Raw genomic sequence first — 65784 nt, 5'->3', positions numbered from 1 at the left:
AAAGGCCACTCTCTGTCACCTCTGAGACACTTGGGAATCATTCGGTAAAGGTAATAGCTGTATCAGGAAAAAGTATCTTCCTGCCCCAATAAACAGCCAGTTGGAGCCCTGAAACAAAAGGCTAGGTATCCAGAAGTAGGAAAAACCAGAAAAATTTAGTTTACACCCCAATCTATAATTTTAGCTGTTTCAAGTTGCTTAAAAAAAATCTGATCATTCATTAAAAGACATCAAACCACAAAATTCTATATACCTGCTGATGGGTGAGAATTTTTTTTTGATGAGTTCAAAATTAGATTTTACATTATCATCAATCATAGTGGCAAAGGGCAGGGGAGCACATTTTCTGCTACATGAGTAAATTTCTGTGGCAGTTTTGCAATGCAGCATTGTGTATATAAATAGCGAGTTGAACTCGTACATGTTCCATGCATGGTAAGTACTGTACATAGATATTCAGTCTCTTTCTGAGCCAATAAAACATTTATCTCTCAAAGTTTTACCAAGTGCAAGAGAGAAAAATACTTGAGACTTATGGTTTACTAAACCTCTATTAAAAACAAATGCCTGTAATATATCACCAGATGCTTTTGAGTTATTTTGAGACTTAGTTAATATGGCACAGTATATAATGGAGATTCCGTTGTTTGATCACACTAATGCATTTCTAATTTTGTTTAGCTATTTCCTTGTAAAGCATGAAGTAGAATATCTCTATTTGATAGCTGTTTACCCAAAATTGCCTTTAAGAGCAATATATGCAGCCCAGTAAAATGAGGTTTTGAATATTATGTATGCATGGGATAAAAGGCACCTGATCAGAACTATGGCACACTTCTTTCCCACCACACCTGAGGAAAAAAGGGTAACATCGTGTATCCCTGCTTCAGTTTCTCACAAGCCAACTGTGGATCCTGTTATGCACAACAGACATAACTACCCTTTTCCTAATGCATCATTTTTCCCTCCTGTCCATCTCTATCACTATGAATACAAATAATCAGGGAAGCCAGATGCTTCAGAGGACGGTGGCTATAACCTTCAGTGCATGCAAAGCAGAGCTCAAGGAATGGAGGTACTCTGTCACCTCCTGTCTCCTGATGATGCAGCCACCATGAGACTGGAGTGGTCAGCAGGATGGAGACCCAAGACCTCTTCTTCCTGATGGGGAAAGCACTGTCAGCACCTGTGCTGTTTGCCTGAGGAATGCTTACCAGTTTTCAGTCTGGCACATTGGTGTGCTTGCACTGGATTTCCCACATCTGTTTTTATTCCAGATGTTAACGCATTAATATATTGAATGCACTACAATTTGAAATACTTCAGATCCATACATCTGAAAGGCTTTCTCTCTCTTACACTATTGCTACTCTGCTTTGACAAATGCCTTGCTCTTGTACCCTGCAACACACTAACTAGCCTGTGGTGATGTTCCCATGGCCACTCTTACTTTACACAGAGCAGAAGGAGCAGCTGCATTTGTGATACTACTTTTCTTCACAGGAGTGGGGTTTCTGTAAAGGAAAGGTTTGAAGTTTGGTGCAGATGTGAATTTAGTCAGGGCTGCAATACATACTTGTCAAATTACCAGCTCAGCCCAAGCTCTTTGAGGAGCTATAACTTTCTCTATTGCTCCTGGGAGTTTAAAAAAAGGAGCATAATTGCTGCTTGAAGTGTCTTCAGACCAGACAAAGCATGTGGTCAATCTTCGACTGACAGCTGAAGCCAAATGATCCAGATCCAGTCATCTACCTACTGCCAGCAGCTGTTTGTGACCAACAGACTCTAAGGATGCTGGACACTTACAAAGGGAAAGGGTCCATTACCTTCAGCAGAGCCAGAGCTCAGCTGTGTGCAGCCACCGTGGAGCCAGAGACAACTTCAGTGTTTTTAGGACAATTTTGTCTTCTTCTGACTCTGGGACTAGTGGGAACCAACCCAATCCACCAAAAAATTTCAAACAGCTATAGGGTCAGTTTAAATTGTCTTGAAGAGTGTGAGCCTTGCAGGAGTGCAAAGCCAGACACAAAGTCTTGTGGTGAGAAAGGACATTTGACCAGACTTCTCCAGAAATAGATGTTCTTGGGACAAATGCTTCCTGTAAGGGTCTGAACCTCTCTCTACTGCACCATTTAACAAGCTTGTGCTACAAAGGGCTGTCATTAAGGCACCCTTAACGGCCTTCCTCTCTTCAAAACCTCAGGCACAATTCACCACCCAGCTTGCTTTGTGAATAAGGACCAAATATGTTGTTTAATTTATTCTACAGTAAATATTTATACAGCACTCCACATGCTATCTGCATTTTTTTATTCTTGATTTTTCTGGGAAAAAAGGGAAAAAAATGCTCTCTGCTTCGATGTCATGGGAAAACATGTGGAAATGTAAACCTGCTGTAGGAAGCAGGCACAGTGGGAGCTGTAATGGGAAAAAGGCAGGCATGGTTTATCAGCAGAATATGTATTATAACACATACTGAACATCCGGCTTCCCAAGTAAGTTGTTAACAGTGCTCAATACAAATGTTTCTCTTTAAAGAATCAGATGTTCCTCTTTTTTTTTTTTTTTTTTCCAATAGCTGCAGTATCTTAAAACTGGTGCCATAAATTCATTGCAAGAGACAGCAAACAACTTTGTTATTGTAACAGGCTTTTTTTTTTTTTTTTCTCCTTCTTTTTTTAAACAATGGCTTTAGCAGGTGGCATGTGGCTGAGCCCGGGTCTATCACCATCTCCAGGGTGCCAAGACATCCCTCAAAGTTTCTGTGGGAGGAATTTGTTGGTGGGATTTGGATTGTAAAGGCACGTGAGCATCTGCTGCCTGCTCGGTCTCATTACCATTGACACAATTAGCTCCTGCAGCTCTCGGCCCCGGCAGCCAGAGCAAGGACTCAATTTTCTTGCCTCTCTGACAATGCTCATTACCATTCATCTGAACGTACGGGTTCCTCTGCCTCCGAGTCCAGACCAAGGGGCTGTGAAAACAGATCACATGGAGAAACACTCAGGGAAGGAAGAGCAAATTGACATAATAGCTACTAACAGGCTAAAATCAACTGCCTTACATCCAGCACCGCCAAGAAACTTTCAGTATTCATAGCAATGGCTCTTTTTCCTTCTGTATAAGTTATGTTGTTCCTGAAAATCACACTCTGGTTTTATCAGCTTCCTGTAAGTAGCTGATAACCTTTTTCACTGATTCAGGAGATATTACACAGCATTACCATTGTTCTTCCATATTTCCAACCACTTTCAAAGTTCTGACAAACTTTCCAATTTTTTTATTATGCGCAGAAAAAGTCCATTTTCTACCTTTGAGTTAATTTGGAAACCAGACTAAAAAGTGACAGTTTTGCTCTTAGCAGGAACTAATTGAAATCTTCCTCTGGCAGCCACAGCCTAAACAAAATGTTAACACTTATCTGCAGATAAAGATTTCACATTCCTCTACATGTTCTTATCCCACATATAACTGCAGAGAGGAGGGGAAGGAGAGAGAATTTAAACCAATCTGTCTCCTGAATATATGTCAAGGATCTTTGCCTTTGAACAAAGAAAACAGAAGGGCTTCAAGGCCTGAATCTGTGATAATCTTGCAGTTTTTATATGTTGCATAGATAGTGATTTGTGACCTTACTGAAGAATATTAAGTAGAAATACATTTACCACAACACGTCTTTCCCAAGACTCAGCCTTTATGGGGGCTTTGTAACACAGGAGGATGGAAAATATCACATAGAGCTGGGGATGAGGCAGGGGCATGACATTTGCTTTCAGATGTTTTTAAAACTCAAGGAAGTGTTATTGTTTCCATAACTCATTACTACAGGTTTATTTTCATCAACCCCCTCACTGCCTTGTTAGTCAAAACATATGCTGGGTATAGTCATCGCTCAGAGCTAAAAAGAAAGACATACTGATGTTTTAGCAAGCTTCCCAAAATGATGACTGTCAGGATTTTAATCTCAGATTGCAGGCAGCATGGTTGTTGTGCAAGCCCAGAGCAGAGAAGAGGAGGGTTGAGAGCCATCTCCTCCCCTGGTGTCCGGAGCCTGCGCTTGTTTGCAGAACTGCCCCAGTTCCCCTGGCTTTATCATGGAAATGTGAACACTGAGAGAGGAGTCTATTATATCAAATTACAAATTATATTACAGGGTTTTAAGTAATTGTTTGCTGACTGTTGTCATGCACATGTGGTTTGTTGAAAGTTGATGTAATCATTTTGGCAAATTTCCACCAGCAAGAATCAGCCAGGGTGAACTCTCTAAATCAGCTGCTGTAGGGGTTCACATCATGCAATTAATGGGTGCAAGACCAGCACAGACACCCTTCAAAGTTAATTTGCGTAGACCCATTTTAGAAGTAGTGCATTATGTCTTAACTGTATGGAATGTATTGTGTACATGTTAGTATTCATAAAATTCATTAGAAACCTGTTAGTTCAAATGAAAGTGTTCTGTTGCTATCATACCATAAACCATAGCATTTTTACAGCCAGAAAAAAGGTATAAACTGTATAGGAAATATATTTTTAAAAATGTGTTCTATTTTTTATGGAGTCATTTCAGTAAAGTTTTCATCCTTCAGAAAAATTTTTGTTTTGATCAGATACCAATTAAAATAAATACGCAAGACTATTCCAAAACAACCTTAACTTACTGGAATGCATTCTCTCACCAGGCTACATAAATATGGGTACACCCACATTTTTTCCCTCATTCTGTGGTCCAAAACAGCTATGTCAGAACCTGGAACACTTCAACTTGATGTAACGAGGCAGCTGGCATTTTTTTTTCATAAATTCACTAAAACAGTAAATAGTAATACTACATTGACTGGAACTTAGAGCATAAACTGAAATACTTTCAAAATACAGCTGTGTTGACTTTTCATTGAAATAAGTTGTAGGGTTTACACAAAGATATGTGTATATATGTATTTTCTTGTATATAAAATGTTTTTAGAGCACAAAAAGTTCAATTAAAAGAACTTTGTAATGAATCTCTATGGACTACTTTTGCAGTTTTCAAATACTTAAAATTGTTGTTTGTGGGTGCCTTTTCTTAGGGCATCCTTGCTATTAAGATATTGGTCTTTTACTTTGTCCTTCCACAGACTTCTATCACAAAATGAACCTATTAAGTAAATGTAGGATAAATCAAGCGCACACAGGATGACATATAGATAATTTCCATTAGAACTTCAATATATAGTTCAAAAGGAAAACTTGATACAAATAAACCGCAAAGTCTATTTGAAGTTGGTATATTGCTATCAGGATTCAGTGTTACACAAGTTAGTATTATTGCTAGGAATTGTCGTAGCCATCCTGCATTGTTTAAATGCCTTTTTTTTATATAGCTTCTATAACATGTTCTATGACATAGTTCAAATGTTTTTTCTGAGTACCTTGGTAAAGAAATGGTTCAACAGCTAGCAATAAAAATCCCCCACAATTTGTCACTTGAATTCTAAAAGCTATAAAAAACCAGTGATAAATCTACAAAGTGGTATTAAAAAAAACTCAGTGTTTTGACAAGTTTGATGCTTTTTTGTTGTTAGCTTTGTTTTATGATCACTTTAAACAAAATACCTGCACTGGTTTTAAACCAGTTAAGTAATATGTAATCTGTCATATGTGCTATGAAAGCTAACAGCGTGTATTTCCCCAGGCCTGCTGTGACTTGAAAATAAAACAGGGTGCTTACTTTTTCAATTGTAAAAAACTTTTTCTTAAATTATCACTTTCATCAGAGATCACATCAGTTCATTTAGGGATGTTGAAGAACCTTTTCCTTACCAACTTTAACACCACCTTTTGTTTACAGCTAATGAAGACTGATTCAAATCTGTTTGTTGATCTGAGCATAAGAAGGATGAATGAAGTCTGTTGACCTGGATATCTACGTGCACGACTGAGTTCAGGATTTAATTTCAGCCAAAGTGTATATCACTGAATCTTGATGAGGTTGAAAGGAAACTCCTAGATTGTATGGATGCCTCATATCTGCAGCCAATAACAGTTTAAGAATTTCATGTTGGAAGTTATATATCCTCTTAACTAAGTTCTGTTCATATTCTCTTTCCGATTTCCACCCAGGTCAAACAGCACTCAACCATGAAAAGCAAATGATCCATTAGTAATTCAACATGGTTATGATCCAAAACTAGTACTTCAAGCAGACGTTATTCTCATAACTGTTCCTCAAGCTTCCTTTCATTACATTACTGTCTGACAGCTCAGGAAGGTTTGATTTGCATGCACCATTAGGGAATTCTCTGGACTCTCTCTGGCTTTGGTGTATATAAAGGACTGTCTCAGAATTCAGTTAACTGGAGTAAGATGAAAACCCAGAGGCTGTAGAAGGACGCACTTTGCTTCTGGTTTTACCTGGATTGTATATATTAGCTGACTTGATTGCCGCTGTTAAGTCCACATGCCAAACTATCTGCTACTGGGCCAAATTCTGTGGTCACCAGTGAGTGCCTGGGCAGCACAAGTCCCTCATTTTAACAGAATTAAATGAATGAGAGAAACTCTCAGTGTATGACTTCTGGTGTGGACCACATTCATGTCTCGTTTGCCATAAAAGAGTGTAACTGAAGGGAACTCCATTTTTTATAAATTCATTTATTTCCTTTAAACACAAAATAGGTGTTTGCACTGTAACAGCAATAACTCACCTGAAAGAATATGTCTTTTTACAGAGAGACAAAAGGGAGAAAAAGAAAAAAGCCTAACCTATATAAGCTCCATTCAGGTGGAAATGAGACCAAAATGATGGACTTCTGTTCTCAACTGAGGTATGGTCTTATGATTCGCACATTTATGAAATGAGAAGGACACTTCAGAGATATTCCCCTTCAAAAACCGCTTGCCCTGATCTCTGTTACTAGGTTTAATTTATGGTGCCCCAAAATCGCAAGAGAGAAATGGTTACCTTTTTTTTTTAATAGATCTTCCAAAACTGAAGAATTATGAAATCAGTTTCATGGAGCTGAGCACCTGGAGGGTTTGTCGCTATATGTACACACACACAGTGAGAGAGAGAGGGAGAGAAAAGAAGGAAAGAGAGAGAAGATGGAAAGAGAGAATTTCTCTGACATCTCATCATTAGTATTTTGCAGAGCAACCATTCTACTGTAAAATCTATTTGCAAAATACAGTAATCTTACCATTTATGGATTTTATTATATGTGCTTTCTTCCTAACATTGTTAAACCATTAAAGTCTGGCCTATTTTAAATCAAATGCATACACTAAGTATTTAAAGAAAGAATCATAACTACTGCAAGAGGAAAAGAATATAATGAAAGTCAGACTTGAACTAAAGACCTACATAGATTTTCATATGAATCCTATAAAGTCAGCCTGACTTTTCTAACAGAGAAGTGCTTCATCCCATCCTTCCTAACTAGAATTCCCCCAGTAAGTTACTTGTTTAAAACTGAAAGCCACTGACCATTCCCTTAGCCGATCTCATTTGCTAAACTACTTAATTGAATCACAGACTGTTACGTGGCTTATAGGGTTGTTATGGCACACAAATGCTACAAGCAATTAGTAACAAGAATACATACACAGCTAGGTACAAACATCTTGATATGGAAATACTTTGATATGAAAAATCCATATGAAAAAAAATATATATCAGTCTTGTCTTTGACATTTGTGGAATTTTTTTTCCCTTTTACCATGGTTGTCACTGTATTTGATCTAGGTGCCTTGTATTTGATCTAGGTGCCTTATCACACAGCACCTCCAGGATGGACCAGGGATCAGACCCAGCCAGCATGGGTTTAGGAGGGGCAGGTCCTGTCTGACCAACCTGATCTCCTTTTATGATCAGGTGACCCACCTAGTGGATGAGGGGAAAGCTGTAGACGTGGTCTATCTAGACTTCAGAAAAGCCTTTGACACTGTCTCCCATAATATACTCCTTCAAAAGCTGATAGCCCGTGGCTTGGACAAGTGCACTCTCTGCTGGGTTAAGAACTGGCTGGAGGACCGGGCCCAGAGAGTACTGGTGAATGGGGCTGCATCTAGCTGGCGGCCAGTAACTAGTGGTGTCCCCCAGGGGTCAGTGTTGGGTCCAGTCCTGTTTAACATCTTTATTGATGATTTAAATGAGGGGATTGAGACCATCATCAGCAAATTTGCTGATGACACCAAGTTGGGGGCCAGCATCGACCTGCTGGAAGGCAGGAGGGCTCTGCAAAGGGATCTGAATAGACTGGAAAAATGGGCTGATTCCAATGGGATGAAGTTCAACAAGGCCAAGTGCCGGGTCCTGCACTTTGGCCACAACAACCCCCTGCAGCGCTACAGGCTGGGCACAGAGTGGCTGGAGAGCAGCCAGGCAGAAAGGGACCTGGGGGTACTGATTGACAGGAAGCTCAACATGAGCCAACAGTGTGCCCAGGTGGCCAAGAAGGCCAATGGTATCCTGGCCTGTATCAAAAATAGTGTGGTCAGCAGGACAAGGGAAGTGATCCTTCCCCTGTACTCTGCATTGGTGAGGCCACACCTGGAGTATTGTGTTCAGTTCTGGGCCCCTCAGTCCAGGAAAGATATTGAGGTGCTGGAGCAGGTCCAGAGAAGAGCAACAAGACTGGTGAAGGGACTTGAGCACATGACCTATGGGGAGAGGCTGAGGGAGCTGGGGTTGTTCAGTCTGGAGAAGAGGAGGCTTAGAGGTGACCTCATCACTCTCTATAACTACCTGAAGGGAAGTTATAGCCAGGTGGGAACTGGTCTCTTCTCCCAGGCAGTTAGCAATAGGACAAGGGGACATGGGCTTAAACTCTGCCAGGGGAAGTTTAGGCTGGATATTAGGAAGAAGTTCTTTACGGAGAGAGTGATCAGGCATTGGAATGGCCTGCCCAGGGAGGTGGTCGACTCACCGTCCCTAGAGATTTTTAAACTGAGATTGGACATGGCTCTTAGTGCCATGATCTAGTAAATGGGCTGAAGTTGGACCAAGGGTTGGACTTGATGATCTCTGAGGTCTTTTCCAACCTAGCCAATTCTGTGATTCTGTGATTCTACTGTTTTCTTTATCAAATATGAGCTCTTTTCGCTGCTTCACCACTGCTCATTGCGATTTGTTTTCTGAGACAACTTAAAAGTAGTTTATACATGTGTATACATAGATATATACACATAGATCTTCAAATAGATTCTTGATTGTTCCACAGAACCACTTCCATTCAGAATGGGCTCACTCTTGGGGCTTTCTCTCTTGTGATTTCGTTAGGGCAAGGGAGAGACATCATTTGGTAAAATGAGTAATTTCTGCGGGGGGCTTCATCAATTCCAAAACTTTGATCTCAGTATCGTATTTCATAGGAAGTGAAGAGAGAATGGAGTGCTGCAATGCTATTTTGTCTGCTGTCTTTCTAGTTACACCGGAAATTTGCTGTGTTCTAAATTCAGTTACCTTTTTTAGGGACACTTGACAGGCAAATATAATCCTCAGAGTATAAACAAGGAGGGGAAAAAAAAATACTTGTAGAGGTACTGAGAAATAATGTCATTTTTCGTGACCCTGCATCGAGGAGCAGGGTGGTTCAGCTGATGCAGAAGATCTTGTGCTGGGAGACAAGACATGTGGGGATCATTAACTCCCAAACAAGTTATCAAAGTTTAAAAACGGAAAGAGTGAGACTTGAGGGGTGAAACATTTGGGAAGAGCCCACAAGCCAAGAAAATATTTTGTTCTAAAGCTTTGTGTTTTGTCACTTTGTATTGCAATGACAGGAAAAGCAAGTCAGGAAGTCAGTTTACCTAGTCTAAATGTGTTTTGCTAACAGCATGAAATTTGCCTTTGGAAGATTAAAGAATATGCGCTACTTGGAGGTGAAATCTATTAAAGCATGTGAATCATGTCATATTTCTTCTACAGGAGTCTGCCCATGACAAAAATTTGTTGCAGAATGTATCAAGGTTCATCTCTCATGTGTATGTATATGTATGTATGTATACATTTGTATACATATATGTATTATTAATACATCCATCCATACAAATAAAATTTGTCTTTTAAGTGGAAGACACACATTTCAGGTCCTCTTTTCAGGAATGATGAGTAAAGTAAAGAAATTCATTTATTAATGGAAATACAGTTGCTTAAATGCTTTAGTATGGAGTCAAGTTTTGGTAAGAAAACGCTTTCAGAACCAACACATGGGCACAAAAACAAAATTAGACTTGATAAATCAGTGTTTTTTAAAAATATATATAATTTAACTATTTCTGAATCACTTCAGAAAACAGGGAACAAGCTTTAATTGGGGCAAGTTTAGATCTGAATGGAAACAAATGCCACAATGTGGAAACAGGCTCAGTGCCAAAATGCCTCCCAAGCTGGTTACAGGCAAACAAGTACAAGTGACCAGGAGAAATGAAGGACAGTGAGTGCTTTAGCATCACTAGCCAGTTCCCATCTCTTCAGTTCACATAACAGTCAAATTTGGCTATGGACAGTTGTTTTATAAAGCTTCCACTGCATAGGGAAAAATATCCTCTAGGTGGTCCAATGTTTTCTTGGCTAGCCTGATGTTTGTTTTTGGAGTGATCTGCTTCTGAAAACTCCTATTATTTAAATACCAGGTCAGTCTTAGCAGCTCAATTATGATAATTGACTCCTTATAAAGTTAAAACAGGAGTTCATTTTTGGTTTTGTTTTCTTTTTCCTGCCATTTATAAAAGCTTTACTTCTGAAAAATTGATTACTTATATTTCAGGTCAATTGCAAAAACCATTTTCATTATCATGATTCATAACTAACCCCCACAACAGAGCTGAATCTTGTTGATGCTGCCCAGGTACTCAAAGTGGCACTTTGATAGCCTTTTAGAAAGTCTACTTTTTGCTAGTTATATTTATGTCAAAGCTAGTATTGTACGAACCAATTTATCTACATAGGTAAGTGTATTTAACCTTGAAGAAAAACACCCTGCACACCTTCTTGACAACAATGTGAGTTCAGTAAGACTTCATTTCCATCACTTGTACGGGAACATACTTTGCTTCCAGTGGTGGCAAGAGAGTCAAACATCTCTCAATATTGTACAGATTTAAGTACCTCTTTTACATGGGAGTCACATACATATATTTTTACTATACTTTCCAAACTCAACTTTTCAACATCATCTTATTGATTTGTAAGAGAAGTATCTGATCTGAAAATCCACTTTGTTCCTGTGTGGATGAGATGAATGGCAGATTAAAAAGCAATAATTTCCTTGGAGAAAAATACAGTAAGTGAAGAACTTGTAGATTTGAAGACCTTTATTTTACTTCCTAGAAGAAAAAGATAAGCAAATAAAAAGATATAATAGATATGAACAAAAACTAGGACTTGAAACATATTTCTGGAATTGTTTGCATTTGAAATTGTTACATTTGGTTGAAGCCACTCCAGTAAATCTGTTAGTAAACATGATCTGAACTCTTTGCGTTGTATTATAAAAATTCTTAGCGAAACCTTGATAGCTCAAATTTCATGATGAATTATTTTCATTATTGTGGAAAATCAAAACAAATGCCAGTCACGATGATTATGATAATATATTTTGGTGGTTTCATTATATAAAAAAAATGTGATATTGAGTGACATGAGAATTTCTATTATACCCATGAAAAATTCAGACATAGTCATTTGACTGAACATAAATGTTATTTCTGAACATTGCATACTCTCTCTCACCTAAACCACACTTATTTTTTGGTTCCGTGATTTTGCAAATTTGGTGACAAAAAGATAATCCATTGTAATTACCATTTTTGTAGGTATGAATATATGTATATATGTACACACACACATATAATCAACACTATATTTAAATTAATCTAAAAAAAATTACATTTATAGATCACAATGAAGCCAATGAAACTACATTTATTTTGCAAGCCATTTTTCATGGCTCTTTATGGAACTCCAGTTTTGTCATTGGCAAACAAAAGAAACTGTCATCTTTCTTTTCAAACACTTATGCCCAAATTTTGCTCAAAAATCTTATCATTTTCTTATAACAGTCCCCAGCAATGGATTCAGTTTCCAAACAATGATGAAAGGATGTGACCTCAGCTGCAGATCGGATCCAAGGACTATTATATTTTCTTAGGCATTATTGTGCCTGTATTTGTACAGAAAAAGGCTATGTTCATTCATGCAGACAGGTGCATGTTTGTGACAAAATCTGTCCTGAATGTAACAATTCTGACTACGTCAGAAACTTCTGCATATAGATATACATGTATATGTATACCTACATATATACACATACCGCACATATATGCATAACTATATATATGTATACATACATGCAGAAAATGTGTTTCTTGCACATTCAACTGTATTAGGGTGTTTTGGAGGGAGCAGCCATTTTACATTCAGTTTGGACTCATTTTTATACAGGTGGATGAATATTGTGACATCTTACAGAAAATTTTTCCTGTTATTTCTTTGCTGTTTACCAAAAGTTAAGGCGGGGGGGGGGGGGGGGCAGGGGGGAAGAAAAGGAGGCTCATGGGATTTGAAATTTTATAAAAGTATAAAAGAAATTTCCTTTTTACACTCTGGACACAGTGGAAGAGCTAGGTAAAATGTTTCAGTGGTAGGGACATGTTTAGTATCCTAAGCCACAAAGGACGTGCTTCTTGTATACAGGTACAATTAGGCAGGAAAGGAATATTATCCTAAATCTACAAATCAAATCAAATATATGGCTTAGTGCTATTAAACAGTATCTCTGAAATTTCATTAAATACAGTCATGAAAATGGCATATAAATCTAGTTTGCAAATGGCCTTACCTCAGCCTAGAAAACCCGTGTTAGATTTATAAATGCATGTGCATATTTCGTTAATGAAACAATCTTTGAAACAGCAGTTTAGGACACTTAAGTATTGGAGCCCTCCTGGAAATTTCAGAAGTAAAAGGAAGTTTAGGTATAAGTTCAAAGCTTTTACAGCCTGTTCAAACTGGTTTAGGGTGAAATTTGGATAAGATCTGGAACCACCAAGCTGCAAAGCAGTGCAAGGTGTTGGTGCTGCTGGGCCTGGTTCCATTCAGGAACTGCAATTTCAGCTCACTAGTTGCTGCAACATTTTTAACCTTGGGCCATGAAGTGGCAGGATATGGTGTGAGACTTTTTCCCCTTCCCCTTGGTCCTCCAGCTGGCAGAGCAGTTCCAGGGGTGCAATCAAAGGAGGCAAAAGGACAAGTGGAAAAGGGAAGGAAGGAAGAAAACAAGAGAGTAGGCAGGAGGACCTTTCCAAGTACATACAGCTCTCCTAGAGCATTGGGCTTATCTCAATGGAGTGTGCACTGTAGGAAAAAAAAAAAAGACATGTCACTGCTCTAGAACTGTCTTTTCTAATTCAGTACATCCATGTATTGTTATAAATCAGTTTCCCAGTCACTGAAAGATACGGAGACAAGACAACAGTTTTGACTGTTAGCTATCAACTCAGATAATGAAAACTTGCTTTCAGTATCAAGCCCCCAGCATATGAAAAAAAGACTAAAAATATAAATGTATGTCTGCATGTTTTGCCTGGGAAAGGTTTCCTTCTCATGTGCCTACATGTTCATAGGAGTCAGGTGTTTGCATTCATCCCGGTTCCAGAGATTTAAAGGGAATTTGAAAATCATCAGGAATTCTACATTACAAATTGCAGCCACTTAACTTGAGATTGAGAACATGTATAAGAAATCGAAATAAATAATACTTCAATCACAATATTGGAATGCTGTACTTATCCCAAGGTCAAACGTATAAACAAAGGAAGTTTTGATTGAGTAGTGTGGGTGTTTATTGACTGAGAAATACTCCCTTCTTACATGTACCTCATCACTGTAGGTAGCCTGCTGTAGATTCTTGATCTTTCTGGATAAAAAGTTAGGAGCACTGAAAAGATATATGATCCACTAGCCTCACTTTGTTGTAATAAACAAAACCTTCAATCCATGAGCACTGCATAAGAACAATAGATACTGTCCTCATATTAGCATCTCTGCATTTGACAGCAAAGATATATTTTGCCACATGACTAAGTCTCAGGCCAGACAGCTTATTTATATAGCTTTGGTTTACCAGTTTCCTTCATGAAGAATGAAACCTTTCTCTAAATGATAATCTTTTGACCTCTAACAGGCTAGTGATTTACAGAGCCACAGAGACAACACACTATATTTGAAAAGCTTTAAGACACCATTTAAAGTTTTTATGGTGAAATTGCTTCTAATAATACACTGGCTGCTCTAAGTTCAGACAGTTTTCTGAATAAAGAAATACCTTTTATATGTTTTAAAATGAAGAATTTACTCATGTTATAAATATATTTTACTCCAACCTGTGAAAAACAGCTCAGAAAAAAATAGCTACAATTTCATAGTATCTGGTAGTAAAACAATGAGCAGTGAGGACAGAGCAGGAGGAGAGAGAGGCTGCACAAGAAACCTCTGGATGTCTGATGGAAGATAAAATGACATCGTTGATGTAAAAGCACTCTAACAATGTAAACTAGAAGGATGATGTACATAACCATTCTAGTGTAATGGACATGATTTTCACTTGGACAGATAAGATGTTATTTAGATTCTGTCATGAAATATAAGTCTTCATTTTCTTTATACATTCAAGTAACTAGATTTTCCACTCAGCAAAGCAGCAGAGTTAAGTAAGTTAAAGGCATAGCGTCAGATGCTCAAAGTTTAAACATCCTCTCTAGTGGGTCGGTGTTATACTTACTCTACTTAGACAGCTGGTTGTAGTAAATTTATTTCTAGGTATGTTTTGAATGCATAACTTCTTTTTCTTGAGATCATTGCTGGGTTAAAACTGGCGTATGCTCCTATTCAATTGCCTTTTGTATTGGAACAGGGAGAAGAAAGCAGGACCTGATACAGACCAACCTCTTTACGAAGGCAGTCAGTGCAAGCACTTTTTGTGAGTGTTTATAAGGGAAGTTGTTTAAGAGTGGAACAGCATAAAGTCAAGAGCGGGTAATTTACTGCAAATGTCAAGCTATCTTTTCTATATAGTTAAAAGCCTCACCCAAAGACCCTTAAAGACAGGGGAGGTCTTGTCTGGCTTGAGTGTTATTCAGATCAGTCTAACAGAGAGGCTATCTGAGTGTTTGTCATTACATAATGATCATCTAGAAAGGATTTCTTTCACTTGCCTTTTTTCTCTTCCAAGGGAAGACGTTATTTAGATTCTGTCAGGAAATGCAAAGTTTCCCTTTTTTATATATTAAAGTAACTAGATTTTCTACTCTATTGTATCATGTTATGAATAACAGTCCTGGACATTTCCAGGACATGTTTTCCTCTCCAGCTGTCAAAATATTTAATGCTTTGAATGTTCACAATTAGGCATTTCAGTTGAAAGTGTTACTTTTTATTTTTTCCTGCAGCTTTGAGAAGAGATGATACCTTGATCCCACTGGGTCATGTAATATTGATGGCAGATTTCTGCAAGCTTCTGGGTTAAATTGTGGCTATATTCAGGGTACCCAAAGCCCTAAGTGATGTGATTTTCAAAATCGTATTGAGGAGCTCTGGCTATTCATTTACCTTCTTCTGTTGGACATGTGGACTGAATTATCACTTTCAAGCTCCAGCTGTGTCTTTTGAGAACAGGATATAAACAGATGAAGAGAGGGAGAAATTCCTTGCCAGCTGGAAAGAAATGACGGGTGCAGTCCAGGGGATTAATAGTGACTGAGCTCAAAACCAAGAGAAGGTATGGGAAAGAGAAGAGCCTTCACTGAGCTGTTGGACACCTCCGGAATGTCCATTTTGGACGAAGACAGTTGTGGGGCAAGGAGCACAGGAGAAACATGCAGTGGATGCTTCAGGTGACCAGCAGAAAGGGGTCCTAGGATCAACACTTGACACCAGTGAAGAGAGGGAAGCAGAAGTTAGGAGGAATGATGCTGCTGGGAAGATCAGTTAGCAGCTAGTGATACAGGAAAGAGAGAGAAATCCCTGGAAGCAGCAGAACAGAGCCAGCCACCTGGCAGGACAGGGGAAGAAAGGACCTGATGAGAAGCTGCGGCTTCTTCCTTTCGTTTCCTGATGATCTGAGCTCCAAGCAGCAGCACAATTCTTTTGCACATACCTAAACAACATAAAAGCATACCGAAGTCAGCAGGCTCCAAACCAGCCTAACAACATGGCTTAATTTCTGTCTTCCTGCTAGAGCTGGCCAGGATATTTTCAACTTCTTATATTTTTAGCAAAATATGCTATTTCACCTAAATTAAGACATTTACCAGAACCTTTTTCTCTCAACAAAACTTTAAATGAAAACTTGTCTGGAAACCAAGGTCATCCAGTAAATTTTGGCCAGAGAAAGACTATCTGCTTCTGTTCTGCCCCATTTCTCAAAACATTTGAAATACTTTGTTTTGATTTCATTTGCTTACCAAATGGAAGTAAATCACAAGTCTCAAAACTTTCACAACTAAGAATTTGTGAAGAAAATCAAAACAAATCCACTTCCCAGGTCATGAAGACTAACTTTAAAAATCCTGGTTTATTCTAATCTATTTTCTTCATTCCAATGCCAGGAAAAGAGCATCTGTGTAAATCAGCACTGTGTAGACATCAGTCAATACGTGGGTAAATGAGTCACAGAAAGTAGTGGTGAAAACATGGCGACTCTCCTGTCTTCAGGTGAAAGACCTAATAAAGTGTGCATAAACTTGAAGACTTTTAAAAGATCTTACAGTTATGGAAGAGCTTCCGTAATTCATTTTCATCTTGACTTACCAGTACGTAATATTCATTTGGCTGTCACTAACCCCATTTCCCTAGACATGCACTTACATTCAGTAGTACATTTTCTGCCAAAGCTGAAAAACAATTAACCTTTCTTAGAGGGAAAAGAGAAAAAAACTGTGGCCCTTACTCCTTCACCTTGTTTGTGGGGCTTGTTGCAGATTTATTTTCATGTATAATTTTCTTCTTTTTATTCTGAGAATTTTGCTGCTGTGCCTGCTATCATCTATTGCTTTGATGGTTGATTTCCTATTGACATTCAGTCAGAGAGGGTATTCTTGATATAAGCTGTATAGCAATATGTGTCCTAGACTTTTTTTTGAAATCTGAAAATTCTGTACTCAATATTAAGAAGAGAGGCATGGATCACAGGAAGATGCATTTAAGAGGAAATTTTTTAGGTAAAACCTGATGTTAAGTTGTATGGAATCAATAACTTTTTTTTTTTTACATGTTTCTTAAAAGAAATGGGAATTAATTAGATTCCTTGGCAGAGGTAAATTAAGTAATTTTACTGTGCAGTGACTTCTCATTAATCAAAGAGAACTGGTAGAATCATAAATGCCTTAGACAACTCTAAAATTTCAGCTTTCAAAGGCAAGATTTTTGAAAGATGATTAAATGTCCAATAATCTGAATGATCACTGCAGGAAACTTTGAAAGCACACTGAAGTAATGAGTTTGGCACCTAGACACAATCAAAATATAATACCTAAATATTTAGCTGGACTGGTACTTAATACTTTTAAAAAACTCTGGACCTGGCAGGTCCATCAGTTATGCAAATACAAATTAGACTCCTAAATCATGCACATGCTTTTGATTAAGTTTACATACTGTAACAGAATCAGATTAATTTCTGAGTAAATTGATGAGTGGTGGACAGAAAGCACGTTATTGGTCTATTGTGATGTACTGTGTCAGAACTCCGGTCCTCTTGGTCAGCTTCAGTATGGGGTCAAATTCTTTAAATATAAGGACAAAGTCAGGATGGCTAATGCAAATGAGTAGCTGGAAAACGAATATGACTGCATCCAAAAAGGATATGCTCAGAATTGTACATGCTCAATTATAATAGGACTAACTGGAAAACCCCAAGATTCTTAAAGAATTGCTGCAAGAAAACCTTAATATTACAGGAAAAACTACAAATGAATCAGTCCAGGGCATAGGAATAATGCATGAGTAAGAAACATAAAATTTATATAAGATGGGGGGAAGGAAATCTAGCTGTAGATGACATTGTGGTGAAGTAGAAAAAGTGAGATTTTGATGACAGACATAATCCTGGAATTTATATTCTTTAACAAAGTGAATTCGAAACAGAGAAGAAAGTTATGTTCTCCTTAGCATCTCTTTCTGAAGATAACTTGTATTATTAATTAAAGACTAGATTATATTCCTCTGAAGAGAATGAAAGACTACTGTATCCCAAGCAGATGTGTTATTAGACCTGACACTTTCCCATATTATAGCAACTTTTGAGGGTTTTTTTTCAGGAAAATGTAAAAGTAGGATTAAAGGATGATTCTGGAGACAGGAAGAAGGGATAAGAAGCATAAGGGAGAAGTTCTGAGGAACTTCTCTTTTACAGAGCATATTTTCTTTAACAATATTTCATATAGTGGTTTTGTTTCTTTGTTTGTTTTTAATTTGTGTAATCAGTTGGCCAGCTATATTCTTCCTGGAAAATCAGTATGTAAACAATGAACAAGTGATCCAGAAATCCTTGAAAATTTATACATTAGGGGTTTATTTATTCAGGATATAATATATAAAAGAAATTACAAGCTGAATTTAACAATAAAGAAGTGAATTTTAGAAGAACTGCAGTTATGTTTCATTAAGTGTTACATTAAGGAGGACACTTGTAATGTCTTCATTCTTAACTCATGAACATTATCAAACTCTAAATCTTGGCCCGAAGAACTTTAATTCAAGGAATAAGGGTGAGAGTCAAACACTGAATTATGTTTAGATTTGGTTCAATATTGACACTATTCTTTTCTTACAGTTGAAAAGGAAGATCTGAAGGTCACAGTCCCAAGCTAATGGGAAAAATGTAGATGAAACAAATTCAAGACATTAGTCAAGGGGCATTGCAAGAATGGCTGATTGGCATAACTTTCACGCTTAGTAATAAAACCCCAAATGATGATGTATGCCATGCGACAGAGACATGTTGCATTTATATGAATAGCAGAAGTGTGCAAAAGCTTGCATATGCACCATGGGTTACGCAGTGCACCTTGTACTGTTAGACCTGAATGCATATGTGGAGTTGTTCCCAAGTCCTCTAATACACTCTGAGATTCTGCATGTAGGTAAGCAAACTATCAAGAAAGACCTTAATAGGACCATTATGGAACAAAACGAAGATGCTGGTGACAGACAAATTTGATATTATTGTAGAGGCAGAATTAATTTTTGTCTTAGTACTTCCAGAGAAAGCTAAATGTCATATCTTGGTGAATGCAAAGGTGAAATGTTAAAAGGTTTTATGATCATGCTAAAGCAGACACGCCATTAAAAGTATCTGAAGTTTGTAAGGTTTTATAAATTCAAGTAAATTACAAGCCACGATTGAGGAGAAAAGAACACAAGAAATTTTGAATACTTGTTTAAATCCTCGATAGTCTGAATAACGGTAAGTGTCCAAACAGGGTTAGCAATTTAGAACTGATATTTATGAAAAAAATCCTGAACGAGTAGCGCAGACCTATGCACTCAGTAACATTAAAGGAGAAATATCAATAAGAAATGAGATACTCACACATAATTTAGAGCTATTTGAAATTGCCGAAGGCAGCATGGTTTCAGGAAATAAATTTTTCCTTCACTGGCATGCATTCTGGCCAGAGAGAAGAAGAATTGGGTAAAAGCAAAAGAGAATTTTCAAGAGGATTTGAATTAGTCCTAATCCACTGTGTAGCTTCTCCTGGAATTCGAAGCTCACAAATCATTGTGTTCTAGACCATGTTCGAGAAAATTTCTCAGTAGACGAAGTATTCAATGGGAATTTGTTCTGAAGTCAGCCATACTGGCATGCTAGCAATTCAGCCAGTGTTTCGTCCTTACCAAAGACTTTTATTTTACCTATTTTATGAAGCCATTAAAATTATCTGAAACTGTGTGAGTAAACATAAAAGTAGATGAGTCTTATCAGTGATGAGCTTTGCATGGACTCGTGACAGTCACTGTCTTATACTATCCACCTTTGAGGTAAACTCTGAATTTCTGCAAAGAAGAACTACTAGCCATCACTGGGATAGCAGAGCTTCTACTATGTCTTGGATAATTCCCACTGTTTTAGGACACTTTATGACTTACAGACCTGGTAACCTAGAAAAACCAAACAAATAGAAAAATGGATTAGAGCAGGAATACTTTATCATCATAAGCGCCATTTCTGAGGAGGAAATGAAGGTAGGATAGTTTAAGATATTCAGAAGCTGTTTGTGTTTGGAACAACAGGTCAGACAGAGGTTCATGTTATCAAATATCTTTTTTGATGGTTCATTTTCTCAAGAACAGTGAGATAAACTCAACTGGGAATCAGACAGACGCAGGTACATAAAATACATTATTGCTTTGAACTAAAACAGATGCAAACAGAAGAGCACTGCAAAAGCCCTAACTCAAACCACCAGAATAACGAGCTTCATGCCTCCTGCTATTCAGTTTCTTCTTCCAAATGCTGTATTTTCCCATCTTAACTCATTTGACACCTGTATTACTGATCTGGTAATGTATCCAGCATTACCTGTCTCCTCTGACTTACAGTTAAATGAAACAGTGCAGAAAACAATTATTAGAATAGCAGAACTAACATTTAAATTTAGAAGAAACTACCAGATTTTCATTTTCATTTTCTAATTGATAAAGCTTTGAATTACATTGTAAAAGCTGTGCATTTCCAGACAGCCTAAACGTCTTGTGGACAAAACAAGTGAGAACAGTCCTGCCAAGAAAAGTTTGTCCATGCTGTAATACTGTGAGAGAGGAGGCAGTGAAATAAATAAATTAGATTTAGAGAAAGTTTCTCCAACAATCAGCACCAGGAAAGCACTTCCCATCAATTTCTGAAAAACAATGAATTAGAATAATACAGTTCCCATCCAAACCTAAGAAGGAACTGTCTATGGTAATTTTGACTAGTCTGTCCTTATTTTAGCAGGCTATGAGATCTGAATTAGATCAAGGAGGTGTCTCACTGGTGCAAACCCTGAGTCTGGACAGATTTACTGTTTGCCATAGACACTGGTATTACAAAGATGTAGAGTTGGCAGATTGCAGTCAAAGTTTCAACTGGACTTTAAAAAATGGTATGGATAGAGTAGCTGTTGAATTCACAACCTGGATGTTACCCTCGAAGAACAGATGCCTTTGGTCATGATTCCTATCTGGAAGAGGTTGGCATTCTTGTGTATGACAACCTGCATAAGCCAACAGTTCCCTTTACCTGTGTAGAGTTTAGATTTCTTTTAACAAAACATTCTTTATTTCAGTCATAAAAAAGTTAACCTGATGTGAAAATACAAGGTGTACCTGGTGTGCAGGTAATATCTTTTCAGCACAACAGTGGCTGGTTCCATAGTTTCTCTGATACTCCTGTTGTGATTTCAGCTCACAGAGAAAAAACAAGGAGGAGACCTACACAACCATTTCCGCTGAGAATGCCATGAGTGCAGCCTGCCCACTTGATAACTCTTTCACATTAATAGCATAAACATTAGTTTGTGCTGTATCCATTTTCAGCCAGCTGGATTTTCTTATCCAGATTTTTGAAAATATATTAAGAACAAATTCAACCTCTTGTTGGATTTGACATGTTTTACTTTCAATGTTAATTACATTAGGTCTTGAGCACTAGCTTTAAAGAGTTTAATTGTTTGTATTCTCAGAACACTTCATCTCTTGAGAGCCAGAGATCCCGCTTGTTAAAAGCATCTGCATGTCTTAAGTAGATGATGGACTTCAAAGGAGCTGGAATTAGTGAAAAACCCTCATAATAGAGAGTGTGTAGATATCCCTGAAACAGCGTTATTTAGAAGATGTATTGTGTTTCCAAATATATTAGAGCGGTTATGCTTCTCCTAGAGTTAGGTGTCATGTTTTTGTCTATAAAATATGAAAATTGCTTTCAGATCTGGAGCTGAAAATAATTCCTGGGTGATATATTCAAGAGAGTGTCTGTACTTGTGTCTCAACTAGTAATCATGTTTATAAGGCTGTCATTATTACTCGTGGTTTGAGCCCTGTTAATATATATGTATTCTTCAAAAGAGAAGTACAACACAACATTTTCAAGTCTTGCCAAGTAAACTATCATCTGATGTCTTACTATTAAGAGAGAGAAAGCAAGCAACGAAAAGACAGGGAGCTGTTTTTCACTAACTATAGTAAGATGTCAGGAAGATTGAGGTGTCAGGGTATAGAAAGATGAAGAAGAAAAGAATTACTTAGCAAATAGGCATAAATGAATATAAAATGTGAATAGAGGGTTCTAGCTTCTTCTGAGGGTAAAAATAGGCCAGTAGACATTACATTGTGCTACAATCAACTCATCCGCTCGATCCTGACCTTCATCTTTATAGGTGAGACTAGGGGGAGTAAAATGTTACCATATAACCAATGCTGGGAACTTTCAGAACCATTATTTCTGAAAAGAAATGAATATTCAAAGACCCCTTTGACATAATGAAGGTTAAATCCTATATAGAGTTTTGCAGACCCATGTGAGTGCTGCCTGACTGGGCTCTGAAATAGCTTGAGTTCAGCCTGTCTGGGAGCTGCATGGCCACGGTCAGTGCAGGGTTGATCCCACATTTAAACTGGTGAGAAATGGAGTATTGCATTGCATCTTGCAAATGCAGCTGCACAAGGTGGGCAGAAAAGTGGGTCTATCAGAAGGAAAATATCACATAGACAGATATACATACAGAGAAGTCACTGGCCTGCAAATTATTTAACAACCACTTCAGGTACTGCCAGCTAATACCTGCAAACTGCCAGCTTGTACCATTCTACATATCTGTGATCTTGCCTGGACAACATTTTAGTTTAGTTAGTGAACAGTGGTTGCAGCTGTACCTGCTAAGGAGAGAAAGAAGACAGCATTTTGTCTAAAGGAAAAGTAATTCCCGGTAGAAACCACCATTAAAAACCTGGTTTTTTAGGAGGGGAAAAAAAAAAGCAACAAAATATTTGCTGTCTGGCAACAAACAGTGTAGTAGGAACATGGTACCACTTCAGGAAAAAATGGACAGCATTTTTAAGTTGTTCTCACTTGAGTTTAGTTCACAATGGTCACTTACAAGTATAGTGGTCTTCCATAACTAGACTACTGCTCCACAGCCATGAGCAAGCATTGTAAGAAAACTTTGTTTCTGAAACCTAGGACCACTTCTATCATCTTGCATTGATTTAAATTATGAATCAATTTAGCTAAGCTGATGTAAAATGCAATATAATTACATTTAATCAGATTTTTGCAGATATAAAAAGATGTATCTGTTCTCTCAGCAAGTTTCAGTCCAGAAATTGTGGAGGCAGAGCATATTAGCTTGTGCCCAGCCTTCAGCGATAATAATTATCTAGTTTTGAGACTGAAGCTGCAAAGAGGCAGCTATATACACATTGTTCAGAGGCGACTCTAAATCACGCCTTTTGACATGGATAAGTTCAATTTACCTTCTACACAATCTTAGAAAAAAGAATATATCTATACCTCGAACCTGGTGTGTTTACCTCATGCTCATTAAATTGATAAAAAAAAATCTTATTTCTTGTTCTACCAATATACTTGCAGTCAATGTGCAGATCAGGCACGAATTTTAGTGAGATGATGTCTCGCTGACAAAAATCCTCATGATTGCAAGAACTTAGAAAATGCAAGCTTTGTTTTGATAGCTAATTTCATATCCCTTTATTACCAACATTTATAAAGGTGCTCTTTGCTATGCTTTCATCTTTTTATTTATTTGGTTTGGAAATGTCCCTTTCTGTTCCACCGTATTATAAAAGCTTTGCTCTATTTCCCATCTGCTGTCTTTGAGAGATCTGTTGTAGAGCATTCCTCAGTGGAAACGTGAGGCTTTTGCCACAGTTTCTCTAAAATTCGTCTTGCCAGTCACATGCAAAATGAAATGGGTCAGTTTTCATCAACCTTGGCATTAAGCCTCTGTGCTCTCCCATGAGCCCTGTCCAATAATTCAAGAGGGGTGGGAGTGGGAAACAAATTATGTGACTATTAATTCCAGTTTTCTTGTTCAGATGCCAGTACATCAAAAATAGATCTCCCTGGGACAGAGCACTTTGTCATGTGATCTGGAGTAATACTAGCTTGTGAGTTATGTCTGGTCAGTTTAGTGTCTCAGTTTGGTGACATTAATCTCTTTGACCAGTGCCTTAATCACTGAACTCTGCCATCTCATTTTTCATCTTGCAGAAAGAAGCTGTCTGACTTTTTGTCTAGCGCCTGGCACCAGGATTGCTCTGTTGACCCCATAGTAGTCAGAGGAACCTGGAGGTCTAACAGGCAGCAGCAGGACCAGCCACAGAGAACAGTCTCATCAAGCTTGACTATCTCATCTATTCCTTAATGACCATGCCAATAACACCATAACGTCAGATGATGTAAGATATCCCATTTCACATATCTTAGCAGGTTAACAACTCTCTGCCTGTCCCGAGTTTCATGAATTCATAGACAAAAATTAATTTTTAATTACTAGAGAATGCTGTATTTATACATGGGATTTACATCAGCCATGAGGTGCTTGTGTCCTTGTATTGACAAAATAGCCAGCTAAGCACAGTGCATTCATTCTGTGTATATAATCTGTCTATGTTCATTTGCCTTAGATGTTCAAATGATCCATAGATTAGGAAATATAACTAATAATGTCAGTAAACATCTTTGAAAAATATATACAGAAGTTTCAGAACACATTCGCAAGTGGAATCTGTCATCCTGCCAAAGGATTAATTTTGACCTTGTTGTTAGTAAAAATAAATACTTCAATACGTTTCTTATTAAACTAATAGGTGTTCAAATACCTTAGTTTGTTGGTTTTGTTTGTTTTTAAATTGTAAGTTGTATTTAAAATAAAGCTTTTTTTTTTTTTTTTCTATTAAATGAGTACAACTAAGACAAGTTTTAAAAAACCCTTCTTTCTACTATGAAAACCTGTAAAAAGTATGGACTGGAGACTAATCTATCTGCTACTGCTACAGAAGTCTAGAGTAAACACAAACACTTAAATACTGTAGTATGGTATCAATGCTCATAATATTTTAGACTATAATAGTTCAGTTGGATGAGACCTATACTGATCACCTAGTTCATTTAGAAACTAGCTTGCACAAAATACAATAAATATTAGGTTGCTTAAATATCTATTTCCCTCGAGACCTTTAGAATGTACCTTTTTTTCTTAGAAAAGAACTCAGATAATGGGGTTTTATTTCAGCTATAAAGCAACAAGGTAATGTAGTGCCCGCTGAAAACATGACTAGTAGTTTTGTGGTGAAATGAGGACTAACTGTTACTGAAGACAGGAAAAAGCCTAGCACATTCCTCTCCCTTCAGTCCCACTTTGTCATCCCTTTCCATTATATTTATTTTACAGTTGTCTCTGATTTCTTAGCTTCTCTGATAAAAACAAGAGTTGTGATTTTTTTTTTTAATTTTTTCAGAAACTGAACAATAGATAAACCAAATTCCCATGAGAAAGCAGTCCAAGTTTATGAATATATTCCTATTGCTATGAATTCCCTTGAGCTTTTGAAAACTGTAGTTGATAAACCTAAGACTTTTAAGAGAGAAACTTACTGTGAACTGAACAGTGTACTTAGGCAACAGTTTCCCAGAGATATGTGACAACTTTGAGGAATGTGTCAGGATTTGATTTCTCCTTATATGGAAGTGATAAGTTGTCCTAAAAATAGAACCGTATTTATATGTTGTAGAAGGATGACATTCCAGGACACTACACAATGAATTAGATCTACTCATAGTGCTGGTAAGGGTGCTTCACAATTAAAGCTATATCTGAAGAATCTACACATCTTTATGAGAGGGACTGAAAGGGAAGAAAAGTTGTCCAAAGGACAGCAGCTGCTAATGGCATACTTTTCCAAAACTCATAAGTGATCGAGATTCCCAGCAAATCAGAGGATTTGCTAATAATCCAATATGAGCCACGACTGGCTACTTTTTAATCTGTTACAGAGGTTGCTACATTGCTCAAAATAGGATAAAGTTGTAAGAACACTAAACTCAGCTTTCTAGTAAGCAAATTTTTCCTAACAGGATCTTCTTCAGTTGACAGTGAAATAGATAGAGAATCAGGAGAATGAAATAGATGGTGAAATATGAGGCCTAATATTTCCAAGGAAAATCGTATATGATTGAACATGGCAGAAAGATTTTGAACATTACAAGCTGACTAAAGCAATCGGTAAAAGCTGGGTTTCCTCATACACTGGGCATGAATGTTGCTTTGGGTACGTTAACAACTTCGTAGTATAAAATTCAGTCTATTTCGCCATGAGGCGACACCTAAAATGGATATTAAAGGAAGCTGAAATATAGGTTAGGGTCGACTTTTTGGAGAAGAACTCAGAAGAGCTAAGATGTGAATTAAAACCAGTATTTCATTGACTAACAGTCAACTGTGTTAAAAATGTTGAGAAATTTAGAGGAAAAGCTAACTTTGAAGGAATTGCCCTCAAGTCAGTACGTAGCCCATTAGAACAGTAAACCTCCAAGACCTTTATAGCTACAAAAGTTTATTTCCTCAAGGCAAGTTGTCAGCAAGTATTCTGTTCAAACACTTCTGAGTTTCTTGTGAAAAGATGCACCATAGATTTAGAGACAGAAATGACAAAGGTCAGTTCGAGAATAGGAGAATCTCTCTGAGTATCTCGAGCTTTCTGGCTTTGCTTAGTGCAGTCAGAGAAAGGAATACCTCTCTACATAAAAGGAGGTCATAACAACCACTGTGTAAGTGCCATGCTCTATCAAAACCACAATGTTGACAGCATCCCCATGCTGATAGAAATGCAAGGAATAACTGCATTTCTGAAAGGGCTCTATTTGTCACTGTTTGGGCCACTTGGCTCTGACAGTGAAATACTGGTGGAGAAAATATTTCTGTTGAGACTGGATGTCAGTGCCTGTAACCTCTCTGGCCAGTGACAATAAAAGTGGGAAAGTTTTACGAAATTGCATTATGACCTGGTCTTTGCTTTGAGGAATTCCTTCAGAGATCAGGTGCATTAGAAATGGGGAACTGCTACTCTACTTAAAAACTATTCTCCTGAAGGGCTGACTTGATCCCAAAGTCCACACAGCATGTGGTAGACATTTCCATTATTTGAAAAAAGAAGATTTCTCTCTTTATACAGATACCTTATCTCCCAGACAAAGCAGTAATTGATGTTCAAAGCAAGACTGACATGGACAAATCAGGGTTTTCTTGTTTACTCAGCATGCGGGGACCTAAGCTGCATGTATCTACAGACACAACTAGGTTACACTGCAGATGTCTGTACTCTTACACTCCTAAGTTCTAGTGTTGGCTCTGCCTATGCCAGACTTTTTGCCCGCGTGTAAAGGTTAAGCAGCCTTCTGAATGGAAGGCTGTGACTGATCAGAAACAAGGCTGAATTTAGCATGATTTGCATTAAAGACAAAGATTAAAGTATCATTTTGAGGTATGCATTCAGGACAGAAAGTAGCCCTCCAAGATCCCAAACCAGCAGCAGCTCGCTAACTCTGCCCTAGAGTACACTCCAGGTAGTCTGGGCAGTCCAACAGTGGAGACTGACTTTCCACCCTCTTAATTGTAGCTTCCTTATATATGAAATGGATGGGATTTCCTCCTCTCTCTTACTAAACTGATTATGGTTTAGTCGTTGGATATTGACCGAACTGTCAAATCAGACAACACTGGAAAAAACCTCTGTTTCATTGCCGAAGCTGTAACAGGGAGAACTTTAGGATGAGCTAGAAGCACCACATATCAGTCATACCGGGAAGAAATAAATCCGATATTTGTGCCTGATTCAAAGGGCTCAGAGAAGTCCAAACTCTTATAAAAGAATGATGTACTGTGAAGTAATGATAAGTGAACAAGTGGACACTCTATCTATTGCATTGTGTGTGGGAAAAAAAAACTACACTCCTCAGGATCATCAGGGCTGAGCAGAATTTAGCAGAATTAAGACAATTTTGCAAAGCGTATTTGAGTTGCACAGATAAAATTTAAAGAGCTAAGAGCAGACTGATTACATATATCCCAGCATTTACTTCTAAGAACAGACATCTCAGCTTAGCAATCACTATGTGTTTACTTTAACTACCACAAGAAGGGTATAAGTAATGTGGTATAGCTACTGAGACGTCTATCTCACATTATTTATTACAAAAAAATTCTATGAGAAAAAAATTAATAATGGACAGAAAGACCAGCGGAAATTATGAAAGAAGTGCTTTACGGAGTTAGGTGAATTTTGCAATACAAGTTGCAAATGAACTATGCAGAGTGTGGATATTTTCCTCAGAATTTCATAGTAAAGTTTTAAATAATAGCTTAGAAGACGGGAACCAGAGAAGGAAAGTTGTTGCTGAGGAGAATGCTGCAGCTAAAGGACATATTAACAGTAAAATGATTAATACTTAATCTCCAATTTAACGCATTTAACAGCAGAGAACAAATTGTTCACAAAATGGAAATGATTGATCACCATACCTTTCAGTTAGATAGACTGATATGGGTTGGAGTGGCTGGGAAGCAGCATCCTCAATAAGGGGAGTAAGTCGATGAATAGCTTCTTTGCTGATCCCCAAATGCTCTACCCCAAATTTAGTCACATTAGGGGTCAGTTCAAGTAATGTTTTCCTTCTCTACTTTCCTTTACCAGATGTACAATCCCGTGGGGCCTGTCAAACCCAGATGAAGAAAAAATTGAAATGGTATTAATACTGAATTCACACTTCACAAAGAGATACATGTGGGTAAACCAAATGTATGTAAACTCTGATTTTCTTTATTTTGAAAGAAAGATATATTAGCAAAAGTTTATACATCTCTATCTCTTCCTGTCCCTCACCCCCAGTAAAATCATAGTTCACTGATACCTCTCTGCAAGAAGTGAATTAATGATTTTAAGAAGTACATTTTAAGGATTGCTAGGAAGATACAGTAGAAATATGTGTGGGCAAGGGACTGACAGTTATTATGGAGCAATAAATCACATAATGAACACAGTCTAGGCCTGATGAATGACAGCCATCTGCACCCTGGTGGTGTCCTCTGTTTTATTCCATGCATATTATGCTTTCACAGTAGCAGGCACAACTTGTATTGTAATACTAGATGCTGTAAAACACCTGCTAGTTAAAGAGGAATTTTCTAAACTAAGAATGGCTCAAGCCTAAACTAAGTATTGTGAGGATTAGATTATGCTACTCAAACCCCAGACAAATGGTAATCTGGTATGTTCAGAAAACCTTCTGGTGAATATGTCCACAAGGCAGAATGTATAGGTTAAATAATAAAGTCAGAACTTTCACGTGGATTTGTCTTGTCCTTGTGCTCTCTTTAAAAGAGACCATCATACCTGTTTTCAAAGGCTGTTCCAGTAATGAATGACGTTGACATTTGACTTACAACACATGCAAAGGGTTTACATCAAGAATTATTACTATTTAAACTGGGTCATCTGATAACTCACAAGTTAAAAACCCTTCTCACATCAGGGATTACAGCAGTAGGAGCTGAGGATCTGAACTCGCAGTCATGCACAAGGGCTGCACTGTTTTGCCCATTCCTGTTCAGCAGCATAACTGTGACACTTAGGGTTTTGACTGAGCTCTCTCAATGGCATTGTAGTTTTTCTGGGACAAAGATGCTTAAGTACCCTCTGATGTACAGCACCCAGTCCTGTGATGTGTGCTGAAAGTGTGCAATACAAATAATATATTGTCATGGTAATGACTTCCAAACTGAAGTCCCAGGTCAAACATGTCACAAGTAATGAAAGCAGTTGGAGAATGACCAATCATCTAATCATTGCAGATATGATAGATCTGAGAGTGTTGAAAATGTACATGGTTACTGCTGTTTCTGGAGATAGTGACTTTGAGAACTGCCTGTTTTCTCTGTTAATCTCACTGGTTGATTAATGTTGGCTCTATCATTCTGACAGTTTAAATCAAGTAGTAAAGTCAATTAGCCTTTTTAACAACTCCAAAGCAACTTTAATTTTGATATGACAACTGTGGTGCCTGCCTCATTTAGCAGAAGCTATGGCAATGATTCCTAGAAGATTTCAAGTGTGTTTATTAATTTGATATAAAATGCATGAAAGCAGCACACAGAGTTAGTGCTTTGTTTCTTCCTCTCAAAATTGCAACTGGGCCAATAACTCTTAATACAAAGTTAATTTAGTCAAGATACTTGAGAGCCACTTGGCTCTGTTTCTAAATTCCTCCCTTTGTCCTTCACAAAGCTCTTTGAAGTGTTATTCTGCGAGGTGGATGTTGTAATGAGCCTATTTCTAAGAGGATCAAAGTAGCAGAGCTGCCCAAAGCAGCATCAAAGATACACAACAGAGAGCCTTTTAATGAGCAAGAGGGACATGACTGTCTTTTCCCCAAAATAAAACCCTAAAACAGGATTTAGATTAAATATTTAAAATTGAAAACTATTTTATTTTTTCTGAAGCTTGCCAGCAGAAAGCAAAAAAGCCTCAAAGAGGAGAGGAGATTTCTCCAGCTGACTGTGCTAAATGCTCAACGCTTCGCTGTCACTTAATGAAGTCCAAATACCTGTGGCCTAAGATGAAGGTGGCAGTGGCAGCCGGCACTGGCAAGATAGAAGCCTTTTGCTAGAGCAGATTCCTTTCCCATGGATATGAAAATAGAAAGCAAACATACGGCAGGAAGCTGTGGCAAATGCTGCGAGGGAGAAGACAGTTTGGAGGAGGAATATGGGGGAAGGGTGAGAGAAAAAAAAGGAGTGGGAGGATGGACTGGGCATGTAAATTATGTGCCCGGAAATGAATTCCTTATAATGTCTCTTGCCAGAAGCTAAATCCTAACAAATGTAAGTCATCTTTCTTTCCCGTTCTTTCACTCTTTCCACAGTTCCTTTGAGGGTCAGGGAGGAAGGAGCAGGGACAGGAAGAGGGGCGATTCAGTGTGTACTTACTTATTGTGTGACTAAAGTGCTGTATGATCGAGCTTTAACATTAGAAGATGTGTGACCCCATGAAAGTGGCGAAGAGGATAATATCCTGCTTCTCATGACACATGTTTTTTCAACTTACTTTATTTGGCCCCTGGGATCCTTCAATATGTACTAGGGCTGAAATACCAGAAAAAATGTGTTTCTGTTCAGAGGCTAGATGTGCTCATTGCACTGTGTTCAGTAATGAAATGGGAGCTTATTTTGTTTGACTTGAAAGCTATCTGTGCAAATATTGCCTCTACTTAGGTTTGTGTTTGTTTATGGAATCACCTACTGCATCTGTCAAGGCTGCAGAAATGTATGCCGCTGACCTGTGCTTAACGTGGGGATAAAATAAGGTGACTTGTGTTTAAGGTTAAACCTGTATGTAGGCTTATTTTTTTTGTTTGTTTTTTCCAGAATTTAGCAGAAACCATCTGGCAGAAAGTTAAAAATCCTTAGTAGCAAACCTCTGGCTGCTGAGCAAAGTTCACTTATAGCTTAAGAAAAATCAACCATATATGACGCAGAGAGCAGAATGACTAAGGAAACTGGACAAAAAGCAATTCTGTAATATAAACACTTACTGGGCACTAAGCATCAAAAGCAGGCCAGGCTTCTTTTTTCCTTCTCAACACACACAGTTTGTTATACCATATATTCCAGCATGCGCAATGCCATGGACAAAACCAGTACCAGTTTCCTTGAATGGGTAAAATCATTGGACACTTCGATATGTGAGGAACACAGATCTTCTTCTTTTTTAATGAACTGCAACACCAATGTAGTTATGGAAGTTTGTACACAGCAAATTTTTGTAACTTAAGTAAACAAACTTAACTAAGAGGCTGTTTTTCAGCAAAAAATTCTGGTTTCTCAGCACAGCTCCTGATTTCCTTCCTTTACAGGGTACAAAGCATGCAGCTCTTACTAGAGTGCTGTTATCTCTGGAAATATAAATGTCTATGAATGCTTGTATCATAGTGAAATCAGTAAAAATCGGTAAATCTGCAAAGCTTTTAAAAATTAACTAACTTCCTGCATTTCCCTTTTTTATCAGGATTCAGGAACCTAACAACAATTTGGGAAAAAACTTGACTATTGTGGCTCCATTTTAATGGCAAATACAACTTCTAAGACACTGATAGCACCTACACCTTCTAAAGTTACCATCTACAGATACAGTACATGTATAATTATGATATATATTTCATAATCCATATGTTCTGGGTTCACCACCATTTAATTTCTTGAAAAGATTTTTATGTTACCAGAGTAAACACAGATTCCTAGGCTCTATATGCTTCTTTTATGTTTCCATTTCTAGGTCTTAGTATTTAAAACCCTAAAGAATATAGACTATATAAAGAATACAGCAGTATTACAGTCTGTAATTTCAGGTAGATGTGAGAAAACATATAAACATAACATATAAACAAAAAAAGAACAAAATGAAAAATGACACTGAAAAGGTATCAAGCTTTTGAACTTACTTGGATTGTTGAATTCTAATCTCCACAAAAAGCATCAGTCAAGGCTTTGATTCACAGGAATTTGTGTGCAAAAGAGATGCAGGGCCTATTTCGTTCAGCTTTCTTCATATGATACAAAATATGTGTGATTTAAAGTGATCGAAACTGTCCCATATCCATGTCCGCTCTACATAGTATCTTAAAAGAAAAATTATTTTTAAGAATGACTTATTCCTTGGATGCTAAGCCATGTTAGAGTACCATGATTTCTACTGATTTCTTCTGCTTCAATACTAAGTATAACCTAGACTACTTGGTTCTGTTAATGCCGTTTTTCATTTTCATAACTTTTGCATAAGAGTGTTTTCTTTCCCACATGTGCTGAAAGAATCCATAAGATTCTTTTAAGCAGTCAGCTTATATTTTGTTGATCTATTTACATTACTAACACAGGTTCATTATATTTAAAATTATAGCAATTTGTTTTAAAGGAAAGCAGAGTTCTACTCAGCCTTTACAAGCAATAATTTCTCGCAATTTTTTGCTGTATCTGTAAGTTGGCTACTTCTTGCTATTGGAGATTTTGAGTGTGAAATGAGAAGGATGTTTGCCTGATAGCCGTATGATTAGCTAGTGTCAAGTACTGGCATATTACTGCCCAGGAATTTACTGTATCAGTTTAGATAGACTGTATCTGAGCTATATGCTGTAGCTTTGCTGATTTAATGCAGCTGAAATGAAGAGGAGAACATGTAGTAATAGGTGTTACACTGAGTGCTCCATAAAAATCTTCCATGGAATATAAAACCAACTTGCAACTTTCTCATCTATGTGTCTCTAAATGTAAGTTTTCAGTATTGTTACTCATAGCTTTCAAAGGTTTCTCTGACAAATTAGTAGCTGCCTGCTCCATTCTGAAGAGTAATTTTCTGAGAGTATAGTCAATGAGAAACTTTCCTCTAAAAATCCCCCTGTGCTAGGCAAGACTCAAGAACAGTTCAATTGTCAGGCTACAAGGACCTACCTGGAGTCTGCAGGACATGGTACAATGAAGGCTGTCAGCTACTTCCCCTCAAAAAAAAAAGCATAACAGTAATTATCACAGGCTGTAAATATATCAGATTATGTTTAAACATCAGATACGCATATCTTTCTACAGATATCCCATATGAAATTTTACTGTCATTAAAGCTATCGATAGGACATAATTATTGTAAAGTGATGAGGCGCCTAATTAAGATACTCAAATGAATCTGATACCATAATGCCTTCATTGTCAAAGCCTTGTATGAGTAACAACATCTGAAAACCAATTCATTCTGGCACTTCTGTGCTACCCAGAATCATGAACTGAGATGTCTGAGTAGAGCAGTGCTTGTCTAATGTCCTGTCAAATTATTTTCCAAAACTCTATATTCAATGAAAATTAAGATGGATGCCATATCTGTATGAAGTGACAAACATTAGTTCAGATGCCATGGCTTCAGGGACTCTCTCTGGCTGCAGTACCTGAAGCAAGTTATCCTCACTGCTTTAGCACCCTCTTTGAAAAACAGGGCAGAACTACCCACATGCAACATAATTGCCATGGCTTTGTAATAGGGATTCACAAGCAAGCTATACTGGACATACTGTGGGGGCTGCTGAGGTGTTTCTTGCGTTAATGTATTTTACCTACCTTTGAAGCAGTGAGTATCTAGCGCTCACTCTGCCTTTAAGAATAAGGACATTTTACTGGGTAGCTCAAAAATAATACTGGGAAAACAATTTTCAGAAAACAAAGATATCCGCCAAATGGTGTTGTAATTTCTTTTCATGCTTCTGATCTATACTGAGACCGAGCCCTTACAAAAATCAGATTGTTATATAATTTAACTTCACTTGCAAGTCACAGTTGTTGACCATACAAAACTGTATAAACAGTTCACTTAGAATAAGGCAAAGTGCTAAGAACTTCCACTCTCTTCAGGTAAGATTATAAACAGTTAATTTTAAGATTGCTTTCTCATACCTGGTATTTTTGAGAGGATAAAACTCATAGCTATAACTGTTATATTTTAAAATAAATTGTAAATCTGTACATCTGAGTATTGCAAATTAAACCACAGTCAGTTTAGATCTTATGTGTAAATAAATAGTTATTTGGTCAAATTCCATGATTCTCCTAAATATTCTAGAATTGTTTAAATGCCATGTTTTACTAAAGAATTTCCATAACATTATAAAGCATTATTTTAAAACATACAATAACAATACATTCTTTCACATAAGTTGTTATTTATATTTCCAGTTTCCTGTCTGGAGGTATCAGCAGGTTAGGAATTAGACAAGCTCATGGTCAACAGGTCATCAAGTGGACTAAAAGGGGGAACATTCCTGCCTAGTCCTAAAACAGCTAATAACACAATTCTGGATATCAAGAAGATGAGGGGACTGAACTCACAGAAGTACAGAGTCTCACATGCCAATCACTATCACACTTCCAAGAAATAGTCCTGAGATAGATGGGCCACTGTTCGTCCCAGCAGAGCATTTCTTCCTTTCTTAAGTGTAAATAGTAATAGCAACAACAACAATAACAAAGCAAAAAAAACCCCTTACCTATCTGTTGTCTTGTGTAATCTTGTCTTTCTCTTTCTACTGTGATAATAGGTAGAGAAGAATACTGAATAAGTGTGTTTGTGACTAACAGTGATTTATAATGCAAGGTCAGAATTTAGCCCAAATGCTGCTTTTCTGTATTCAAAAAAACATTTTTTAAGGCAATTAGTAATTGCAGCATCTTTTCATTTGACAATACGAATTGTTCCTACTGTGTACAAATAAAGAGGAAAAATGCAACAACATGCAACACAATAGTTCTTTTGTGACCACCACCAACTCACAAAAATATTATTTTCCTTTCCTTCCTTCATGTATTTGTTCGCAGAAAGCAAAACATGACTATATGGTTCATTTAAATTCTGAAAGATACGAAACTTGGAAGACTCAGTGGAAAATTCTCAGAAATAATCTTGATGAAGTGGTTTTATTAATCTCATTCTACTTTTCTCAAGGGCTGACATATGCATAAAAGGGGAACATGATCTCTTGCACATGTTCTCCATGAGGACTGCGTGTAGCACAATCATTAACTTAAAACAAGCTTTGCTGACTCTTACTCAAAGGCATTGCTGAATGCAAGACAAAGGAATTCAGACTGGCATTTCTCCATGTACTCTGATCAGTGAACAGGCTGAAAGGATGATCCCATTTCACTGCACCAACTATTACAGGATTTCAGTGGACCTACATGATCTGTCCCAACACTTCTGATCTGCAGCGTGGGACGTTTTAAAAGTGACCTTCCTTTCTTGTGCTGCTGCCAGCTAAGGGTGCTTAAAGAGAGAGAGGGATGGAAGAGATGGTGGACAGCTGGGACTGTGCTTCCTTAGCTCTGCTAGCACAGCAACATCCTACCAACACTTCAGCAAGTCTCTCCTTTTTTTTTTTTTGTCTGTCCCTCACATAGTGAACAACACCGCAGTTACACCATATAAAACCTGTGCTGTGTACATGTGAAAGGGATTCCATTTTCTTCTGGGAGAAACAGAAACCACAGGGTGGTCACATAAGCTCCCGGAGTGACGGCATTAGCCAAGGACATGGGAATGTATCTGTGGGGACAGCAGATTGTTCTCCAGCAAGGAGAGGCAGCAGAAGCCCTTGTCGCTCACAGTCATTCAGATTTGCTCTGTGCCCTCTCTGCAGCTTCTGGGTTTTCCAAGGGCTCTGCCTCCTATTCTTCCTTCAACTGTTTTCCTCCTTTGTCAGTTCTACCATATGGTCCTAAACCTTGACAGGGAAGATCCACCTCCGGGTTGAAACAAGCCAAACATATGGAATGCTGTTTCAGAAGCAGTGTGTGAGAACCATCTTTAGATGATTAGTAACCTAGGTTACTGTTTAGCATTCCTAGAGAAAGCCATTCGCAATGATCAATAAAGTGAACTACCCAGCATGTTTTGGGAAATGGAAAGTCCAATCTCTATAAAAGAGCTTTTTCTTTTGCAAAATCTGTAATTTTTAGATTCCAAACTAATCTGTCTGTTATAAAAATCATATTGGGTCGAATTCAAGCCACACAGTTGATTTTTCAGAAAACTAGTATTTTGTTTAGAGTCAGTTCAATTTCTTTCAGTAGCCACTTGAGTTTCCAACACTGTCTCATGGGAAGCGGACTGGAGTTTTCCCCTACGAGCTAGCTTTCTCTGTCTGATATACCTCCTAAGTGCTTCAATATCTTCCCTCCAGTTAAACCTCAAAAGTGAACTACAGAAGTAAATAGATGAATAGTACCTGCAGGATAAATGGAGTAAGGACAGAGCCCAACTTACTAGAAGTGATAAATATTTTATAAGAACAAAATAATAGTTATGCAGGGGCAGATAAAACAAGTTTCTAGTATACAGTTGCATTTTTACACTGGTCAGTAGAAGAGGTATGAAGAAACAAACAAATTAGAAATTAATTGCTTCTTCTCTCATGTTGTCCCCACTTCAAAAATGCAACATTTTAGGGACTTCCTAAGCAAGAGACTACATCCAAAGCACAATGTGTAATAATCTGCTCTATGCTTCTTTAAATGAATATTTCAATCTTTTTTTTTCAATCCACTTATAATTTTGAACTTCGTAACTTCCTGCAAGAACGAGGACTTCAAATTAATTATGTGTAGTGGGAAGAAAGGATTGCCTTGACTGATTTTATAACTTTTCTTTTAAATTAGTATTGGGTGTCATCCTGTCTTTTCACTGAGAAAGACTGAAAAGTGATTCCCTATCTATCATGCTAAGAGTGATTTTTCAAACTTCTGCCACACCCCTCTCATCATCTCTCCTGCCTTTGTATCTTCTCTTCCTGTGGAAATGGTCCATATCTTTGATCTGCCCAGTCCTCTCAACACATCCCTTAAACCTCAATTTCCCTAAGTTTCTTGAAGCAGTTCAGGGGACACAAAACACCACTAAATGAACTGAAAACAAAACATTTCAAAATTTCTAAATAATATTATTGATTCCCTTCCTATGCATTCTGCACACCTTAGGTCAGTCTCAGAGAGGTATGAAAGTAGTTACACAGATTTAATATTATTTTTTCTGGGAATAAGAATTGCAATTTCAGTCTTATCAGAACTTTTTCCTAACCGAAGTTGATGAATTTGTCCTGCTCGATATTTTTCTGCTCCATATTGATATCCAGATTAAGGTTCAATTTGCCACAAAATTTAAATAATGTGCATAAGAAACTCTCTTAATTAAGACACATACACATTATTTTCCTTTTTTTTTTTTTCCCAAGTTGTAATACTTTGCTACCAAATCTGGAAGTCAAACTGACTGCCAGAAGATGTGAAACAGGCTTCTTTTTGAAGCTGAATGAAGTATAAGGCAGGGAAAATAACAAGTAAATCTGACTTAGTTTTAATATTCTGTTTAAATAAAGTAGGTCACTTTGGTAAAACAAGGTAATGACCTATAAGTATAAACAAACTGAACTGATTTTAGTGGATTTGCACTCATTCAACAGAGAGAAGAATTTATCACCTGATATTTTCCTTTAAACAGTCATTCTCTATATGTCATGCTGGAGACAGATATTTTTTGCAAACTTCTAGCATTGCCAGACTAATACTTGACAGTTACACACACATGGTAGGGCAGAGAGATTTTGTTCACCAAAAACCAGTAAAATTTCAAGCCAAAATGGAGTTACTGAAGGCCAGCACTGAGGCACCAGGGCTATAAGTCTTTCTCAGATAGCATTACTAAGATAACAAAAATGCATATGCTTATTTTCAAGCGCTGTGCCTGGAGAGCAAGCCCAGCACGGCTGTCAGCCGGACAGCCTGGCTGCCGGCTCCGGAGACGGTTTTATATTGCAAAGCATCCCCCTCTCTCCACCAGTCATAGTCGCTTGCCCCTTTTGCTCTGAAAATAAATCAATTTCATCTGCCGCAGCTCCATTTCTTTCTTCGACCTGCCTCAGCCCCTCTGTCCCGCTCTCCCTTTGAAAGCCTCTTTCCACTGCACCATATGGCAGCTGGGAGAAGGGCAGAACCGTGATGGAGCTCCTCACAAAAGAGACTGTGGTGTCAAAAAGCCTCATGAATGCATGAGACACATTCATGTATAGAAAAATGCCTCCAGCTCTGTCAGGGAGGACTAAAGAGAAGGCTGATAGGCCTGACATCGCTTTCGAGTTGAGAAAGGCAGCAGCTCTCTCTGCAGCTCATCCCCTCCTCCCTCCCCCTCTGGTTTCACGCCAAAATCCTATTAGATCTATTAATGACATGAGACACAAAGTCAGAGTGTGTGGCAGAACAAGAAATTAAATCAGGCCACCTTATTTACTCCCTATCACTGTTTTTGAGATAGATTCATACTACTAAAAGAAAAAAAAAAAATAAACCAGGCTTTAATAACATGCCTAAGAATGAATAAACAAGTCTTATCCCCCCTTAAAAGGATTGTGCACGCTCCCGTCCATGGCTCATGGCTGCAGATTTGCAGCAGAACTGCAAACTGAATGCTTGCAGGGCGACCCTGAAATACTATTTAAAATATGCTGTTGGGTTTATTTTGCTTTCTCAGCCTCCTCAAGCTGCTGTTGATACAAACAAAGGACTTAGAGGATGGAAAATTAACGAGACCAATTATCACATGTGCACATTTAGCTGTTGCAGAAGAACCACACTGTATTTTTGAAAATGAGAGAAATGCAGACTGGCACTTACAAAGTGTACATTCCTTTGCCCTCCGTTCCCTCCTGATTTGCTTCCTTTTTTTCTGTCTTGGTGATATTTGGCATGCTTCAGTCCCCAGAACTGTCTACAAAATGCATTCATGACCTTTACACACAAAGTTAACAAAATGATAAAATATACACATCTGAAATACATTCATTACAAACTTTTTTTCACTACTAGGGGAGAGGAAAAACCACCACTCCTGTGCAGCAGAATGCAACAGCATGTATTTTATGAATAAATTTGTGACTGAACTTAAATGGAGAAAATGGTGCCGCTTTACTTCAGTAAAATGAAGTGCTAGTTAAACTGTTAAACTACAACTGCATTACTATTGCTGTTTCTTCCCCAGAAAGGCCTCAGCAATCACAAAACTCCGTGTCCCTGGGGTTATCTAAATGAACCTGGGCAGGCTTCCAAATGCTGGTATATGCAACCTTTACAAGTATTCAACAATAACAGTTCCCTATGAAATAAATCAATGAACATGTGTATAGTAACTCAGCAGTGACATGGAAATTTCAAGGCGAATTTGTATCAACACTGTTGAATCATGCTCCTACAATCGATCAGTTTATAAGACTTTACTGAATGCATGGTATACGTAATTGTATAAAATATGTTTATAGTATTTCATGAGGCTTCCTTCTTGGAATGTGTTTAATGTAAAGCTATTGAATAGTGTATATATGTATGTGTGCATTAAAGCTACTATTCATAGGTTCATCTCGAGTCACAGACAACTGAAGATGAGTTAGTTTGGAAAATAAACTACAATTAATTTAGAAATGTAAAAGTTCTGCTCAAAATCATTTGACAGTACCTTTTTTAAATTAACTACATTGAAAAATATATATTGTAAACACCACTTGGGAAGCCTCTGAAATGGCTCTGGGGAGGTAAACTAACCTTCGTGCTGTTTGACAGACTTAATCAAATCAGTGCAGTTGGGGTTTCTTAAATTGTAACAGGCAGAATTTAAGCTCTCCTCAGCCAGTGTGGCTTGTGCCGGGTCCCTGTTTGGCAGGAGGGAAGGAGGGAGGGAAGGAGGGAGGCTGGGGAAGGCGAGGAACAAAGCCGCCATTCAGACTGGCCCATTCAGCACAGCCACATCTGTTTACATGGCCTGTGCCCACCTCTGAAAAAGGTGGTCCTACCACCCCCATTTGGTCTCACATCGTCTTGAATGGCCAGTGGTTTGAAAGTTTTTCGACTGGAAAGCTGCAGTTTCAAATTTATTTTATGAGACCAGAGCTGAAAGACAGACTAACAATAACGTTTGCACATTTCTATAGTCTGGTTTGGATTTTACTGTAATCTGAGAACAACTGTAAAATTGTCCCAAACTACTTGGTTTCAAAATAAGTCTAGCACATGGGACATTGACACTGAACTTGTGGGGCTGAATTTCGCACGTAGTCTTTTAGCTATGTATGTTTTTAAGGACTTTTTCCTGTGAAAATAACTTTATGGCTCTAATATTTTTGAAATGACACTAACAGCACTCAGAGAAGGACTAGAAAATAGATTTTACCAAGCAGCACTTTTGTCTTACGTACAACCATGTTTAGAGTCCATAGCTTTGAATTCTGCGCTTTGTTGAATAGTTTGTGTAGAAATACTGTGGCTGCTATAAATGTCAATGTGTTTAGATACCAGTCCTGCAACTTTCAGACTGAGAGGGATCTAGGCAGATTGAAATATTTGACTATTATGAATGGGATGAAATTTAACAAGTCAAAGGTCCTTGAATGCATCCAGAGGGGGCAACAAAGCTGGTGAAAGGGGTGGAAGACATGTCCTGTGAGGAGCAGCTAAGGACTTCGGGCTAAGGAGGCTGAGGTGCAACCTCATTGCTCTCTACAGTTTCCTGAGGAGAGGAAAGGGAGATGGACATGCTGAGATCTCCTCCCTGGTAGCCAGCGATAGACACATAGGAATGGTTCAAAGCTGCACCAGGGAGGATTAAACTGGATATTAGGAAGCATTTCTTTACTGAGAGGGTGGTGAAACACTGGAACACGATTCCTAGAGAGGTGGTCGATGCATCAAGCCTGTCGGTGATGAAGAGGCATTTGGACAACACCCCTAATAACATGCTTTGACTTGGTCAGACCTGAACTGGTCTGGCAGTTGGACTAGTTGATCATCATAGCTCACTTCCAATGGAAATATTCTATTCTTTCTATTCTATTTTTATAATCAAGAGGCCTAAAAGTAAATGAGTAAAGGACAGGTACATCCCCTTTCTTGTTCCTCATGTTCCTATATGATACAAGAAATGAGAAGCTCCTTGACTCTAGAGAACATGCACCATGGTTAAGTAGGGAGGGTCTGTCAAAGGGTCCTAGGGGCTTGTCAGACTGTGCCCATTTCAAACCAATGTTTGTTTGCTCCATAATCTCTGACCATATCATTGGAAGTAAGAAAAGAGGGTGCTGGATGGCACCAAGCTGTCAACCGAACCATATTAATTTGTGACTCAAACAGTCAATATAGATGTACATCACAAACTTCATCCTTCACATGTACCGTTGTACCCAAACATCACAGCACAGCTGGTGAATATGTACTGTTATCTGAGATATCAGTCAGGAGAATAACAGCAGGTATTAGGTCAGACAAGAAAGCATACAGAGTGAAATCATAGTAAGAATCTACTCTGAATATAGGAGTTCCCTATGAGTGTTACAGCCTTGCCACAATGACATCCTTGATGGTAACCTCCCCTCTGTTTCAGTCCCAAAAAGCTTTGCCTGTGATTTCAATGGGGCCAATATATTACCTTGAAAGGTCAAGATTTACAATAGAAACTTTGATATAACATTAAGAGCTTGTCTGAATATATATCAAAGTAAATATTTTAGTATCTCAAGTATAAATCACGCACTGTACTGTAGCTGCCTGATTTAGAAGGCAAATAACGGAGCAAAAGGAAGAAAATAGATTTTTATCAAAACTGTAGCATAAAATCAAGTCATTAAACTGAACTAGCTCATTTTATTCTTCTGCACTTATCTCGCACAGAGATTAAAATGCTACTTCTGTTGAAGTAAAAAGAGAGTTAAAAGTCAGCAGACTATAGTTAAAAGTCAGCAGAGTACAACCAGCTGAAAATCCAAACTATGTTTATATTTTCTGAACTAAAAAGTAATGCACAAGAATAAATGGTACAGTATTATGAATTATAGTTATCACAGGCTTCATTGGCTTTTTGCCTTACATTTTTTTGCCCTCTTCAGTATTTTTTACTATAATCAGTATTGTTAAATGTAGAATATGATTTATGATTTATGATTTATTGATTTTGATGCTGTCAAAACATAGCTAATAGCTCTTACAACAAGGATTAAAGTTCTTTATTTATCTACTAATCAAGCACCACAAATATTGAGCAAAAGATAACTCCTCGACACCTTCTACCCCACATTTCCTTGTAGTGCGACTTAAAAAGTTGTCTTAAATAGTATGTAGTCTACTAAGATTTCCTAGATGATTTTCACCTGCTAACAGTCATGATCATATTTTGATGGTATCTGCATGTGTTCCCCTAAGAAAATAGTATGACCAGAAGCAAACTTCAGGAAAACATCTCTGACATAACATTCTGTATAATGAAAATTAAAAATAAGATCCCTTCTGAAAATTCAAAACTGTGTTTTACATCTAACCATTTCATCCTAATTGGAGTAAACAAATGTGAGATTTGTAACAGCTTTTAAACCACACTGTTTTCACTACAGAATGATATTTGTTTCAAAGTTTACAAAAGGAACATAAATATTATGTCCTTTAAAAGAACCTGAAAATAAACTGAAACTTTTCAGAGGGAAGATTTCCATTTAACCCAAATTAATGTCTTTTCATCAATGAAGAAACATTCGCACAACTCCAGCATATAATTCTTCCCACAGAGATAACACTACTAGTTAATGATACCTTTTACCGTGCTGCCTGTTGCAGATAAAGACCATTTAGGCTGTGTCTGTATGGATGTTTATGTTACTTACTTGAACATTTGAACCTGTTACTTGAAGGGAAGGGAACAGAGGAGTAAGGTGAAAGACGGCTAATCCCTTAAGCCATCTGGTGACTTGGAGCCTCGCTTTAGATTATACTTATACTGAAAACCTATTCCTTTCATTCAGTTCCCTTTCCTATGTCAATTTATCATTGGCTTTTTTTGCTGTGTTAGGATTTCTTGTAGTTAATCATGGTAAGAATCAATTATCTTTTCATGCCACAGTAAATATTCATACTGGAAAGAGATTATTTTTTACTCATTTCTCCCCCTTCTTTACTACTTGCAGTGATTTGTAAAAGCTGTTGATACATTTTCACCAAACTGAGCTGAAAACAAGGATAACTTTGTCTTTAACAAAGAGAGAAATAACTCGTTACAGTAGCATTTCAGTGTAATCAGGAAAAGTTTTACAAGATGACAGGTACACTGAAATAACCATGTTATGCAGTGTTCAAAAGAAACGCACCTAGAGACTACTTTACAATTCAGCTATCGCATAACTGAAAATGAAAATGCTACCTGTAAGAACCAATCTGTATCACACTTGTACACCACAAGCATCTCAAGCCTGATAAATTTACATCCATATAAATACAGTATATTGCACATTAAGCCTGTCCAAAAGGCTGATGATTTTCTAGGAGCCTATATGAATTTTTAATCTATTGACACATGTGAATCTATATGAAGCCAAATCAATCGTGTGTCTGCCATGAAACAGCAGTGAGACTTCACAGCTATTTGACTTCATTAGTTTTCCTACACGGTTGACAAAATTACTCTTCAGGATTTTGCAGTTAACTTTTGATAACATGCAGTCTTTTCCACTATTGCTAATTCTGCACATAAGGTTACTTTTAAAATTGTGTTCCCAAGGTAGCTGCAAAGCAATTCTGTCATAAATGTGCTGGTTCTGTGCATTCTAAGTAAAATCATGTTCTGGTGCATGCTCCTTCCATATATTAATTAATTCTTTGCAGTCCTTTTCTGGCTAGGTGGCAGATTTGATTTGTGAACCTTTCTCCAATAACCGTGTTAAAAAAAAAAACAAACCCTGTCCTTTTCACTGTTAGATTTATTTTTGAATAACAAAATGAGCTGAGAAAATTGTAAAGTACAGGAAAGGTAGGAAAAAGCAGATCAAAACATCTGAGAAATTAGCAGACTCTGAAAGATCTCTGGAAGCTGGGAGTCCAAGGAATTTTTTAAAAGCAAGTAAAGGAAGCCAATAGCTGTTTTGGAATGATACGTGAGATTTTAGACATTTGTTGGGGGTGTAAGCCCAATAGGCAGCTCAGCCCCACACAACCACTTGTTCCCTACCCCCTAAGCAGGATGGGAGAAGGAATGAGAAGAGCAAAAGTGAAGAAATTTGTAGGTCAAGATAAAGAAAGTTCAACAGGTAAAGCAAAAGCTACATATGCAAGTAAAGCACAATAAGGAATTAATTCACTATTTCCCATTGACACGTATGTGTTTGGCCATTTTCATCACATGCAATGGTTACTTGGGAAGACAGAAGCCATAACTCCAAATGTCCCCTGTTCCTCTTTCTTCTGTCACTGAGCACATCATGTGGTCTGGGCTATCCCTTTGGTGACTCGGGGTCAGCTGTTCCAGCTGTGTCCCCTCCCAGCTTTTTGTGCACCCACAGCCCACTCGCTGGTGTGGCAGCCTGAGAAACAGAAGAGGCCTTGATCCTCTGCAAGAACTGTTCCGTGATAGCTAAAACACCACTGTGTTATCAAAACAGTTTTGGTCACAAATCCAACACACAGCATCATAAGAGATGCTATGAAGATAATCAGCTGTATCCCCACCAAAACCAGTGAACCGTTGTCTCCATTTCTGATCACTGAACCTCATTCACATACAGCTTGGTTAGAAAGGTGAATGTGCACAGCTCTGCCCACCATACACACATGACACAGAGACTCTGGTCTAAAGTTCTGGCTCATTCTTTCAGGTCTGAGACAATCAGCATTTAAATTTCATCTCATGAGATGATAGAAGGGTTCACTATTCTAGCACAAAAATAAAAACAGAAGATCAGTGATACGATTAAAAAACTAAAAATAGCAAGATAAAACACATAAACCATTACTGACCAAGAACATCCCACTGCCTGGCCAACAACAGCGCATTGTAAGACGTTAGCTGGAAGTAACAGCCTAAAATATACTCAATTTGTGCTTGTTATTATTTATTCCCCAAAAAAAGCCCTGCAAACTAAAAATTATTATGAAATAGTTTGTCCTGCAATGGTACCAAGAGCTACTAATGAAGGTAGCACTTTTTTGTGGCAAAGGTTGCAGGAGCATGCACTAATGAATCAGCAAAGCTTTGGGGATCTGAAATACTGATTGGGCTCAATAATCCTGAATTTTAACTTAGGCTTCAAAATTATTATGTCTGGCCCACATCAAAACAAGGCCCATTCAACCATGGTCCTCTTTTACTTCTGGATATGGTATTTATTAAGATTCGTTCCAGTTGGTACTCTAATCATTACAAAAACAAATTCCTACTGAACTGGGGTGAAAAAACAAGTCTGAGGTGAAGAACAGGATGGCCAATGGAACGAATAATGAATTAACTGTATCTCTACCAATGTATCTGGAATAGTTATGCTGTGCTGAAAATTGCCTTTATGTCATAAAATGTAAAATCCTGTGATCATCTCTGTTGTCAACTGGAAAAATTAAATGGACTCCTGAAAAAGGTGGAGATAGATAATAAATATATTTCCACCATCAGTATTCCCAGAATCCAAAACCAAAATAGCATTGAACGATTATAAGATTAAGATTAAGATTATTGGATAATATAAAAAATACAAGAAATAAAATTTACTCATTTTATAAGGCATCAACGAGTCACTAATTGACATGAGCTGAAAAAAAACTCCTCTTATTTGCTGGTTATTCGGCAGTGGATCCTGCTGCTCCGTCATCTGAAGCATCTGGTACTGGCCATTACCAAAGATCAAATACAGGACCAGATGGTCTGTTGGTTTCATTCACTACAATGGTATGACCGCTGAAATGTAAAAGCTCTTCACAGAACGAGAAGGAGAGCATTTACCTCTGAATGCCTGACCTCTTAAAAAAAAAAAAAAAGAAAAAGAAAAAGAGACTCGTCATACCTTTGTGTATCCCAAAGAATAGCAATCCAATTTAACTCAATGATTCTTCAGTACATAAGAAGTCAAATTACTTGGGAACTTTTCTCACTGAGGAAGATCTGGTCTTAGCAAAAGAAAGCCTTTGTGGCTACAGACTTATCACAAAATAGTGTACTAAGGATGATTCGGTAAGCTAAAGCTGAATATGTGGTATTGTTTCCTCTTGATTGGCTTCCAGTCTTTCTAATGTTCCAGGTATGTGGACTCATTATTTTATTTCTCCTTCCTAAAATTATAGCCGCAATTAGAAAAAAATTTAAAAAAAAAAGACTTGACAGAAGCAGGATAGCTGAAATGAAGCATAGTAACCTCATATTTGGGCTTGCTTTGTGATAATCACCTGCCAGAACTGCATTTCCTCCTCTCTTCTTTTATGTCTGTAGAGGTGGTTCTAAAGGAGCCTGGTATTGAAAGCACCACCCACCTCAGAGCACCACTCTGGCTTCTGCATACAGGAGTTTGAAAACACTGATTTTCTGAGGCTTGTTTTTCATCCTTCTTTAACCTCTATCTAAGAATTATTTATGTTTTGGTTGTTGTTTTCTAAATTAAAATAAAAAGAGTTTTAAATGTTTGAAAATAGAGATTAGTCAAGATCCATTTCTGTTTATATTATGCAGCCAGAGAATATGTATGTGGAAGGATGCTTAGGGAAGAAAAAGAGTTATAGGCTTTTCTTCCTTGGCTTCAGGAACAGGACGGGTATTTTCTTGATCATCACAGTGGTTTATAAAGGGTGGCTGTTGTCCAGTGATATAAACCTTCAATATGCCAAACCTGTATAACAACTGCTGTGCCTCTTAACACATTCTCTGGAGAGACACGATGTCACCCTTGTCTTACCTTATTCACCCCTTACACTACTTCCCTTACTAATCATAAACCCTTTGAGACAATTTTGTGCACAAAAACAAAACCTGAAAGCTACTGCATTGACTTATAATGTAACTTGCATTTTGGGCTCCTCAGACATCATCTTGTCTACCTTGAGTCTTTCAGAAGGAGCTACATGTTAAAATAATTATTGAAAAATAATGATTCTTAATAAAAGAAAAATAAAATTACACCTAATCAACACATAAACAAAGGGAAATATACTATCATATACAAAATGAACACTGATACTCCTAAATTCAAAATAATCAGTACTATAAGGAAAACACAAAGGTTTCAGCAGCTGTTTGTTGGGTTGTTGTTTTTGGTGGGGTTTTTTTGCCTTTTTTTTTTTTAATTCCTGTGTAAGATAAGCTTTTCTGAACAGCAAGGGTGTTCTTTAAATGGGAAGCAATGAGAACAGAGTTGTGAGGCTTGCCAGCCTTCTTGGAAAGTTACAGTGATCACGTGGCATGGCTGGGGCCAACTGTACCACGATGTATGTCGTTTTCTTCAGGCAACAGGGGGTGTAAATAGTCATATGAGGACACTGGAGATTCACACTCAAATTCTATTACTTCACAATATGAATTTAGGTGCCTGGTTTTCCATGTGACATGAGAAAATACTTAATAGAAAACAGAAAAGTGGATTTGTTCTGAGAACTTTTCTATGGTTTCCCCTTCTTTTATTTGTTCATTACTAAATGGATCACATTTCTAGTGTGTGATTTTTGGATATAACCAGGACCAATTTGTGGAGCTCAAGGCAGACAAAAGTGATAGAGGCAGTGAAATATGAAATAATACATCTAAAAATAGCTAGCACACTGGCTGGTAATGTTATCAAACTACTTCATACTGAATTCTTTCTCACTGCATCGGGTTTCACATTCATAAGAGATGAACAGAGGAGAAAGTGAGTTTAAGGAAAGGTCACAGAGGAAAAAATATTTAGAAAATCCCTACTAAATTATATATTCATTACCATGGCTTCTCCAATACACTAAGGGTAGTATAATAACTTGCATATTGGTGGGAAGGCAGAAGGCTATTTTGGAAACCTATGGCCAAATAAGGGTTTTCCAATACATGAAAAATAAATCCCAATAACTGTAGCTGGGCAAGACAAGGAATTCAGACGCATTGTTGTATTGTTTAGATAGAAAATGGAATCAGCAAAAAGAAAAGAGAAAACAGATAACACCTGCTTTTTCCAGGTAGTGTTGAAAAGGAGACATGATTCTGCTTTTCTTCATCACAGTTTTCCATTTGTGGCTGTGCCAATGTATTATACTAGCAAGCAGTCTGAGTGGCAATCTATTTAGTCTACTTACATGATCCTGGATTTTGCATTATATAAATAATAGGGGAACAGTATGAATTTCTGCACTTCACATTCCATATCAGCTCCCAAGGCTCCTTCTTTAGTAATGTAGCAAGTCTAACAGCAAACATATGAGGGTACTTGGTACTGTCCCAGTTACCCAGAGACAGTGTTTTAAGAAGAAAATGAGCTGTGGCGGTGACTCCTTCACCTCCTCAAATTCAGGAAGCTTGCTTTCCCACCCACGTAATAACGAAAGGGAGTATCTATCCCCAAAGTTACTTTTCTGCTTTACAAAAAAGCCACTGTGTAAAAATGTCATCTGAGAAATAACATTCCTGGCATAGGAGTTTAAAGACCAAAAGGTGTTTATGTTCTTAACAAAATTTATTTATTTTCACTGAGAAAATGAGTTCCTTTCTTTGTATTGTAACATTTGCCGCATTCTTGTAAGTATCCTTTCCTGGTGAGATCATAATTACTTAATTAGAGGTGATAAAAAACTCATATTCTTTGTGTATTCCTACTGACCTGTACTTTGACTGGATATACAGCACTTCCGTTTGTGCCGCTACCAGGAAAACAAAACAGTCACCAAAGGTGGCTCTCAAACCAACCTCAGAAAATATTTTCACTGCCAAATTTATCCATCAGTGCTTGCTAGATTAAATAACAAAACAAACCAAAATAATCCCTACCCTTAGCCAGTCTCTCTCTGACACACAGAGTGACAATTTTTCCCATAGTCCTTCTGAGAAACAAACTTTTTGATTTACCGGAGGCCCCAAACTCCTAATCCAAAGTGACCACAATGGCTGCAGAAGGTAGCACCTTCCTCTACTTACAGGGATGCAGTTTGGGTATGTTTTCTTACTCCCAAGAAGCTGGACACGGCGGTGGGGACCTCTGTGTCAGGGAACTAGAGTGGAACCTCTTGATAGGTGGACTTGGGGCATTTTGCATCTGGAGGGGGTTTCTTGTTGATCATAACGAGGAGGCACACACCAGCAACAGCAGCAACCAAACAGGTGCATGAGCCCTCTGCAGCACCCATGGCACCGGTTCCCACATCTGGGCACAGGAGAACACAAAGGAGACAGCTTTCAAACTGATGTAGAAAATGTTCATAACCACACAAGTGATAACAGGCATTTCCAAAAATCCAGACCATGCCAGACCAGCAGACCCATTTGTAGCAGAGAAACTTGCTGTGCTGGCCTTTTAAGTCCAGTCCTTGTAGAAAGCATAACTTTTAAAATGGGATATCAGAGCCACATGCACTGTTTCTGTAAGTCATAATCAGATCTGAATGCATGAAGTCTCACGTGCAAAAAATGTATGTTTTAAGGTGCCCAGTTTTCCATGTGACCTAACAAAACTATAAAAAGACAGCAGTTGTCTAAAGAAATCCTGGGATCTTTCACTTGGCTTCCCTTCCACCTGTGTGTGCACTTCTGGAAAATGCCATGTTACTTGGACTGTGCTTTTCAAAGGCGGTCAGTCAGATCATCTTGTGAAATCCAGGGTGATAAGAGCATGAAAAAAGGAAGAAAGCTGAAGTTAAAGAAAAAATAGAGCTGCTACTATATCATTTAACTGCTTTATGTAGAGTTCTCCCAGTCAGTCAGGGTAATGAATTCAGAAGGAAGGAGGGAGCCGTACATCGAGCTCTTTTAAAAAAGACTTCTGTTTTAATTATTAAAGCAGTGCTATCATACAGAATGTCTATAGGGAATTGTTTAATTTTATGCTTTTTCTTTGGTGATTGGGGACTATGTTATAAAATATAAATGTGTTCTTTTATTTCTTGAGAATGCCTTCTGAAGGACACTCCCATTTCACATCTATTTCATTCTGCCCTCTTTTCTGTGTTTTTGTGCATGGTGGTAGAGCTTTGGTGGAGAAGAAATATTTTAATTTTTTAGTGAGGCTTTTCTGGCATCTTTTTCCTCAGAACTGTGCCAAATGTGTTATTAGAAGGGATTTCTCCAATTTGAATTCCCCCAGGAGGATTCATAAATAAGAAGTAAAAATGCTATTACCTGCCCTAATTATGGAGGGTACAACAACCAGAGTTTGATAAAACAATATGCAATTTCCAGTTAAACATTCTAATGGGATACATCTGCAGGTGGCAATATGTTCTGCACAACCTTTCAGAATCAGGAAATTTATAAGATGATACATACACATAATACAGTGTTCCTAGCTTCCCTATTTTATAACCATTTAAAAATAGGACTTATGGTAGAAGCAATACAATGATTTTATAGCCTGCCTTGCCTAAACCAGTGTTTCTTCATTGATCAATCTACAGCGATTCTTCCAGATTTGGGCAAAAGTTAGTAGGCTGAGATCATAAAGTTACTAATACTCTGACATCACTTAGTAACTGAAGGCCCCTTTACAAAGGGGATCTGTGACATGCCTGGACTATAGCATAAACTCGAATAATTGACACTGGGGCCTGAGCATCTGGGTTAGCTTAGCAACAGATGTTCACAGTCCCTTTCTAAAGCCATCCTCGTGCTTCTGTGTTCTGGTGCTGCACTCCTGAGGGTAAGTCACTAAATTTCTGAGGACGTCTCTCCTGCATGTTGTAAAGCTCAGCTGCATTCTGCTTCGTCCCCAAGCTATGCTTCTGGGGACATAGCAGGAAAAGGAGGATTTGTGGGAAGCAACTAGAGGATTACTAATAACTTGCTATTTTAACATGCCTCAGTGCTGCAATGTAAGAAAGCACAAACAGGAGCAGAATCAAGACAAGCTTGTCAGACTTGATGACATTATTATTATTATTTGTTGCTGACATGTACTTGGGTGTATCAGAGGGAATGGGGGAAGACAGAAAAGAGGAGTCTGCTAATACAGTGGTGAATAGGTGTCCCTAAGGATTCCTGTCTTATTGAAAGTCAAAGCACTTTGGCTGCCTAATCCTCTGACATAACATCGCCAATTACAGTAAATTTGTCTAAAATTTAGAGGAGATAGAAGCACTATTTATAGATTTGAGAAAACAGAGCCGATAAGACATCAGAATGCTAAAAATGAGGAGCTATAGCTAATCACCTCTAGATTTTTTTTTTTAATCAGAACTGGGAACAGAAGTATATTTCCTTATTACCCACCTCTTTCGTCTGTGTATATTTCAATGTAGTAATTTTGTAGTGTCTCACTTTTGACCATATCAGAAATATAACAAGGACAGGGAACTGAATCTACTCACATTGTAAAATTTCACATCTGCTGACAACTTGTTTCCTCAACCTCTGTGTTATCACTGTTCGAGGGATCACCAAGACAAAGATGCTCATACAGTAAAAATGCAGCTTCTGTAATGCGTCCATCATGAAAATAACTCAAAGGGAAACCACAATTAAAAAACTAGAAATATTTTAAAGACAGTGACATTAAATGGAAATGAAACCCAAAGAATCAGGTGCAGATCGGCTGTGATTATTGACAAGGAAAAACATACTATAGCTTATGGACAACAGCGCAGAAATATCTGGTTTATAAAAACAACTGGATTTCTCATGGAAGTCGCCAACTATCAGGCCCAGCAATGCAGGCATGCCAGCTTACAAATGAACACAGCTGCCGCCGGTTATAAAAGCATCCAGTTAGATGAGCCTGTCTAAGCTTCAAGTTGTGGGCAGAGCCTGTGAAATATCACACACTACCAAAAGTGATCAAGACAATTAAAAAAAAAAAAAAAAAGAAACTCGAAAAAGGATGCAAATAAGGTATCATATTCTTATGCAAAGGGATTTAGTTATAACTTGACACACAGTTGCTCCGTGTGATAGGATAGATACATTTTGACAGCGCAGTGTTTAGAGGAAAAGTAAAATATGCAGCCACATACAAGTTACTTGCTAGACTGCACATTTCTGTATGCACAGCAAGGACAAGGAGAACCCCCTTGGGTGACTATATAATGTAACTTTGCTGGATTCATTACTTTGCACACTGTTCAGCAAAAATGAAATAGCCTCTGTCAGCATTGAAGACAGTGTGATTTTGTAACAAACTTATTTCAGAACAATGTGTTTGTTGTGAGACTTTTGAGCCTACTAACTCTGCTATGCCTGGAATAACGCCTCTGTAGCTGAACACAGCACCGAGACCAAAGGCTTGAAAAAGCCAGACCTAAGTATTTGGTATGTTTTGGACATGCTCACAGGAGAAAACTGGATATAGATCATGTGTGACTTTTCTTAACCATGTGGGAAACTATTATCCTCAGCAACTAGGTAACTTTCTTACCCCAGGCTGGAAGAAAGTGGTATATAAAATCTTAGAAAAGATCCCACATTTGTGTTGCTCCATGTGAAAGGAAAATGGGTTAAATATTCAGTTTTCATAACAGAGGAAACATTTTTTCTGTCACAAATCCTACAAGGATCTGTTTTGAGACCTGTAGTGCTCAACACAGTCATAAGTTAACAAAAAAGTCAGTTAATAATGGTGAGACAAAACTTGTTGCTAGATCAAACCTACTCAAGGCAGTCAATCAAAAAGTGAGCTGCAGAAGAGTCTCATGGTTTCAAGCAGGTAGATTATAAAAAACAAAAAATCCACACCAAAACCAACCAACCAACCAACAAACAAATAAATTCCCACCATCCCCCTCCTCCAAACCACATAACAGCTCATAAACATATCAGCTTCGCAGTTTGCCTGACAAATTAGCTCCTGGAAAGGTGTATCACTGAAGGGAAAACCATTTATCTGCTCTGCCGTTATAGCTTCTGAAAGCATGCAATTCTGGCTGTTGTCAGTGGCAGAAGATTGGTGCAGGATGGATCAAGATAAAAAAAAAAAAAAAGAGTGAGAGGCATGTAGTGGGTGCTTTAAAGAAAGTGATAACTTTCCTTATATGTTTTTCCAGCCTTCTATAATCTGTAGTGGAGCCTGGTTGCAGAAGGGACTGTCAAAATCAAAGTCCTTCTCTAAATGGACACAACATCACTTCACACTTGATTTACTGTCATATTTGGCCCTTTGCTAAGGTTTGATTCATCTTATGTTGTGGTACTCAGCTGCCATCACTCCACTTGAATGTGCCTGCCTTGGAGTGCTGCTCTTCTAGATTATAAATTACAGTGGTACAGCACTTTGAGGTCCTGTAGAATATGCAGTGTGACATGAAACATTTAACAAATGCATTTAAAATTAAGTTCGTTGTGCTAAAGATGATGATTTCAGATTCTGCTACTCAGCCCACTCTATTCAGCTGTGTAGGAAGTATTAGCCGTTTAAAATTTTTCTGTATTGCTATGGCAACCTTCATTCTCCAGCAGCCTCTTACAACAGCACACAGAAACGCATTCACTTTTCTAGCAAGCTGCACACCACTCTTGAGAGTTGGGGCTCTGCCCCCCAGTGAAATGCACACCTAATTCTCCTTACATTTAATTTGACTTGTAAGCATATATCAGTTTACTCTGCAAAATTTATTTAGCTCATTACCTGGCTAATTGTGCAAGTCCAAATCTCACAGACCTGTATGCTCAAATCATTTGCGTTAAGTGCAGTTACAGACTGAGAAGTGACTCTAGTAAGCACAGCACTGCGTGGTTTTACATGGGTGATGGAGTGGCTCCCACATCTGATTTTACTCAGTAGCATTAAAAATAATTTCCTCCTGCATCACAACCCTGGGGTAAGGGGCAGGGAGAAGAAGGGAGAGGAGAAACATCACACGTGTGCTGCTTTCAGCAGTACATGAGGAGCACTGGGAGAGGGAAGTGGAGAGAATGGACCACCTTGACCCTGTCTTGCCACATTGATGGAGAGCAGAACAACTTACACCCTTGAAATACTTAGATATTTGTAGGTGTGAAACCTTGTGCAGAAGTAAGGTGCTTCAGGATCTCTCAAACTGGCCAATGGCTAAATATAACAAACTGCAAAGTGATACCTTAAAAGTCAGCAGATGTTTTTCCTAACTGCCAGGTCTGCACCTCATCTAGGATCTGCAGCAAGCAGACTCCTTGACAGCTGATGGCAAAGTGTAAGACCAAATGTTTCTGCAAACCAAAATTTGCCTCTCCGTTAAATCTGTACCATTGCATCAAGTGCTATGTAATAAACAGACAAAGGTAAAACTCCTGTCTACATTCTTGAGAATTTCTTTCCCTAAAGAGCATAATTCTTCTTAATTTCAGATATATGGAAAAGAGCTTGTGAAGACTGTTCTCATCAGCACTTCCTATATTAATGAGGAAAAACTTGACAAAAGTAAGAATGTAATCTTTCTTGCAAAGGAGAAACAATACAAGTTATTTGCCAGTCACAGAAGAATGAAACTATTTCCCTACCGTTACCGTAATCATTTCTCTGAGTTAAGGACACAAAAAATGTTACTATTCTGTGGAGGAATGCAGTATCTGTTTATCCACTGACTGCGACCTCTTTCTTAGAGATGAATTACAGAGTTGGTGTTCTCTTCCCCGCTCTGAAGAGTTCCCCAGGATTTTTTCTTCTAATAACCCTAATCCAAAAGAAATATTATCATAGGTTCTTCTTCCTGTAACTCAAAGAGGAATGGCATATTCAGCCGATCATAGGGTTAGCTATTACAGATTCCTCTCTCTCAGCTGGAAATGTTTCAGTAGCTGTTGGAACTCAGTTTAAGCTCAGAACAAGAATGCAGAAGCTAAAAAGCACTGCAAAAAGGTGTTGTTTGCCTGTGGCATTGGGAAATTGTTATCAATGAGTGTAGGCAGATGTGAGAATGTATTGATCAGTTCACTCCCAGATAATGCTGAGTTAGGGAAAAAACAAACAAACAAACAAACAATTTATATGGAACAAGCTGCTTAAAAAGACATAATCAAAATAGTTCTCAGAGATTAATAAAGCTAAATGACCTTCCCAGACCAAACCTTAATGCACATGAAAAACTTGCATCCAGAGGTCTTACTTGCCCTGATGAACAAACAATCTCTTTCCTAGCAGGGCTGTCTGTACAGTTTATTTCATTTTTTTGTGTGTTGTTCTGTTCACAGTCATTTGAAAATTATCTAGCTTCAACATTGGGAAAACATTGCAAGAAAAATGTGTTTTTTCTTTCAAACTTTTCATCATTGGCTATTCTGTGATGTAAAAAAAAGGTTTGCAAACCTGCTTTTGAAAGTACTAGCTATCGCAATAACCACTTCAATAAAAATTTGCTTAAGCAAAGAGCGCCCTAGGACTACTATTTCAATAAATGACAAATGTGTCCCTTCACACCTTGCTAAATACAAACATATTTGAAATTCTGACTTGTTCTTTCTTAATACTTAAACATTTCAGTGGCTGCAGTTCAACACACAGGAAATCTCTGCCAGCTATGCTCCCTGAGCATGCTGCCTTCATCTTCTCTCTCCTAGGGTGAGATGCAAGACTACCTGCTATCTTGGCCACTACACCCGCTTTGGGCAAGCCTCCCACAGGTAACTGCAGTGCAACTGAGCAGGAACTCAACTGTGAGAGAGTTTGCAAACTTCTTGTAGCCTGAGGCCTCTGTGACCAGCAGCCTGCAAGGGTCCCAGCTCACTCATGGACCTTGTTTCCTCCAAGAAACATGCCAGGAAATGTTGATCAATAACAACAGATACAACAGTGAGGAAGAGGCGTGACAAAGGTTTAGCACCACCCTTACTCAGTGCTAATCTGCCTTTCCCCTATAGCGATCACGTAACTAACAACTTTTCAACATATGGCTGTAAGTATCCGCTACGTTCTCACCTGCATTTAATTGTCTCCAGTCACATCTTTCAGTGTCTTGCCCATAGACTCATGGGTTTGATCAAAGCAAATTGTTAGAAATTATTATGCAAATTCACTCATCAGCAAATGTGCCCTGAATGACACTAAAAATTACACCAAGCCAAGCCACCTTGAACCCTGGCTAATGATCTGCAGCCCTGTTCACATTTCTCAAGTGAATGCACCCATTTTGAGCTTGAAAAGCTAGAATAGAAGAAGTTGGCACTGGGCTTACAGGGGGAGGTTACAAATTGCATGACTCATAGGAAGCACTGAAGGAGAGACTGCCTTCCACTCAGAGAGAAGGATCTGATTCCCATTACCAAGAAGATCCTGCTCAAGTTACCCCATCCCCCTGCAGGAGTGATGTAAGGAGTTTAATACAGCACAAAGAGTTTTGCTGCTCACATTTATTGGAGATGCAAGAGCAGACAGGCAGACTCAAGATAGGAAATAGCATGCATCACCCACTCTCCAGTTTCCTCTCTACTGCTCCACTAAGTGTGGTTTTTGGCACACACGCTGGAAAAAAATATTTTCCATTAATAGTCTGGACTAGTGTATTAGACCAGTGCACTGCCTTCCAAGAAGTGTAAGATCCAAAACATGTTTAATTTAGTCTAAATAAGGTTCCTCTGATCTGCAGTACTTCCTGGATATTTTTATATGCATGTCATTTTACAGAGACAGGTACAGACATATGGTTCACATTTTCCTTTAGCTAATAATTTTTTCAGAGATTCAGCACTAGAACTGATCAGAAAAACATTGAAAGAACCATGTTCTGTTGGGAAATGAAAGTGTCTTCAAATGGAAAAAAGTATTAAATTCATGATCAGAAAAATTTCCATCAAAACCTTCTTTCAGATCTAACAATGGATCAGACACATTACATGACCTGTGTTTCCAAAGGAAACAGCTCTCATGTCAAATACTTGTGACTGGTGAAATGCTTGTGAAAAAGCAAGAAGCTGTGGATTATTCACAGAAGTTATTCAGCAAATGTGAATGAAGACATTGCCCAGCCCTGCAATGTGATTGCAAGCCTGTTGTGAGCCAAAAGAGAGGGGAAAATCCGTACTAATTATTATCCCAGCCTATGAATTTGGGCTGAAGGAATCCACTGAGATTTGTATGCATCTCTGTCTCTCTTTTTGTTAGATGAATATTGCCATAAGATGTATTTTCCTCTTTAGAACTTTAGCCAGGTCTCACAGCGTGCTTTTAGACTACACGTGAAACACAGCATGAAATAATCTGTCACCTTTCTTTAACAGGCCATTAGTTGCAGTCTTCTGGGCCAGCTTTGAATCAGATCTGCCACTCTTGGCAAGCTGAAATGTTAATATCTTTTTGATATTCAGCCGTCGTTTTGCCAGGCTGGATGAAATAGCTTAGGCTGGAAGCCCTGATAACAACTGTCTGCTGAGTACTGGGATCTCCACATAAGACAGGGAAAAAGCTATGGCTGAAGAAGTTTCAGATAATAATAATTTCTAAATGGAAAAAAATATAAAATTAAATATTGTACAGCTTTGCAATTTATATGATGAAAAAGTAAAGCAGTTCTTTAAACAGATGGGAAGAAAAGAGTCTTAGGATGCAATCACTGAAATACAGCAGAACACTGAGTTGTAAAGTGACAATGCATTTTATAATAGAAAAGTGGGAATGGTCTAGTCACATCCTCACAAAAAGCAAGCCCATATCCAAGGGACTTTGCATTTATAATAACAAAGAAGTTACATAAGCTCTCAAGATTGTTATCTAAAAAAATATTTTTACTCCAGTTGTGTGTGGCTAGAAGATGCCAAACACAGCATCCTACAATTAACATTCAGACAAATTGTCTTTAATATACATGCACTGGTTTTAAAATTTCAACTTTTTTTTTTTTTTTTTAATAGATATCCTTTCTGTCTCAATTGAAATACCTTTAAATAAAAAAGCATTTTCTTTTTTTGTTGTTGGTTTTATTTCTTGACAGTATTGAATACTTCTAAGGTGTGGAGATTTACAGTTTGGTTTAGATGGTGGATTTTAAAGCATGGCAACTTTGTGGCTCACGATAAGGCCAAAGTATCAGGCAAACTTAACTCTTGAGTTATGAATCTTCAGAACAAAGACAGCACACAGTTCACACCGATTTCTGTATTCGCAGCTGAGCCACAATCGTTGGTCCTGAAGGGTAGAGTAACATTCTTCAAAATGGTAGCAGAATGGCTTGAAGTATCTGATTTATTACTTATTGTTTGAATTAACTGGGCTGTAGTAAGGCGTTAGCATAAAGTGACTTGGGAGCCTGCAGGAGGTTTGTTTTTGGATATCCTAACAGTCCCACATGAACCATCTGTAAGTGATCAAAAGGCGTCAAGCAGCCGAGAGCAAGAGAAAACCTTCAGGAATTTATTTAGAACTTTGACTAAACAAAACTTCATCAAACTTACAGTTCTCTCTTTATTTGACCCTTCAAGATATTTCTTCCTGTAACAAACCATTCACATTCCAGATCTGACTATATGGACAACTGTAAACATTCTTCATGTCCAGCCTGACTCTGAATATGCTGCTAAGTTCTAAAAATGTGTTTATAAACAAATATTTGCAGATATTCTCTAGAAGTTTAGAACTGGATGCTTTCTGAGCAGGAAATGCTGGGAGGTCGGTCCCTCTGCTTTCAAGATACTAATAAGAAACACATGGAAAGGATGTAAAATAATTCCTGCATTGTTTGAAGTAAAAGATTAAATACTGATGTGTGCTAGCAGAGAAACTCTACATACGGTTAATGTCAACTGAAGGAGTAAAATGGGTAAAGGTAGATGAAAAAACAGTTTGATTCGGAATAGGCTAAAAAATTCTGATGCTTTTTACAAGATTATCCAAATGCATCTGAATTTCCTGATGTCCTTCTGCCTTCCTCTATGCCAAGCTCCTCTCTACTCATATTCAAGGTACTATTTTCTCTCCACTAATTCCTGTTATGTTCTGTGTCTTTACAAAGAATGCCATACCCAGTGTACACAAGACTATGATGCCCATGTCTTGTGCCTCTCTCATAGTTAGAAATGTACACATTCATTAAAACACAGTGGAGAGGTTGTAACATGTAATATTTGTATTTTGAGTTTCTAATCTGTCCCACTTGAAAATCTATTAGAATGTCCAACTTATTGGTGAATTATTGTATGACTGAATAAAGATTTTGACATGAAAGTTTGAGGTAAAAATGTGAAGCTGGAAAAGGCAGAAAGTATACATGTGACCACACAAAGTCTTCCCAACCTCCATGAACATTTCTTCCAAGCCTGAATGTGTCAATAGATGTGCGGACAGCATGCAAAGGAGTAGTAGGAGGGAGGGCATGAAAGGGGTAAAGTCAGTGTGAAATAGCAAAATTTATCTAAACAAGCTCATTCCTCTTACTTTCCCCTTACGTTAAGCTTGTTACTTATCATGAGAGCCCAGCATAAGCTGAACTAGCCTGAGGAAATATTCATTTAGTGGTCACTCCTGCAAGACCATGGATGCTTGCCTCAGGAAGCTGAGCATTCAGTGGTAGAAGGCATTAATCATCCTACAGGATCAGTGTAACTCTAATCTCTCTGATCCAATGTGAATCCACCTATTTTCTGCTCAAAAAAAAAAAAACAAAACACATGGTTACAAATATTAATATTGGTCCCTTTTAGCTCCCTCCTAGTATTGCCACATCACTTTAAGTACTTTAAAATATATGTAGTTAAAACACCTTATAATTATGGAAGTTTCATAAATTAACCTATAATTATCATCTAATTGGCATTTTTTCCTAATTATTTCCTTTGAGATTCACTAAATGGTATTGTGTTATTGCATTACAGAGACCTAGTAAAGCTTTATAACAGCACTTACTGGGTTCACCTCAAGAAATTTCACCTAAGATCACAACGATGCACTCTCAGAGTGTTTAAAGCACAGTTTAAAGAAAAAAGAAAGCCTTCTTTCCATAAGCTCTTGGTAGGTGTTCAGAGATATTGCAGTTAGTATCTGTTTTGCTGTGGAAATAAATATTTAAGCCCCTTTTTCATTTTAGCTTTCCAAAAGCAGCAATTAAAAGTAGAAAAGCAAAAGAAAGAAGGAAATCAGAAGAGAAACTGAAGGAAAGAAGGAAGGGGGAACAAATGGAGAGAGGCATAACACAAAAGAAGAGCAGTAAAAGTGTAAAATTAAATGCAAGGTTTTTAAGTTTTAAGAAAATCAAAGTCTCTGAGAGCATGAAAGAAATTTATAAAAATCTGTAACAAGGAAATCACAAAACCTAATCCCTCCACCCCAAATATAAATAAGAAAATGCTTGGACTAAGAAATAGTTGTCCAGCCATGGAAAAGCATTTGTGCTTACAGACCTAATCCATGAAACAAGTTAGCCCTATCTTTGGAAGAGTAGTTCCTTTCTCTTTTTTTTTTTTTTTTATCTTGCTTTTCCTTGACTATCAGCAGCAAATAAGATCAACACATAGATCTGAGAAGTATTGCACTGAAGAAGACTTAAATCTATCCTGACAATTTCAGTCCTTAATTCTTTTCTATTCTGGGTTGTTCTCGAGTTTGTGCAGTCCTTATTACATTCATAAGCAAGGGTCATCAGGTCCATATAGCAAATGTCAAATTCTTCCATGCTAAAGAAATTGAAATATAGTATTTTGCTTCTGAAATAATAGGGCTGAGGGCTAAGTACCATAATTTTATTTCAGATACTGACATTCTCCCGGAAAGTCAGACGTCTGAAAGAGTCATCAGTTCTGGCTGGTTGCTGAAGAGGCAGTTGTGAAGACATTCAGAGCCTTTCAATAATAAGGCACTCCTTTTCTGTCATCAAGTAAGCTTTAGAAGCAATTTGGTCTAGATAGATACTTCGGTCCATTGACCTCTTGGGATAAGACAGCCCCTAGTTCCTCTCAGAAATATGTTTGAAATGTGAATTCCTCACTGAAAAAAAGCATATACAGACTTACAATTGAAACAGTTCTTGAGAGTCTGAAAGGCCTTTTGAAAGACTTGAAATATTGTAAAGGGAAATGCATTCTTCATTAGGTCTATGTACAAGGCTTCTACAAAGAAACCTGATGTAAAAATTTCCTGTGGAGAAGTCTCAGAAGAACTACAAATTGAGTAGATTATTTCTACTCCAGGGAAAAGGACAGGAGTGATCTGTGAAGTCTATCAAGTGACTAAGGTCCTGTTATTTGTTCTTGTTATTAATAAAACTGGGAATTCACTGTCAAACAAAACTCTCCTGACATGTAGGCTTCTCGTATGACAACAGTCTGGTTTTAAGGAAGAATATTTCTGTGAATGCCAGACCCTGCCCAATCCTGTTTATAAAAATATATTAACTCTAGAACAAAGAAAAACTTATTTTCTCCCATAAGTCTACCACAGCCAGGCAAGCTTTCCTAGACATGAAAAACTGGGGAGTCAACTCAAACCTAAGGAGCAAGGTGCATATCAGAGACAGAAAAGTAGGAGCCAGAATGCCAACAACAAGACAGACATCTTACCATTCTGACATACCTGCTTTTCTCAGCTTGCTAATTAACTCAAGCAAACTAATTTCATGCTCCTCCTTGGTTCTGGATCTCACTTGCTCAGAAATAATTTGTACTGCTCTGTAAACAACTGCAGCTTACGGTCAGATGTACATTTTTTTTCTGGAAGTTGAGGTAAAACTCTGCACGATTTCATTCAGAGACACAGATAATAGGGCCTTACTATGCACTTTAAGTCCCTACTTTTGGTTTTGCTCCTTCACACTTTGCTTTTTCTCAAGAACCAGTGGTACTTCCAGGTTTTCTGTCTGCCTTGCAGCTTTCAACCTCTTATGTTGTAGCTTCAAAAACCTCTCCAGAGGACAAATAGTGCAAATTCTGCCTTACTGTCAGAGCACACTTAGGCACTCACAGAGCAAGCCAAACTCAAGAAGTGTGGAAATAAAGCCTGAAGGTGCTTTGAACTGTGAAGTGTTGAGCAGCTCCTGAGCTGCAATGTGGGTGGTGAGAGATTAGTTCACGGAGACTGCCTGCTCTCAGCACAGCATGATGTGAGCATTGCCAGCGTCATTGCAAACCATTGGAATTAATGCAAGGAAAACTGAAATGATAACAAAAAGTTGTTTTTCCTGCCTTAATGACTTGAACACTTAGATGGTAAAGTATAATCTTTCACAAAATCGCAGACCTGCACTTCCACAGCACAGGAGTGTGCTTGTCGGAGTTGGTTATCTGTCAAAGTACTGGCTGGGCAAAGGGAAGGGGGGAAAAAAGCTGAACAGAGGCATCTTACTTGAGAAGTGCCCTGGTTTCCACCAAAGCTGTTTATAAGGTAGTGTTACTGCTCTGCTAAGGGAAAAATAGCTGAGTTTTCAACATGTAATCTATATGATCATCACTTTCTCATGTGTTTCATGCCCTTAATTAAAATAATTTTAAAAGGATTGTCAGAAAATTTAGACATTCTAAACCATTATTTTCCTCTCCTATAAATTATGCTTAAATCATGTTCAGTAACAAGACTTCAAGTCAGCACTGTCAGAGTCCCTGGTAAACAATTAACTGTTGGACAGAGAGGAAGACACGGTATGTGCGCTAGTTTGCACATAGTCCTGTTAGACCCAATTATACTTGTATTAAAATCTGTGAATTGATTTCCTTGAACCATACAGTAGGTTCTGTGTCACAAATGTAAAATAGATATAGAACATATATATTCACATAATCTCTCCAAGGTATCTCAACCCTTAAAGTCTGCAGGGCAACTGGAACTGAAATTCTGTATCAGTTTAAGCCTTACCTACTGGACTCCTCCCCAATTCAGCATACTTTTGTCTCTCTTTGGAAGCCAATCCAGAGAAGTAGGAGTCCCTCCAAGAACTTAAATTGTGTATCAAAAACTCCAGTGATTCTCTCTGCTTCCTTTATAGAATTGAACATTCAATAAATGTGTGTAAAAGAAAATGCAATATTTTAATGCTTCTTATAATGCCAGATAATAGTGTATGGTTGCAGTCAATTTACCAGATTTAGATTTTATAAGACATTTCTCAGCACACATGAAAGGAAAACTCCTGTTGAAATCAGTGTAAGTTTTATTTCAGAAAGACTTGTTGGGATCCAAAATCCCTTATGAGATTGACTCCATAGGACTTGGCTTAAAAACCCCCTTCGCCCTTCAGAACAAAATTCCACTGTTGTAGAGTAGGTTGAGATAGTTAATATTCAGCACACAGCACCTGACTATGTTGAAAGATAACTAATATGATGGAGAAAATAAATAGTTGGAGCAAAACGATGTATGGGCTAAGTAGAAAAAAGAGCTACTGAAGTATGTTCTAATGGTGTGATTCTGAATAAAGTGCTCTCTGCAGAGTATTAAAAACAAAACAAAAACAAAACAGACAAACAAACAAAAACCTCCACAAAAAAAAAAAAAAAAACTGAAAGAAAAAAAAAAAGTGACAAGCAAAACCAAACCAAGAGGTGCTCAATATTTTTCTTTTTTTCAGAAATGATTGACAAATTTTAGATGACATTTCATTTTTTTCTCATCCATCACTCACTAACCCTGCAAACCAAACAAATTATTTCCTACCCCCTGGTCCAGTTCCCAGACTCCCAAAGCTATGTTGTTTACTAGACACAAATTTCAGGTCGGCCTCAAATGACCATGTCTTCTTTTCTACCCCTTGTTATCAGGAGAGACAAATTAGTTTCCAAGGTTCTCAATGTAATAACAGCATATCCTTAACCAAACGTAAAGCAGAGAACACCACTTGGATCTCCTAACACATACATCCAAAGTTGTTCTTCTTCAGGTCCGTATCAGCCTTGGTTGCTCACTAAACGGTATATGTTGTCTGACCTTGTGTAATATCAGAAACATCAGTATTGTAAAAATAAGAACAATGCAACAGAGACGGCAAAAACACTGAGCTCAGATTTAGATTTTGGAAATCAACATGTACTGGTATGAAAATTTGTATACTGGTCAAAGCTAAGGCTTACAAGGTTAGTTGTTCTATAGCTTTTTAAATCCAGTCTTCATTTCCTTGCAAGAAAGGCTCATATTTACTGGTTACCAATAACCAGTCATAGGATCACAGAAACTGGATAAGACCTCCTAAAATCCTCTAGTCCAACACTCTCTGCTCAAGCAGGATCAGCTGGAGCAGCTTGCCCAGGACTGTGTCTAGGTTTTTAACATATCTACAGACAGAGACTCCATAACCTCTCTGGCTGTCATCTTCCATCTTTTTTCCAGCAAATTACTTTACAAAGACACACAGTGAGCAGCATGTAGCAACCCAGTGGCATCCCAATAGCTTTCATTACTGCTGTATATGATTATCCCTGAAGATTGTTGTACAATCAGTGCCTGCTTCCAGAGGGTTTCTTGAAGAACAAAGCTTAAATGTGTATGATATCTCACAATGTCTATAACCTCTTCAATATTAGGCTTTTGTTTTTGATGTGACTCTGAAATAAAGTGTAAAAGCCTTTAAGAAAACATATTTTGACCCTTCTTTCCCTTCTCCCTTCCCGGCAGCATTTTTTCCTCAGTCCCCAAGTGAACACTTTTAGATCAGAGGCAGTTTTTCATATAAATTTTGAGGAAGTGTTAGTAGGCCAGAAAGAAAGTGTGAAGAGAGGGCATGATTTGAGCTGCCCTGAAGGATATGATGATAACTTCCAGTATGACCTCCTACAATGCCAAATTCCTTGCATTCCAGTAACTTTTCACAGAAAGAAATGGAAATGGTGGAAGAAAGGACACACTCTAGATTTTGCTGTCTTCATGGGGATAGTAACTAACTCTTTCTTGGAGCTTGCTTCCTCATCTCTACAAATAGTGAAACTAACAAAACATACCCAGATTTTGAAGCAGGAGTACCAACTCATAAAATGGAAGAATTTATGCAAGCAATGGGAGACCTTCTTTTTGGTTTGGACTTGGCAAAAGGAACTCTTTTATTTATGACAGCGGATGGTTTATATCTATAACTGAGAAAAATGTGAAAACAATAAATAAATTTGCTACACCACATAATTCAATCTTGGTCCTAGTTGAAGTCAATTGGAGTTTGGTCATTGAAAGCAGGATCAAGTCATTTCCAAATAAGTGACACAAGTCCTTCCTTACTATCCATTTGGTAGAAGAAATGTTGCAAATATGTACTTTCCTGCCTGAAAACCATTTACAAATATATGTTTTGGATTACTGGCCAGTCAATTTGAGGATCTCAGTGCAAGTCAGTTTTCATTGTTGAAAAGAAACCGCCGTCAGA

The 65784-nt window shown here is 37.9% G+C and overlaps 1 long non-coding RNA gene across 1 annotated transcript; it reads right to left on the bottom strand.

Annotated features, from left to right (window-relative positions):
* Positions 1-11296: 11296 nt before the first annotated feature.
* On the bottom strand, positions 11297-32701 carry LOC139827929 (uncharacterized). Its single transcript, XR_011739068.1, has 4 exons — positions 32529-32701; positions 28555-28745; positions 15587-16133; positions 11297-13333 (listed from the first exon to the last, which is right to left on the bottom strand). It is a non-coding gene; the product is annotated as an uncharacterized lncRNA (long non-coding RNA).
* Between the last annotated feature and the right edge of the window lie 33083 nt (positions 32702-65784).

Source organism: Patagioenas fasciata, chromosome 4, assembly GCF_037038585.1.
Source record: "Patagioenas fasciata isolate bPatFas1 chromosome 4, bPatFas1.hap1, whole genome shotgun sequence".
Taxonomy (NCBI): Eukaryota; Metazoa; Chordata; class Aves; order Columbiformes; family Columbidae; genus Patagioenas; species Patagioenas fasciata.
The sequence above is the reverse complement of the archived record's forward strand: the minus strand, read 5'-3'. Positions and strand labels throughout refer to the sequence as shown.